Source organism: Mizuhopecten yessoensis, unplaced genomic scaffold (assembly GCF_002113885.1).
Source record: "Mizuhopecten yessoensis strain PY_sf001 unplaced genomic scaffold, ASM211388v2 scaffold3229, whole genome shotgun sequence".
Classification (NCBI taxonomy): domain Eukaryota; kingdom Metazoa; phylum Mollusca; class Bivalvia; order Pectinida; family Pectinidae; genus Mizuhopecten; species Mizuhopecten yessoensis.
In genome coordinates this window covers 2,064-74,152 of record NW_018404940.1, presented here as the reverse complement: position 1 = coordinate 74,152, position 72,089 = coordinate 2,064, and the positions used below count along the sequence as shown (strand labels likewise).

General features: G+C 36.2%; 1 protein-coding gene across 2 annotated transcripts; it reads right to left on the bottom strand.

Annotated features, from left to right (window-relative positions):
* Positions 1-20,070: 20,070 nt before the first annotated feature.
* LOC110447113 (glycine receptor subunit alpha-3-like) lies at positions 20,071-68,821 on the bottom strand. Of its 2 annotated transcripts, XM_021492564.1 has the most exons (9): positions 68,703-68,821; positions 54,166-54,790; positions 39,743-39,813; positions 33,207-33,274; positions 27,620-27,846; positions 27,042-27,124; positions 25,838-25,972; positions 24,992-25,356; positions 20,074-24,625 (listed from the first exon to the last, which is right to left on the bottom strand). In XM_021492564.1, the coding sequence occupies exons 2-9, from the start codon at positions 54,285-54,287 to the stop codon at positions 24,446-24,448; spliced, it is 1,251 nt and encodes a 416-aa protein (XP_021348239.1). In that variant the 5' UTR covers positions 54,288-54,790; positions 68,703-68,821; the 3' UTR covers positions 20,074-24,445. The 2 variants fall into 2 exon arrangements, with proteins under 2 accessions (XP_021348240.1, XP_021348239.1); XM_021492565.1 differs by lacking the exons at positions 54,166-54,790; positions 68,703-68,821 and adding an exon at positions 48,625-48,761 and having other exon boundaries at positions 20,071-24,625.
* Positions 68,822-72,089: the final 3,268 nt, after the last annotated feature.

Below are 72,089 nucleotides of genomic sequence, written 5' to 3'. Positions count from 1 at the left end.
AAAGATATATACAATTACGTAAGCAGACGTTGCAGAGTTGGAGAAAGCTTCTTCCTTAGGCAATGTAATAAACATATATGTACGTATATGTCGAACATGTGTTAGACAAGCTAATCACCTTATGTACTTTGACACAATACAATCCAATATAACTAAAATCAGTCTTGTTTTCAATATGACTACAAGTATAAAAGTGCATCTATGCGTACAAATTACGATCACTTCGACCTTGACGCTATGATCGCAGGAGACATTACTGGAGTAAGTACATCAGTTACGCAATATGCCTAACTTACCGTAGTACAATGTAAGAGCAAGTCTTTACACCAGCACCAGGACGTGTCATAAGTGGATCAGAGTAACATGCTCCATATAACAGACTCAGAAGAATTATCCCTGTATCCGTCACCATGTTACTTGCATCAATATAATGATTGTCTGTTGAATGAAATTAAACTTACAATGCTGTGCCATAAATGAGTGGCCACCGTCGAAGTAAAAACGACGCTAGAGGCGTTACAACGTATTCGTTATAAAACAAAACAGTTTATTTTCAAGAAACACATATCATAACATATATAACGTTAATCGTGACATTCTGCTCCGTAATCCGGAACCTGGGTACAGTGGTTGATTCTGTTATAAACTTCCGATGCTGATGTTCGGAGGCACGGTAGTCTAGTGGTAGGACGCCGGGCTCGTAACCGAAGGGTTGCGGGTTCGAGCCATGGAACGGCACTGTGTTGTATAATTGAGCACGATACTTTACTCCGCTTGTTCCAGTCTACTCAGCTGTAAATGAGTACGTGTTTGGGCAGTGCTAGAATTGTTGAATGCTAGCTGTTAGCGCCGAAATGGCAGAACCGGCTGTATGCTCCCCAAGGAGTTGAGAAAGATTGTGGCTGGTTGCAAAAGCCCTATGCACACGGATACTAATTTGTGAACTGCTTTGAGACGACCTACGATGTATAAGAAGAACCTCGAATTATTATTATTATCATTATTATTATTATGTACACAAGAAGGCGCTACACAGGACAGAAATGTCACAGTACCAGAAGCAGTCAATATTAGCAATGCACTATAATCGAATATCTGGAAGAAAAAATTGCTAAAAACATTGCACTCATCCCGGTCGACAGTTAAGAGGGTTTTAAAACGTTTTCACGAAGAAAAACGCATAGAAAATAACCCCCGAAATGGTAAGTGCAAAATAACCTCCATTACGAGTGACACCTGACTTTCACGGCTGATAAAGCACATAAGATTACGAAGTTATCCAATTTTATTGGCATCTTTTACTTAAATAAATTCAAGAGAAGTATCTGGGAGAACATTGAAGAAAAGACTCAAGAGACTTAGATTATAAAAGATATGGGGTTCAAAGCGAACTAGCATCTCAAAGAACAATCGTGAATGGTGTTTAGAATAGTGTTAGTATAGGTCCATCGGACATGGACAGTTGAAGAAAATTGGAAAAAAAGTTATTCTCACCGGACAATATAGTACTCATTCAAATATTTCAGTCATGTTTTGGGGTTGTATAAGTTTTATGGAGTGGATGTATTAATACCAGTAGACGGTTATATTAACTCAACGTCAATAGTTTAGATAACAACGGAAACACTTCCTGGATAATGCAAGAAGACAACTGCCTTGTTCATGTGTTAAGACAAACTTCCTGCTGGAAAACCGAAATGATATTGACACAATTCCTTGGCCTGCAACCTTCCATTAACTTTATAGAAAACTTATGAAGAACAGTACAAAAGTCAAATTAAAAACATTATGCGTGACATGAGGTCAAAGAATGATTTAGAAAAAGTCGATTCTTAAATCTAGAATCACCTGGACCAGACTAGAGTACAGGATTTATAACAAAAACAATAGCTAAGCGAATACAGGCAATTATCAAGGCAATGGGTTTTATTGCAAAATAATAACAAGTAAAGAACCCTTTTCGTTCTATTTTATTTAAAAGCGCAAAAGAATCGATGCCAAATTGCATGTTTGATCATGACGTTGTGTAAAAAAGCCAACTCCTTCAAAGCAACATTAACTTCAAAACTCAAACTAATACTAAGGTTTACTTTCCTCAATATAACTTTGAATAAAAGCTTGCTGACTAAATGTTATATATGTTATATATAATGTAGTAATTGAACAATAACATACACATAAGCTCATTTCTTCTCAGGTGATCCATCATTTATGTTAAATGGATATTTCAAGGTAGCACAACGTTGTTATTACAAGCATTTTCAAACATCAAATGAAATTTTCTGCATAAACAAGATTGTTTGTTTCATAATGTTTAAGCTTTATCTTCCTCGAGTTATCTTAATAGGCCTGGTTCGTGATAACTAATCTGTTATCAGTGTGTGTAACACTTGATTAGCTAATTGAAAAACATGGTTTGTATAAGATTGTTTACTGGTTTAGCTGATTTGTAATTAGTTTTGTTGCCAGATACAGGTAACGATAACACATTTCAATTATCTGCATGTTTTTAATGCCTGTGTGGTAATAGAACCATTAAATTACCTCAAGTATACCAATGTGTTTATGGAAGTAGAACCATTAAATTACCTCAAGTGTACCAATGTGTTTAAGAAACTAGAACCATTAAATTACCTCAAGTATACCAATGTGTTTATGGAAGTAGAACCATTAAATCACCTCAAGTATACCAATGTGTTTATGACACTAGAACCATTGAATTACCTCAAGTATACTTATCTTTTTATGGAAGTAGAACCATTATATTACCTCAAGTGTACCAATGTGTTTATGAAACTAGAACCATTAAATTACCTCAAGTATACCAATGTATTTATGGAAGTAGAACCATTAAATCACCTCAAGTATACCAATGTGTTTATGACACTAGAACCATTAAATTACCTCAAGTATACTTATCTTTTTATGGAAGTAGAACCATTAAATTACCTCAAGTGTACCAATGTGTTTAAGAAACTAGAACCATTAAATTACCTCAAGTATACCAATGTGTTTATGGAAGTAGAACCATTAAACTACCTCAAGTTACCTCACGTATAATAATGTGTTAATGGAAGTAGAACCATTAAATATAATAATGTGTTAATGGAAGTAGAACCATTAAATTACATCAAGTATACCAATGTGTTTATGGAAGTAGAACCATTAAACTACCTCAAGTGTACCAATGTGTTTATGAAACTAGAACCGTTAAATTACCTCACGTATAATAATGTGTTAATGGAAGTAGAACCATTAAATTTCATCAAGTATACCAATGTGTTTATGGAAGTAGAACCATTAAACTACCTCAAGTGTACCAATGTGTTTATGAAACTAGAACCATTAAATTACCTCAAGTATACCAATGTGTTTATGACACTAGAACCATTAAATTACTTCAAGTATACTAATCTTTTTATGGAAGTAGAACCATTAAATTACCTCAAGTGTACAAATGTGTTTATGAAACTAGAACCATCAAGTAACCCCAAGTATACCAATGTGTTTATGGAAGTAGAACCATTAAATAACCCCAAGTATACCAATGTGTTTATGAAACTAGAACCGGTAAATTATCTCAGGTATACTAATGTATTTATGGAAGTAGAACCATTAAATTACCGCAAGTATACCAATGTGTTTATGAAACTAGAACCGGGAAATTATCTCAAGAATACTAATGTATTTATGGAAGTAGAACCATTAAATAACCCCAAGTATACCAATGTGTTTATGAAACCAGAACCGGTAAATTATCTCAAGTATACTAATGTATTTATGGAAGTAGAACCATTAAATCACCTCAAGTATACCAATGTATTTATGAAACTAGAACCATTAAATTACCTCAATTGTACTAATCTGTTTATGGAAGTAGAACCATTAAATAACCTCAAGTATACCAATGTGTTTATGAAACTAGAACCATTAAGTAACCCCAAGTATACCAATGTGTTTATGGAAGTAGAACCATTAAATAACCTCAAGTATACGAATGTGTTTATGAAACTAGAAACATTAAGTTACCCCAAGTATACCAATGTGTTTATCGAAGTAGAACCATTAAATAACCTCGAGTATACAAATGTGTTTATGAAACTAGAAACATTAAGTTACCCCAAGTATACCAATGTGTTTATGGAAGTAGAACCATTAAATTACCTCAAGTATACCAATGTGTTTATGGAAGTAGAACCAGTAAATTACCTCAAGTATACCAAGGTGTTTATGGAAGTAGTACTATGACATTTTCGTAGGAGGTAAGAAAATATTTTACTTGTAGTTGACGAGGCGATATGCATTTATGACACATAGTAAGGAAATTACGTATATAGGAATAAATATTCCGCATGCATAACACCGATCTATCGCGACATTATTATACATACAAGATAGATTATTGAAAATAAACAATAACTATATCAGATTTTACTAGAAACAGAAACATTACAACATTTAGTATACTTAAATGTGAACACGAATGATTAATAGAACTACAGGTTTAACCTGCGATCACATCTTTAAATATATAGGGTTTAGTTCTCTGCATGTTTCTCACACAAGTAATTATGATTTGTCCGGTGGATATGTCCTACTCTGACAAAGATCTCTGTATTAACATTATTTTATATATAAGTTACTATACAAATGTTAACGTCAATGAAACTGTAGAAATAGAATTTAAGCAAAACAGTGCAGGAGTAACTTGTGACTTGTCAGGCGAGAGAAGAGCCCCAAGATGGGAGAGAGTACTAGCGGGACATAGTCAAATATAACAATAAACCTTGTGTGTTGAAACTGATGTATGTTTGTCCTTGTGTTGACACTTCCTTGTGATGAAACTGATGTGTGTTTGTCCTTGTGATGCCACTGATGTATGTTTGTCCCTGTGGGTTTACATTGATGTATGTTTGTCCTTGTGTTGACACTGATGTATGTTTGTCCTTGTGATGAAACTGATGTATGTTTGTCCTTGTGCTGACACTGATGTATGTTTGTCCTTGTGATGACACTGATGTGTGTTTGTCCTTGTGTTGACACTAATGTATGTTTGTCCTTGTGTTGACACTGATGTATGTTTGTCCTTGTGTTGACACTGATGTATGTTTGTCCTTGTGTTGACACTGATGTATGTTTGTCCTTGTGTTGACACTGATGTATGTTTGTCCTTGTGTTGACACTGATGTATGTTTGTCCTTGTGTTGACACTGATGTATGTTTGTCCTTGTGTTGACACTGATGTATGTTTGTCCTTGTGTTGACACTGATGTATGTTTGTCCTTGTGTTGACACTGATGTATGTTTGTCCTTGTGTTGACACTGATGTATGTTTGTCCTTGTGTTGACACTGATGTATGTTTGTCCTTGTGTTGACACTGATGTATGTTTGTCCTTGTGTTGACACTGATGTATGTTTGTCCTTGTGTTGACACTGATGTATGTTTGTCCTTGTGTTGACACTGATGTATGTTTGTCCTTGTGTTGACACTGATGTATGTTTGTCCTTGTGTTGACACTGATGTATGTTTGTCCTTGTGTTGACACTGATGTATGTTTGTCCTTGTGTTGACACTGATGTATGTTTGTCCTTGTGTTGACACTGATGTATGTTTGTCCTTGTGTTGACACTGATGTATGTTTGTCCTTGTGTTGACACTGATGTATGTTTGTCCTTGTGTTGACACTGATGTATGTTTGTCCTTGTGTTGACACTGATGTATGTTTGTCCTTGTGTTGACACTGATGTATGTTTGTCCTTGTGTTGACACTGATGTATGTTTGTCCTTGTGTTGACACTGATGTATGTTTGTCCTTGTGTTGACACTGATGTATGTTTGTCCTTGTGTTGACACTGATGTATGTTTGTCCTTGTGTTGACACTGATGTATGTTTGTCCTTGTGTTGACATTGATGTATGTTTGTTCTTGTGTTGACACTGATGTATGTTTGTCCTTGTGTGTTGACACTGATGTATGTTTGTCCCTGAGGGTTTACATTGATGTATATTTGCCCCTGTGTGTTGACACTGATGTATGTTTGTCCTTGTGTTGACACTGATGTATGTTTGTCCTTGTGTGTTGACACTGATGTATGTTTGTCCCTGAGGGTTTACATTGATGTATATTTGCCCCTGTGTGTTGACACTGATGTATGTTTGTCCTTGTGTTGACACTGATGTATGTTTGTCCTTGTGTGTTGACACTGATGTATGTTTGTCCCTGAGGGTTTACATTGATGTATATTTGCCCCTGTGTGTTTACATTGATGTATGTTTGTCCTTGTGTTGACACTGATGTATGTTTGTCCTTGTGTGTTGACACTGATGTATGTTTGTCCCTGAGGGTTTACATTGATGTATATTTGCCCCTGTGTGTTTACATTGATGTATGTTTGTCCTTGTGTTGACACTGATGTATGTTTGTCCTTGTGTGTTGACACTGATGTATGTTTGTCCCTGAGGGTTTACATTGATGTATATTTGCCCCTGTGTGTTTACATTGATGTATGTTTGTCCTTGTGTTGACACTGATGTATGTTTGTCCTTGTGTGTTGACACTGATGTATGTTTGTCCTTGTGTTGACATTGATGAATGTTTGTCCCTGTGGGTTTACACTGGTGTATGTTTGTCCTTGTGATGACACTGGTGTATGTTTGTCCTTGTGTTGACACTGATGTACGTTTGTCCTTGTGTGTTGACACTGATGTATGTTTGTCCCTGAGGGTTTACATTGATGTATATTTGCCCCTGTGTGTTTACATTGATGTATGTTTGTCCTTGTGTTGACACTGATGTATGTTTGTCCTTGTGTGTTGACACTGATGTATGTTTGTCCCTGAGGGTTTACATTGATGTATATTTGCCCCTGTGTGTTTACATTGATGTATGTTTGTCCTTGTGTTGACACTGATGTATGTTTGTCCTTGTGTGTTGACACTGATGTATGTTTGTCCCTGAGGGTTTACATTGATGTATATTTGCCCCTGTGTGTTTACATTGATGTATGTTTGTCCTTGTGTTGACACTGATGTATGTTTGTCCTTGTGTGTTGACACTGATGTATGTTTGTCCTTGTGTTGACATTGATGAATGTTTGTCCCTGTGGGTTTACACTGGTGTATGTTTGTCCTTGTGATGACACTGGTGTATGTTTGTCCTTGTGTGTTGACACTGATGTATGTTTGTCCTTGGGTTGACATTGATGTATGTTTGTCCCTGTGGGTTTACACTGCTGTATGTTTGTCCTTGTGATGACACTGGTGTATGTTTGTCCTTGTGTGTTGACACTGATGTATGTTTGTCCTTGTGTTGACAATGATGTATGTTTGTCCTTGTGTGTTGACACTGATGTATGTTTGTCCTTGTGTGTTGACACTGGTGTATGTTTGTCCTTGTGTTGACACCGATGTATGTTTGTCCTTGTGTGTTTACATTGATGTATGTTTGTCCTTGTGTTGACACTGGTGTATGTTTGTCCTTGTGTGTTGACACTGGTGTATGTTTGTCCTTGTGTTGACACTGATGTATGTTTGTCCTTGTGTGTTGACATTGACGTATGTTTGTCCCTGTGTGATGACGTTGATGTTTGTTTGTTGTTGTGTATTAAAGCCTGAGTATATTATTCGCTTATTTGTTGACGATATTGTAAAATGGCACATGTGTGCTACCGTTATCAGTGCGGAGAACGGATGTTAACCACGTACTGGTGTCAAACAACGGAAATGCACTGATCATGCGGACTGTTTACGGCAGATAAGTGCGAACAAATCAATCAAAACATGCCATGATACTGTCACTTTATGTTAACAGTACCAGCAGGTAAGTTAAAACTAATCAATATAAAGCGTGTTCAGAAGCTGGTATTCCTTGATACCTACTTCAGCCCGACCTAGACCAGTCCCAGTAAGAGTTTCAGCCGCTTAGAATGCTTTCCCCGTTTTCAGTTCTTGTTTAAAGTTTTGAACATTTAGTTGAACAACGTTAGCTAAATAAATTCAAAACTGTGCAATGCTGTCAATGTCTGAATGTCGTATATATGTTAAATCTTAATACTCATTGTGTATTGTTATGATTGTTAACAGGATGGTGATACCTGTTACTATTTTATATATTGTTCAGTGTAGGTACAGTTTGTATCAATAAATTATTTAGAATGTGGCCTGTTTCGAAGAGCTAGTATAATTGATAGCATTGTGTCTTACTTGACTTTACTATATAAAACGTTTCATCAACAGCTTAGGTCATTTAAGGAGTCGTAGTTGAAAAATGATATTGTAAGAAGTGGAATAGACACGCTGAAAACAAAGTTGATTTCTTACCTGTCGCACCCATGCTCCAGCAATATTTCATTTTGTACCTGTTTTACGCATGTTACAGCAAATAAGCAATGAACCAACTTAGCATATTACTCTGAAACTGTGTTGTGAATTAGACTACGTTTACTATGAAAGTGTAACAGGAGAGTGACACCTGGTCAGCTCTCGCTGCTGTCCGGGTTCTAGGATTTGAGGAGAGTTGAAGACGACTTGGCCAATCAGAACCCTTGTATTATCCATCCTGGCTGATTCAACCAATCAGCAGGCGGTTCTCTACGGAAGTAGCCATATACAAATTTTCGGATGATATACAGGTAGATCGTAACAGAGGTCATTTAGATACAACAGTAATTACCCCTGACACCACCTATTCTATACCTGAACTACTTGTATTTTCTGCACCCATTCCATAAGATAATAATATACATCACATAACAATTCAATGTACAATCTATGTTCTCCTGACATACTCTGCCACAACAATATGATCGTGGTATTAGGTTGAAAAAACGCAGTAATGTTATCTTCATCAAAAATAAAACGGAAGGAAAAGACTGTAAAGAAAAAAAACGTCCCTGCCAGTTTCAATGTCCAAAAACATTAATCGGTTGATGTATTATACCACATGAATTAATGTGGTACATATCAAGTTTGCGTCTGTAATACCTGTTTAGAAGACATGACCCAACCAGCACTGAATTACTGTGTAGATATTTTAATATTTTAAAAGACTTTTTATGTAAACATAAAAAAAAATAGCACCTGTTTAAACAGATCAATATCACAACAAGCTAAACTATGTACACATTTGAGATATATCTTAAGAGGAGTATGCATATTTTAATGATAAATTATCTTAGTTTGATGTGACACACTCTGAAACAATAACCAACAAAGACTTAACGTTATCATACGTATCAGATGGGTCGCGATAAACATGTTTCATTGTTTTATAGTCGTCACGTGACTAGCTAATCAGGTCACGATCACAAAGGGTAGAAAATCCTTTATTTGCATCGTATACACTTGTACTTCATAAATAACTCAGACCAGATTTCACGTTCGATTGGTTTTATATATACATATTAAAATTCTGACATGATAGACTGTTTGGAAATAATAGCTTCATTGATAAATATTTCAGCATATTGTTCATTGTTTGATGTGCCATAAATCATCGATAGTAGATAAGACTTATTTTCCTTCGTATTTCTAGTGAATATCATACAATGTAGCTAGGTCATAACGTCGTTTGTCCTGCTTGTGGAATATCTGTGTCGGAGGTTTGCCGTAATTTTGTAGATGGTATTGATTCTATATAAATGCTTTATCGACTGTAGTAAATAAATGATAAACTCGTAACATCACAATGGAATTTTTGACACCTTTTCCTTTTCCATTTTTGTTTGTTTTGTTTTTTACGTATTTCGGAAGATTTAGGACATGCATTCCGATATTTAGTACCACTTTGGCTTGCTATCAGCATCACCTAACTAATGTTTAAAACGGATGCCTCCTGACATTGTATTCCTATTGATCATTTGTGCTATAGAATATTCTGACTCTTCCACTGTTATGAATTCATCCCCTCTTTCCGCATTCTGTTAGTATTCTTTATAGAAAATAATTGGTCACGTCAGCAACAAAACTGCATTGACAACAACATGATTAAGCCAAATTAATTAACATATACACAACGGCTACATCCTCAGTCATCATTTACATGTTTTTCTGTCACACTTTTTGTTTTGTCCAATTTGCCTGCTGCTTCTCATGCAAAGAAAATAATACACAATCTATAGTTGCAGTCACGGCAGTTTTGTAAACGAAATTTGCATGTGGATTCTGTTAAAATATTCTGATAACCAGGCATTTGGGATAAATTTTGATGAAAACAGTTGTTCAACTAATTATCAGAGAGTCATCTCAAGGGTTAGGGTGATACAAAGGGGCAGACTTACGGTAGTACTCAGAGACGACTCAGGTTTATTATGAATAATGGATAACTTACTACTCCTTAGTCTGACTGTTGCATTTGGCAAGTCATCGCCGAATAAGTGGACTATATCACTCCTATCACCTGAGTGACGTCATACTTTACTTGATATATAATATATTCTAGATGTTAAAGCTGACTGACAATTATATTCCTGAATGATCGTTGCATACAAAAATAGTTTCAACGATCAATATTTCAGATTTCGATCGATTGTGATTAATTATTTGTTATTGTTTAATACCCAACGCACTCATAAAACAATCAAACAACGATTTTTTTCTTGGCTTTGGTGTTCTTAAATATATCTCCGAATGACTCATAATTTGTGTGACCATCACTTCCTACATATGGCTATTTCCGCCTTTCATTCATGCTTTCGACTGCTTTTGTCAATTCTGTGTTGGGCAATCCTGACATTTCCTTATTTGAATATATTGGCCACGTCTGATACTCAATCGAACTTGATATCAACATGACAAATCCACGTCGATTTCACAAGCAATCGGATAATACAAACCTGTGTCGTGACTGACATGTCTGCCTTAGTCATACTCATTGTGTCGGCACTTTTTTCTTTAAATTTCGCCTCAATTCAACCCATCAATGTTTCCTGTAAGTATAAAACCAATTACATAGGTAGCTAAACTTCTGAGTTTCATGACTCACGATGCAATAAATAAACACCGGTATGAAACAAACTACACACATAAAAGAACTGAACAATTAAATGACTCTCGCTATTATTTATTTACGCGCGTATGGAACAGTTTACACACCTAAAAGAACTGAAAACTTATATTAATATCGCTACATCTATTAACCTAATTATGATCACACACCTAAATAAACCGAAGACGAACATAACACTCTAAATCTCTAAATGATTAATTATGGTGGTATGACACAGATAACACAGTTTAATGACTACTCGAGAAACAATTGATAAAGCTAATGCCTGCTGTATGGTAGGCTATCACAGGATTACATGTAACATTGAAAAGACGATTGGCTATAAACCAAAACGCATCATCCAAAACAGTATGATCGAAAAGGCAGTAACAGTCCCGAGGAATGTTGAACTATTGACTCTGTGGTAGCCACAACAAGCACGCGTGCAGATGTATTGTAATACTTTCAGCATATGCTGGCTAGCAGCGTTCGTAATGCTACGGAAGGGTCAGCAGAAAACGAAGTGGATCAAATTAGAGTTTATGCCAATTTCCTACATACCAGTGTGCAAGATAGAAATGTGGGTAATACGAAAGAAGGTAATAATTGTTACCTGACTCGCTATATAAATGCATATTAATCAATTTCGACTGTTTCCCAGACAATTCGCCAAACTATACGATAGCTACCGTAAAACTGTTGACTGGTCACCGTGAAACTGTTGACTGGTCACGTGTTAGGTAATCGAACGCACCTATAATTACAAGCACCCCGATGGTCAAGCGTTTTTGGTACTGGATTGTTGACGGTCGTCTGTCGGTAAACATCACATTCGACATGGAACTTTTTTCTTTTTCATTGGTTAAGTAACAAAACAGTTGTTTCATGCCTTATCAGTCAACAGTCAAAACCATTATCCCTCGAAGTTGGAGCCCACCAGATGAATTGTTTCCCTCGGACTGCGGCCTCGGGAAACAGTTCATCTGGTGGGTCCCAACTTCTCGGGAAAACAGTTTTGACTGTTGACTGAAAAGGCATGATCACCAGAATTTAGCCTCGCTAGACAAATAATGTCATCTCAATAGAAACGGATATCATTATACATATTCGTGGAATATCTTAGATGCCAAAGTCGTACCGTAAACACTTAACTGAAAAGTAATTTCTGTTCATTTTAGTAACTATATCCAAGGCCCAAGGCATCATTTTAGAGCATGGGTGTATTTGTCTTGATGGACAAATTGAACAAATTGTTTGTCAGGGGAAATCAACACGTCTTCAACAGCCCGTCAAACCTGCTGATAACTAAATATTGGCAGCGAATTAGGAGGCAAGACGTGACCTGGCGAAGGGAGAGTAGAAATCGGACATTTGGATTTTGTACCACGGCCAATAGCACACAGGTGTTCCTTCTACTAATCTGTCATTAATAGAGTCAGCATTCTTTGAAGTCAGACTTCATCATGATAGTGATAAAGGAAATGCTCCCGTTTCTCATTTATAATGAGGAAAACATATATTTCTAATAGCCAGCGTATCATGAGATTGCCTCAGAAAGAATGTGAGCAGTTTATTTATATCACTTTAAGAAGAATAAATTCGTAGATCACACACAAAATGTACTTACCGTATCTGTGAAGTCGGTTTTTCCAGAGAGTATTTTAAAAAAGAAACCGGAATAATATAAGATTGATTCCCGCTTTATTATGTCAATATTCATTATTTGAATAAAATGGAATCCTTCTGGTTATAGTTCCAACATCAAAGATATGTGAACAGTGATAATTGATATCAAATGTGTCTCAAAAATGAAAGATGCGAAATTAATATCTACAGTCGAACACATTTCACTTTATGATATTGAAATGGTTGATTCTAATAACTTGGAAGTCATCATTACTTAGGTTTAAGCAGAAATAAAGGAACTATCTAAAATTATGGTTGTCGAAGCAGAGAGACGAACAGTAAACGTTTTACTATACCATTTCGCCTTTTTGTCCATTACGGGCTCATAATTGGTACATGTACTAAATTTCAAAGAATGAAACATTATGCTTGAAGTATTCTTAAACATATGTAGAGAGGAAAGAGAATTGTACATGCGTACCTATAACAACACTTTATAATGGTACATATACACAACATTTGGCTGACTCAGATAGCGTATATTTAAATTGAGAATAGATTTTACAAGCAAATTAAAGACAGTAAGACTGTCTTATAGTTAGCCATACATGTATCTGTTTGTAATTTGACCGTTATTGATTGTAGGTGCCAGCTGTGATAGGTGCCAGCTGTGAAACTATATTAATATACATGAATACATTTCTATGGAAATTGTACACTTGTTATAAAAACAGTTCGACAAAACCACAATATCTCTAAATGCAGGCAATCTAGGTCATTGTCATTCATTAAACAATTGTATATATATATATCACATTATATAACCTGGAATAATACCGCAAACTTAGAAAACTATTCTACGCCTCACTCGATCTGTTTGACAAATGATATAATGTCCGATAGGCTCTTGCTTACTACGCTCGGCAGTGCTTGAAATAGTTAAGTATTACATATTCATAAAAACAAATCATAATTGTCACAATCTCAGAAAATTAATTCCTAGGTTCCCCCCATGTTACCCAAGGGTCATCTGTTGACCCTTTGGAAATGGGTAGATTTTATAGATTATGTATAATAGGTATAAACACTTTGGGTACAATTACATGTACTAGCTTTCTGGTATTGTAAAACGACAGTTACAGTCCATTTGAAAATATTCGTACATTGTAATTTATTCCTATCTAATTTAGCATTAATAAACCCTGGACTTGAATTAATTCTGTGATTTTACCTGTACCAACAAGACGTCTTTTTTAATATATATAATTAGATATTGATCTAACACGTGATATTATTAGCTTTCTGATATTGTAAAATGACAGTTAAAGTTCATTTGAAAATATATACATGTACATTGTTACTTATATATATTCTTATCTAAAATAACATCATTTAACCGTGCATAACTTTAATTATATAATAACACAGCATTAATTCAGTGATTTTACCTGTACCAACAAGACACATCTTTTTTTAATTTGCAATTTATCTATAAATCTGACATGTTATATTATTAGCTTTCTGGTATTGTACAATGATAGTTAAAATTTATTTTAAAATGTTTAAACATTGTTATTAATTCCTCTCTAAAATATATTAATTTTACCTGTCACAACAAGAGACAAAGGGCCGGTTTCCAAAACGGCCCCTTCTCTGATTCAAATTTCCTGTTGGTGGTGCATTGCCCATGCCGTTGTGGTCACAAATCTATAAAGTATAAAGATTTAGGTCACTTGATTTGTTTTTTATGGCTCCTCAAAGTTGTACCTTTCAGAAGCTGTCTAAGTGTTGATAAAATGTGCATGTTATGTAAAATATTAATGAAAATCTAATCAAATGATGGTCACCGTAAAGAATACATTCATGGCATGATTGTGACAAAAAATCATGTTTCCATCGCGCCATTTGGCTGTTTTATGGAAGAAACAATCTCAAAAATGCCATTTTCGATGATAACATTTTAGACACAAAAACTGTGTTTTTTAGAGAATACACCCTTTTATGGGCGTTGGATGCAAACCAATTTTTATCCTATTAAACAGTACGTAATATGCTATTGATGAGAGGAAAAATCATCAAAATGTAAGTGGTGGAACATTTTCAAATGTTGGGTTGAATTAGCCTATGGTTGAATTGCCGATTTTCGACTTTCTTTAGATAATTAACAAAAAAACGAGAGTATTTGCTCGGTATGTTGAGAATATGTACACAGATATGAAAAAAAGTGAGAGAAACACTTTTTCATAAAAAAAATCCAAGATGGCTACTTCACAAGTCCCCGTGGTTGAAGACATTGGCTGACAAATAGACAGAACAACAAACAAAACGTGTTCCTTATGATTTTGGTTGGTTTTCGCATTTACGGGAGTGTTCATAGCTACGGGCGATTGTATAATACCTATATTTATAAGTTTGGTTAGTCACATGGTAACGGGGATCTTTCATATCGAGCCCCAAACATACTTTCGACATATGCACTCCGTTGCCGCATGGAAAACTATTTCAAGTTTTGTCGGAATTTCTTTACCTGTGGTTGTAATGGTCGAGGGTTTTCCAGCGTCCTGTAATACCCAAGGTAGTACAAGATACTGGAGATGTGCGCACACATTCCCATCGTTCTCTCTCCAACTGGGCACTGGCAGTAGTAGTCCTTTATTGGGGCCTCAACATCGGGTGAAACGGTGAACCGTATCCAAACGTTATATTTCGTTTGGCTTTTGTGTCGAGAATGTATTTGACATCGGAGAAGGTCTGGGGAGTGCTGGTAAAGCCACACCTCATAGTCTCCGTCATCACTTAAATGTTCGGCGATGTAACCAGGAGCCAGAGATATCTGATACGTTCCACACGTAATGGTTCTCAAGTAATCAAGATCGAGACGGGGAAACAGTACGGAAGATGCATCCATCTTGACAAACTCGGACCTTGCCCGTCTAGATAGATCCGGATCTGTCTTGACTCTCTGAGCTAAACCATTCGGTGTTGTCAAACGGTCCTTCATACGTTCAGCCATTAGCCTATCTTTGGCATCTCTCTCTGGAGATCTCTGGTAGATCGGTCCTCTAATACCATTCAGACAGGCTGTGACGGTTCGAAGCAAAGCCTCGATGACATTGATAAAGCTGTTAGACACCAATTGCGTTCGGAAGAACGTCCAGTGTTTCAGACGACCATGATAGGATTCCACAATCCACCTCGATTTGGTGATAGTTCTGTCAAGATTTGCTTGGACGTCAGAATGTTGACTTTGACCGGGTTTCAGGTATGACGGCATGCTAGCATTGAGGCCAGAGGCTTCGAGAACTGGTAGGACATCTCTAAAACCTCGGTCAACGACAACGTTGTCGTCTGGTTGTAGCCAAGTAACTAGCTTGTCCATGACTTTTTTTGTAATTGTAGCATCATTTTCGCTGCCAGTGAATGGTCCTACTGTGTCCAGAATGTAGCCATCTGGTAAGGCGATGCTCATGAATTTGAGATAGTTTCTCTTCTTCTGGCCACAGTAGGACATTCTCTGGAGCTTGTGGTCGGAGCTTTTCTGGATATAAATATAGGTGCCATCTAATATGGCAGTGGCTTTATCTCCAAAAAATGCTTCTGAAAAGACAGTATTGTGCCCGAGCAACTGTTCTCTTGTCAAGTGATCCGGACCTAGAAATTGTGGGACTATCGATGTGTCTAATGCCTGTACTATGGAGTGGAAAGTTTTGGACACACTTGACTTGGAAATTCCAAAAAGAGAAGAACACTGACTCCAGGAAATGTCGGTTTTCAGTTTTACCCAGAACAGTAATAGAGCATCGTGTGTAGTCTTGGTATATATACCAGATGAAAGATATGGGGAACAGTGCGAGTGGATTTCGAGGAACTGATCTTTGGACCAACCTGTCCAGGCCATGCATGCCGAGTCATCAAGAGAAGAAAAGCTTATTGTAAACGCAGACTGGTTCTGTGAAAGGACGTGCGACACCTCTAGGAGGTCATTAATGATTTCGGACGATTTTGATGGTAACTGAGATTCCAAGGAACCTCTACCATCAAGGACAACCTCTGTAGACGGATCTAAGTCGTTACCAATAAGGTGAATGGAGCAGACGCGGGATGAGGTGGGACACCACAGTTTGTGTGAATAGATCAGGTGATGTCTTGCACGTTTTGGTAAGACTGATGATTTTGTTCCATTTCTTGCAAAGGTAACAAGACAGAGACAGCATTTTTTGTGTGAAGATGATCCATTCAAAAGATCATGAAGGGTCAGCAACGGCAGGATATGGGACGGGGAGTCGTCTTCTTCCTCTATTTCCTGGTTCTGCTCGGGTTCAGGTTCAGGCTGATTTTTGTTCCGAAGATACTTCATGTAGCACTTCTGGCAAATAAGTGCTTGTTCCTTTGCTGACATCAATCCTTGTTGCACCAGCGTATCTAGGAGCCATTTATATTGTGGACTATTTACATTGCGTGCACTTCTGTTCTTATTGCCACTACGTTTCTTGAAGTATACTTGACACCCTTCTCCAACACATTTACCCTCCATCTTGAAACAATAACGATTGGTTTATGAAGCGTCGATAAAGTAACAAAATAGCAAGCCACCGATGATTGCTGTAAACAGCTAATACTTAGTAGTTTGGTACAATTATGCGAAAATGTGTGATAAATAACGAACAACTAATTACACAAAATAACAAGACAATATAATAAATCACATTCAATACCTCCAAGAAGCGCAGAATTGATTGATTACTTAGAACAAAATAAAGTATTTCATATGGATAATCTATCTATTCGATGTGGCGTGGTCGGCAGGCACAAAGAAAGTGAGACAAGTCAGGGTCCCAACCCTGACAGAGCCACAACGCTTTGGAGATGGGACAATAAAACAAGGAAAGTGAGACAAGAATAGCTAGCGTCGAGTCAATGATTCCGTAAACGTATAGACAAAGACAAGAAGATACGGATAAATGTACAAGGCCACACGATCAGAAAATTCAGAAGAGGACAACTTGAGATAGAACAGTATTCATGTATCAGGGTGTCCTCAGTGTAAATCTTTATATCGATACTGTTTATTTAGTCGTTACACATCATAAAACTGTCATGAAAATATCCGCTCTGATATTCAATATAAAAGTTTGTATATAATAAGCTATATAATAGGGTTTCAGACAAGGTTGTTACTCATTTCCCCTTTTCTTTCAATTTACAACCACATTCAGGCGGCGATATGAGAACGTTCCACCACATGGAATTAGCTGATTTTTGGTACACATATGAAACAAGTAAAGCTCTATCCGATTTTCTGATGGAAATTTGCATCCAAAACTATATAACGGGAGAAAATTGCAATTTTATGGCATTTTTCTTCATAATTGTGTCTCTGCAAGTGCATTTTCATCCGAGAATTTTTTTTTTTATGTTTTATGAATAAACACGATGTTTTGGAAATATTTATCAAAAGAAATTTATACTATGTTGCGAATTACAATTTCGAGATAACCTTCTTTTATTTACGAACTTATGTCTTTGATGCTGAAATTGACAACTTTATAAAAATACATTTTCACTGAAATTATGAAATCTGGGTGTCGGAAAGGTGTAAAATTATTCTTCGGAAAAGAAAAAAACAGTAGTTGAGCTAGATAAGAAAGTATACGGGGGCAGGCTCCTATGGAGAATTAACATTACTGGAAACAGGCCCTTTGTAATATACAATAATTTATTATTGCAAACTTCCAGATAAAGCTTTTAAAGTCTCTTTTTTCTGTGACTGGTGTTGGCGATATTTCAATCACATTTAAACATTACAATTTATTTATTATTATGATGAATTCTGCAACTTTCTGCAAACTTAGGCAGGTGTGAAGATTTGATTGTATCTAAAATTTAATTATATCTCAACATTTTGCTCCACGTAATTCTGGTTCAGCATTGAGTGACAATTAAACAATTGTATCTTTTGCAAATGATTTGTTAACATTTCATTCTCATAGTTTGAAAAATTCCATGTGTTTATAATATTTAAGTATATGCTGTCAACCAATTTTAGCTCATATGGCCGGTATATATATTGGCAGAGGGGCGGGGCCCAATAGGGGAAATAAAGGGAAAAAATTAAATTAAAGGATATTAACTGAATTTGTTCTAGAGCATCTTTGGACAAAGGGGACTCACGTTTGCATAAACAGAAGGTGTTGATGTGTTGTTGTTTTTATATACTTTTGACAAACAATTGGCAATATGAAATTCTACAAACCTTCTTTCATTAGTGCCCTATAGTAATCAGTGTCTGTCTGTCTTTCAGCACTTTTGTTTACATTACATGACCCTCAAAAGGTCAGATTTTGGTAAACATTTTGTTATGACATAATGAAGTAAAGTTGGTCATAACCAACAAGAAGTCAACTTACCAAAGGTCAAGGAAATCTGGTTCAAGGTTAATCATAAGGCCAGATTATGTTTATCTTAACAAAGTTCGTCAGAATTAATTCGGGATCTGCGTATGCAATTAGTAATGATGTCCATTATTACTATGTAAATTGGAATTTTGCTCAGAAAAATACACACAAGTGTGATGGCACTATAAATGATACTGTTTGAAGCATGGTCCCACTCCAAACATAACACATTACATCTCCAGCACACACAGGCATTCACACATAGGGAGATATTAGCAAGGTGGCATAGGACAAGTAGTAAGCGCCTGATAAGGCAGCTCCTGCGAATCCCTCAATTTTGATTTATGCATTTGCTAATTGCATTGATTGTAAAATTGTATATCTATGTACTGTAAAGGTCTTTAAAGTGACTTATTCTAACTAGATAGGGCGCTTTATCAAATGTTGTATGTTATTACATATTTCACTATTTATGATAAATATTTACCAATGAACAGCAATACCGATTCAATCACATTCCAGTCTCTCTGGTCTGTGAGATTTACGTCCCTTGTCCTGCGAACACCATAATACAGTGTACAGTACCACTACGTCATGCACCTATTTCCGAATCCTTCATGTAAAGAGGAACCAACGTAACTAGTGTGCTGATATTCATATTGAACTCCCATCTCCATAGATAAGGTTCTAACTACTGTGGCGAATCGATCGCTCTGTCGGTATGTTCCTAGGCCATAAATGATCAAATTATACCGGTATGTCCAATTTCCACGTCCCTCCTTGAGAAATGCTCTGATCCGTCTTCATTACCGCCGAACACCCGTTCAATAACATAACGTGTTTGTACATATTGACCTTAGCCATCTGTTTGTCACTACGATCAATACAATTTATATTGACTCAACTTCATCTGTATTTTACTTCAAATATCAGAAAATATTTATTTATTAATTCCAAGATAAGTATCAACGGGTGTTCTGTGATTGTTGCTCTCCCAAATGGTCTAGGCTTCAGAATTTCAATTTCTTTTCTGTTGTTGGTTCGCTTAATCCCCTTGTCGGGTTTTAATTGGAGTTTTTCCGATAAGTTGACAGTATATGTGAAATTTAGATCAATGCAAAAGAAAAGAAAATCTAATAAAATAGTTTGACCTTTGAAATGGTTTATATATCTAACGTCAGCACTGATTATGTAATATTTTCAACTTACTGAAAACCACTACTTTATTAACAAATTCAGATGTTTATATTTTTTACACTTCACGCTGAAGAGTACTGACAGTTCATATGATTACAATACTTAAAATAACTTATTGCTTTTTACATTTTTATTATATTTCAAAAGTATAACGTGATGTAACATGATACATAGCTTCCTAATTAGGCATTTTCAGTATAATGTAACAACATCAATGCTAGTGCTGGTAGGTACGACGTAATGTTACAGTAACGCTACCGTGTAACGGGACCCAATTATCACCGATCACCTCTGGTCTCGACGTGTGATATTTCACTCTATGGGAATAATCGTGTGAACATCCGGACCAAATAAGATCACTTATAGAAACATCAATTACACACTTGAACTTAAGGACACTTTCGCTGTGTTGGTGATGTGAAGATCGATAGCCTGGCACTGAAGTGATCCCGCAGCACTGCCAAGTGTGTGCTGATTTCTTAAGAAACTATTTAAAAGACACCTCAGGTTTTAGCTACGTATCATCGTACTGGTTTCCGTTGTGTACAGCAGGCTGTTTGTTGTAGGATTTAATAAATTTATGAATTGTGTCATCATTTGTCAGATAAAGAAAAAATGTTTCACACTGTATTATTTCGTTTTAAACTTCCATATTTGGTTTAGAGTACTTTTTTGCTTTAATAATTGGTCACATTAATTTTGTATCTAATGAAGTGATATGGACGCGGCATATCTCTATTATCTTATTTCACCGAATCAATCATATTCTGTACACGTAGCTCATATTTGACTATATCAATACTATTTCGTACCCATTTAACCAAATATTTCCCTATTCTTTCACATTAGAGAGCTTAACTAACCTATTATTTTACTAAATAAAACAGCTCATCTCGCATAAGTTCGCATTAAATGAATCATATTTCAGAGTCAACATAACTATTTTAGTTAATGTTACAGGCTAGGCAACATGCCTGTCCGTATACTATTACACAAGGAAAAACTGCACAAGGTCGGTTTTGCCAATCCAATCGTTCTTTACGCCGTTACCTAACTATCGACATATTTGACTTGACAACCCCGTCGTACAACATCGTACTTGTATCTTGGTATCATATTCATTACAATATTCAATTCCAAAGTACGGTCGAGATATGAAACGGCGAAACTTACACTTCAGCCTCGGGATCCCGGTAGGATAGTTTCAGAGAGGAAACGTGGCATCACTGAATGCAAACCGAGTAAGATAGTATCTCTCCTGTTCTCTCGAGATTTCATCCCTACGATTTATTTTGACGCGAAAGATCTCCTTTGATTACACATGTACACCAGTTCTAATAAATATTGCAGAGGAACGCCGAGTTGCGTTGGATTAGTTTAGTTGTTCAATCAAAGAGAGTGCATGCCTCATAGTATCTATATTATTCAACGTTTGACACCTAGAAGGACCTTTATTTTGAAAAATATCTTATAAACGATTTAAATTATTTTAATTAAATGATGTTTAGCTAGTTGTGAATCATTCAAATTTAAAGAATGTTAGCTAACTGGCATCGACTACTTGCTGGTATAAGCCCATAATGTGTGATTGGATGCAGTTTCCTTATTTACTGTTTTACCTTTGGGATTAATCAATTATTTATGCTGAAATGGATATTTTTGATACTTTTCAGCTAGTTCAGACAATCTACTTCAGGTCTTTGTATTTTATACACCTTGTGATAATGGACCTTCGCTTTTATGAGTTATATATTTTACTGTACAGCCTATCAACAGCACGGTCAGTTTATTATAATGAATGGTCAGAATGGGAACACGAGAAAAAGTTAAGAATGTCTTGTGGATGAATTTTCCCTTTTAGAAATGGCTTTTCTCCAATTATCATCGCTGTTTGTGTGAGGTTAAGTCACTTTGTTTAGGTGGATCACAACACGTAAGGAACTCATAAAAATATCTTTGAGAAAAGTAACACCGATTTTAGTGTAAATATGCGGATGGAAGACCTGATGATAAAAACGTTCCTTTAGAACCTTTTCTTTTCTAGATATTTGCCATTAAAGAGTTTCCCATGCACTTGTAATTCGCTAGTGTCTCCTTTATACTTGATTGCAGAAACATTCTGTTTGGAATTCTCTCCTTGCCTCTATATATCGCACACATGTTTGCCATTCCAGAAAAACAATAAGGTTGTATTGCATATTCCTAGACAGTGCATCAAAGGCTTTTTGATATGTTACAGAGTTCCTTCGTTGTACTATAAGACGTTTTGTGTTATTGGCTGCTCTCATTCAGCCCTTTGTATTGCTTTTGCCTTGCAGATCTGTCTGCATTTCACATGTTTTCTTTTCTCATTGTATCCAACTCTGGCTCTTGTTTTCTTTGTTTTCTGAGACAGCGTGAAAGTAATATTTCATTTGAAATTATATGGATTTTCTTTTGAGTAAACTTCTAATCAAGACTACAAAATATATGAAATTTAAATTATTGAGCAAACTCTGTAGAGAAAAAAATAGTTCGTGTTAGTTATAATCAACTTTTTAATTAGTAAGCTACAGACGACTATGGAATTATGCATACATAAAGCAACATTAAGCAGTATGTTTTCCTTGTCAAACGGTCATACTCCTCTTCAATACGTTATTTTCCCCTGTTAATACGTCGTTTTCTTTGTCAGTCCGTCACTTTCCTTATCAAACTGAACCTTCGTTATCATTGTCAAATACTTATTCATTTTTCAATGTGTTAATTTTCTTGTCAAATTTCTTCTGACCTCGTGTTAGCTTCGTGGTCGATGTATAAATATTTAAAATTGAGTCTGTCCCACTTAGTGTTGTTTCTTAATAACTGTTCACGTAAATGAATTACCAAATCGGTGTTCACAGTATCTGTATCATTTTATCATACCCACTCAAATATAATAAAAGACGATTTGAATAAATTCTTATTTTCGTTGAGAAATACATATTCTCTAAGCTAATTGAATGTTCATTTATTGTATATATATCGCGACGATTTTGGGAGCAAAAATGAAAAGTAAGACTTAGAACATTAAATTCAAATTAAGTGTTTCTATTCAGTGCGAGTTTAACGACATGTTCTCCTTGTACATCAAACTAAGTTTTGATTTGTGGCTGTTTGTGGAATATTGCTTCATCGCATAAACCCAAGTCCATGGAAAAGAGGACGAACAGTAACGTACACCTTGCCCAGGAGTGTTTGTATGGCTGCTTTAATAGCGAATAAAACCATCAATGCAAACTTTAATATTGAAAAAGTTTAATAAGGTTTGTTTAAAAAAAAGGCATTTAGAAAAGAAAACTAGATTTCTTCATATCATTGGTAAGTTACTTGGGAATACCTTTCCCTCACGAGATGACACCTTGTAATGTAGGATATCCATGGTAATTTATTGAAAAATGTGCAATACTTATTAGATAGATAATAAGGCTGATAAAGCATTATGACAAAATTGGCATGTGTTCACGGATAAAGCTGTTAAACAGCGCAGTTGTAAACTGGTACATAATGGCAACTTATAGTTCACATTCAAAATTCTTTTAAACATTCATACACAAAAAAACAAGATTAAACAAAGCATGTTAATAGTCTTAAGAATTAAATAAGCACAATATTGCATGATATGAAATTATTTCACAGAAATAAACACCTGTTTGGCCAATTACGACACGGCGAAATATATGAACAGCACGCGAATAACAAAGGTAAGACAATTGTTTAAAACAAATTATCACAAACACCCGACGCAGGACGCTATTAACGAGAATTGTATCCTCATAATAATACAGTTTAGTACATCCTTGAGCAGGAGAAATCTTAACCTGTTACACAAGTATTAGTTAACGTTTGCCTCTACAGCCGATGGGAAAATAATTAAATCCCCATCGTTTGTGAAAAATATATAGTTCAGTAAGCGACTTATATAAATGTGATAAGCTGTATTGCAGACAAAATATTTTAGGGGAAAATTGGTATATGATTTGTTAAAACCTGCAAATTGCCACAGTAGGAATATATTCACAGTTTGACTATCGAGATTTGATCTCAAATAATTCTTCTCAGCTAGAAGAAGTTTTAATCTTTAATTAGTTTAATCTAGTTGTTTACTTAATATCACAAAACTGTTTGCCAGTGAATCGGAATGACACAGAAGTCTACAGGCGTCCGTTTGAGAACACCGGATAGTGTCTGACGCCAGAATGACACGGATAATATTAAAAGCGTTTATGTGATGTGAGGATTACCGTCCGGTGTAAATGTATAGTAAACCCAAAAAACTAAGTTGAAAACTAAAAATGACACAGGAAATAAAACTCGTGATATTTTGTCAATACATCTAGCTCTTCTCTTTGGGTCATCACATTTCTTGAAGAATCGGAATGAAGTTTCACTTTGCACACACTCCTGTAAAGAGAAAACAATCTATTTGAAAAAGTTATGTTTCACAATTTTAAAACATTAGATTTGACTATATTTATATTTTGAGCGTAACAGTATTTATCCAAGGCTTTGTTAATGAAATTGTAAATACAAAAATTCTAGACATCAGAACTTTTATTTCTTGTCAATTTGTGTATGGCTCGACACGTATTAATTAGAAATGAATGCTTATACTTATTTATATACTTCTGGATGCTCAGATCATCGATCATCATGGTGTTAAAAGTGTAAAACAGGTGCCCTACTAGCTTAAGATTTCAAGCGAACGCATGTGTATATGTTTTTCAGCGGAAGTTCGACTATCGTATATTCCACAATACTAACACTTACAGAACTTCCTTGGACAGCTGTTGGAGCACCATTCATTTTCTTTTTCCCTCTTAATGTCACATTTGCATATGCAAATTCGATTAAAGCTCCAAACACGAAGAACAGACAGGTTGCCATCCATACGTCGATAGCCTTTACGTATGACACACGCGGAAGCTGAGAGCGTGCACCGGCACTCTGCGTTGTCATGGTGAGCACTGTGAGGACACCCAATGAAATCCTCGCTGCTGTCGAGTCAATGTCGATCCAAAACGAGACCCACGACAGAATGACAATAAGGATGCTTGGTACGAACACTTGTATAACGTAATACCCAGTGTTCCTTCTCAACAGTACACCACCCTCCAGACAAGTGAAAATGCCAGCTGATTGAATATAAAAACGCACGTTTAACTATAAAATGTTATTGATATACATTTATACTATCACCTTTCACCGTGATCAACATGCAGCTAATTAATTACCACTCTACCATATCAACATAACATATTTTTTTTCTTATGAAACAGGTAGGTTGTTGACACATCACTGACTATTAAAACACAAGTTAAAACCTTTCTTTATCATATTCATTATCTAAAACTACCGGACAACCTCTAAATGTAAAGTTTTAACGGTACATAGGAATTAGAGGCGCACTCCCCCTTCATCTCCACAAAGTTTCGCAACTCTTTCACAAAGGTCTTAATATAATTGACGAGTCCCGAACTAAATGAAATAAATGTCTATTTGTAAGTAAACTATTATTTTCCTTGGCTTATGTATTGGGTTACTATATTTGTAATAGTTGCTTCTTTACTGAGTGTTCAGGTGGTTTCTCAATAAAGACCTGACGACATTTCTTACCTTCGCCATAGTCTTTGTCGCAGCGGTCGAAATAAGGGTCAGATTCGATGAAGAACTGAGGTAGTTCTACTTCCGTTATTTCCATAGCCTTAGTGGTATCCCAGTGGAATATCAGGTTTTCAGTCGTGTATCCGTCTGAAAAAAACAAAGTAGAGAAGGTGACGTTCCCTTAATCAATTGCAACACTCTTCTTTACAAAACTGATCATTAACACTTTTCCCAATGTACTTATTCTATATAATGATAGTGCTGACATCAGTTTATTGTATCAATAAAACAAAAATGCATAGACCAATGTAAATCACCAAGAACAGAACAAAGGTCGGTCTGAAACCTCAACGCATCTATCGGGTAGACTGGTTATGACTGGTAACATCTCGTGGTTTTATTATTTAGTACCACAACAACAAAGATGACTATTGCAAGACGGCTTTTAATCATATAAGAGGTTTATCTATATTTTACTTTTTCGACATGAATACAAGGATGGATTACTATAAAACTGTTCTATGCTAGTGTATGAAGGTTATACCCCAGAACGACTAGAAAGGACGTGTTAAAGGATTAAATGTAGGTTGCAAAATGTGTCTTTGCTTGTTTTTACCTTTTTGAAGCAGAACACAAAATTTAATTAAGTGACTGTCTTTATAGACAAAATGAAAAATCCGTATTGGATACCTTACGTTAGGCCGGATGATAACATAAATGTTCGCATGTTTAATACGAGCAGGATCTGGATGTAACACAAATGTCATTGCACATGCAAAAACTAGTGATCCTGATATTTATATGTAACCTACTCAACAGGCAATAATCATCAGAGCCCGGGTGTGTATATACAACCCTAATTGTCATAATGGATAGAACGTCAATCCGGACGTTACACACAACTCTTTTAACACGACATGATGAGAAGAGCTGGGATGGTCATACACAATGTAACATACGCCAGCATAGACTGCATCTTGATAGCTATAAACATCTGTCGCACACGTTTAAAGGAACAGAGCCAATATATTCAAGATAACCATTTGCAAAGCCAATACACATTTTTTTTAATAAGTCAGAACGAGGAATACTCAGAGTGCAGTGTGCAACAATATGTTGAATATGATTTAAAAGTAGCTATAACTTTCCGGCACTCGAGTTTGCAAAGTGATACACGTTCTCTCACATACACTGACACAGCATACAGCGTACTTACAACTTTCCATGTAAAAGGGACAGAACTGTGAGTCCAAAGGATACTTCTGTAGTTCCATGTGGCAGCTCAGGGTCATCCCAATCCTGATTTGAAACAAAACGGAAAACTCTTATTTTTTATACCTTAATAAAATACGTTCAGATCTTATTAGAACGACGAGTACAAGGTTGCACAATTTAGGAAACATGTGCAGGCGCTGTGATGTTTACTTGTCGCCGTAGAACACGATGCCGATCTTGCAATATTTATTATTTACATGTTGTAAAGTATCTGGTAAATGTGCTATAAAACACAATAGTTTCGGTATAAAAGTGTGTGTTTACCTTGCGATATAGAACTCAGTACTATTTTAAAGAAGATTTTGATATTTACCTAGCGCTGTAAAACACGGTACCATTCTGGTACAGGTGTAAAAGTGTGTATTTACCTGGCGATATAGAACCCAGTACTATTTTGGAGAAGATTTGATATTTACCTATCGCCGTAAAACACGGTACTATTCTAGTACAGGTGTAAAAGTGTGTATTTACCTGGCGATATAGAACTCAGTACTATTTTGGAGAAGATTTGATATTTACCTAGCGCTGTAAAACACGGTACCATTCTGGTACAGGTGCATAAGTTTGTTGGGAACAGTGATAGAATGGACAGCTGCCTCTTTCTCATTGGTGAAGATTGTGTCGGGGACCCAGACCTTATCTATAAGTTTCTGGTCCAGCTCGAGCCGTGTGATATCGGTCATATTGATGAATACAAGGCGAGGATCAGTCCATTTTTGTCGAAGAAAGATGTCCACAGAAAAATCCTGAAATTCATGGTGTTATAAAAAAGGTATAATGTATAAAATTCTCATACCTTTGCCAGGGAAAACTCTATCAGCTATCGGTTAGCAGAGCTCTTGAACTCAAACTCGAAACAATGTCGAATTCATGGAATGGTCTGTTGTATGTAGATGGCTTACGCTAGTATATAATGTTTGATGTTATCAAATTAGATTACAGTATTATTTCGTCTTTCAAATTGTTTTCAGTATTGGAAAGTAACAATGTTATTCATTGGCAATAATTTCTTTAAAAAGGTCTCTTTGTTCCAGTCTGTTTTCAGCCCTTGCAAACATACACAAGGTTCGCATAATAACAATAGCATAATGTCGTTTTCTAATCATACCAACGCTTCTAAAATACGTTAATCGAGAAATGTTATTTTGCTATTCACAAAACATTATTTCATTATTATTATACAAAGCCGTCATACTGAACAAACTTCAGGTTGCAAATAGAACTTTATGGTTTATTGAACCGATTTGCGGAAAACGCAATATAAAATTCTTTAGAGAATATTACGGTGAGTCTGTGTCAATGCAGGTAACACCGATAATAGCAATAACAATGGAGTGTCAAGATCTCTGTTACACATATTTTACAGATAAGACCTGACAAGATGATAAGGAAACTATAGGGCAATTATCCCAGCCGTGTGTAAGGGGTTAAATAAACCGGCTATATTTGAACCAGAGTGCAATTCGACATTTGTTTATACTTAGACCACGAACAGTAGCCAGATGAGGTTCTAGACAAATGGTACATATGAAATTGAACAGATGACCCTTCCGAGATAAAACTAGCCAGACGAGACCAATTAGATAAGAGTCTAGATGTGTGGCTTATAATAATAAATTTTGTAATAACATCGAAAAGAATTGATGATCATTGACAAGAATAAGACAAATAACAGAATTAGGCTGCTTTGAATTAGTGTTCAGCTTGTAATCGGTTGTTCACTAGATCTACTAGATAGTACTACAGCCTAACCTTCCGTAACAGGCTTAGATCAATACGGAAACAAAACTCACATATTACTATAGCCTAACTCGGCGTAACAGGCATAGATCAATACGGTAAACAAACTCACAAAGTACTACAGCCTAACTCGGCGTAACAGGCTTATATCAATACGGTAAATAAACTCACATAGTACTACAGCCTAACTCGGCGTAACAGGTTTAGATAATTACGATAAACAAACTCACATAGTACTACAGCCTAACTCGGCGTAACAGGCTTTGATCAATACGGTAACAAAACTCACATAGTACTACAGCCTAACTCGGCGTAACAGGCTTTGATCAATACGGTAACAAAACTCACATAGTACTACAGCCTAAATCGGCGTAATAGGCTTAGATCAACACGGTAACAAAACTCATATATTACGACAGCCTAACTCGGTGTAACATGCTTAGATCTATACGGTAAACAAACTCACATAGTGCTACAGCCTACCTCGGCGTAACAGGCTTAGATCAGTACGGAAACAAAATTCACATAGTACTACAGCCTTTCACGGCGTAACAGGCTTATATCAATACGGTAAATAAACTCACATAGTACTACAGCCTAACTCGGCGTAACAGGTTTAGATAATTACGATAAACAAACTCACATAGTACTACAGCCTAACTCGGCGTAACAGGCGTAGATCAATACGGTAAAACAACTTACATAGTACTACAGCCTAACTCGGCGTAACAGGTTTAGATAATTACGATAAACAAACTCACATAGTACTACAGCCTAACTCGGCGTAACAGGCGTAGATCAATACGGTAAAACAACTTACATAGTACTACAGCCTAACTCGGCGTAACAGGTTTAGATAATTACGATAAACAAACTCACATAGTACTACAGCCTAACTCGGCGTAACAGGTTTAGATAATTACGATAAACAAACTCACATAGTACTACAGCCTAACTCGGCGTAACAGGTTTAGATAATTACGATAAACAAACTCACATAGTACTACAGCCTAACTCGGCGTAACAGGTTTAGATAATTACGATAAACAAACTCACATAGTACTACAGCCTAACTCGGCGTAACAGGTTTAGATAATTACGATAAACAAACTCACATAGTACTACAGCCTAACTCGGCGTAACAGGTTTAGATAATTACGATAAACAAACTCACATAGTACTACAGCCTAACTCGGCGTAACAGGTTTAGATAATTACGATAAACAAACTCACATAGTACTACAGCCTAACTCGGCGTAACAGGCTTAGATCAACACGGTAACAAAACTCATATATTACTACAGCCTAACTCTGTGTAACATGCTTAGATCAATACGGTAAACAAACTCACATAGTCCTACAGCCTACCTCGGCGTAACAGGCTTACATCAGTACGGAAACAAAATTCACATAGTACTACAGCCTTTCACAGCGTAACAGGCTTATATCAATTCGGGCAAAACAATCACATAGAACTAAAGACTAACCCGGCGTAACAGGCTTATATCAATTCGGGCAAAACAATCACATAGAACTAAAGACTAACCCGGCGTAACAGGCTTAGATTAATTCGGTCAAAACAATGACATAGAACTACAGACTAACCCGCCGTAACAGGCTTAGATCAATATGGTAACAAAACTCACATAGTACTGCAGCCAACCTCGGCGTAACAGGCTTAGATCAATGCGGTCAAAACAATCACATAGAACTACAGCTTACCCCGGAGAAACAGGCTTAGATCAATACGAGCAAAACAATCACATAGAACTAAAGACTAACCCGGCGTAACAGGCTTATATCAAAACGGTAAAACAACTCGCATAGGACTACAGCCTAAATCGGCGTAACAGGCGTAGATCAATACGGCAAAACAACTTACATAATACTACAGCCTAACTCGGCGTAACAGACATAGATCAAAACGGTAAAACAACTCACCTAGTACTACAGCCTAACTCGACGCAACAGGCTTAGATATCAATACGGTAAATAAACTCACATAGTACTACAGCCTATCACGGCGTAACAGGCTAATATCAATAAGGTAAAACACTCACACATTACTACAGCCTAACTCGACGCAACAGGCTTAGATCAATACGGCCAAAACAATCACATAGAACTACAGCCTAACCCGGCGTAACATGCTTAGATCAATACGTTAAACAAACTCACATAGTCCTACAGCCTAACTCGGCGTAACATACTTAGATCAAAACGGTAAAACAACTCACCTAGTACTACAGCCTAACTCGACGCAACATGCTTAGATCAGGCTTACATCAGTACGGAAACAAGATTCACATAGTACTACAGCCTAACTAGGCGTAACAGGCTTAGATCATTACGGTAACAAAATTCACATAGTACTACAGCATGTCACGGAGTAACAGGCTTATATCCATACGGTAAATAAATTCACATAGTACTACATCCTTTCACGGCGTAACAGGCTTATATCAAAACGGTAATAAACTCGCATAGTACTACAGCCTTACTCGGCGTAACATGCTTAGATCAATACGGTAAAATAGTTACATAGTACTACAGCCTATCTCGGCGTAACAGACTTAGACCAAAACGGTAAAACAACTCACATAGTACTACAGCCTACCTCGGCGTAACGGGCTTACATCAGTACGGAAACAAGATTCACATAGTACTACAGCCTAACTAGGCGTAACAGGCTTAGATCATTACGGTAACAAAACTCATATATTACTACAGCCTAACTCTGTGTAACATGCTTAGATCAATACGTTAAACAAACTCGTATAGTACTACAGCCTAACTCGACGCAACAGGCTTAGATATCAATACGGTAAACAATCTCGCAGAGTACTACAGCCTTACTCGGCGTAACATGCTTAGATCAATACGTTAAACAAACTCACATAGTCCTACAGCCTTCCTCGGCGTATCAGGCTTACATCAGTACGGAAACAAGATTCACATAGTACTACAGCCTAACCCGGCGTAACATGCTTAGATCAATACGGTCAAAACAATCCCATAGAACTACAGCCTAACCCGGCGTTACAGGCTTAGATCAATACGGTCAAAACAATTACATAGAACTAAAGACTAACCCGGCGTAACAGGCTTAGATTAATTCGGTCAAAACAATGACATAGAACTACAGACTAACCCGCCGTAACAGGCTTAGATCAATATGGTAACAAAACTCACATAGTACAACAGCCTACCTCGGCATAACAGGCTTAGATCAGTACGGTAAATAAATTCACATAGTACTACATCCTTTCACGGCGTAACAGGCTTATATCAATACGGTAATTAAACACACATAGTACTACAGCCTAACTAGGCGTAACAGGCTTAGATCATTACGGTAACAAAACTCATATATTACTACAGCCTAACTCGGTGTAACATGCTTAGATCTATACGGTAAACAAACTCACATAGTACTACAGCCTAACTCGGCGTATCAGGCTTAGATCAATACGGTAAAACAGTCACATAGTACTACAGCTTAACCCGGCGTAACAGGCTTAGATCAATACGTTAAAACAGTCACATAGTACTACAGCCTAACCCGTCGTAACAGGCTTAGATCAATACGTTAAAACAGTCACATAGTACTACAGCCTAACCCGCCGTAACAGGCTTAGATCAATACGTTAAACATACTCTTATAGTACTACAGCTTATCTCGCCGTAACAGGCTTAGATCAATACGTTAAACAAACTCGTATAGTACTACAGCCTATCTCGGCGTAACAGACTTAGACCAAAACGGTAAAACAACTCACATAGTACTACAGCCTAACTCGGCGTAACAGGCTTATATCAATACGGTAAAACACTCACACATTACTACAGCCTAACTCGACGCAACATGCTTAGATCAATACGTTAAACAAACTCGTATAGTACTACAGCCTAACTCGCCGTAACAGGCTTAGATCAATACGGTAAACAAACTCGCATAGTACTACAGCCTTACTCGGCGTAACATGCTTAGATCAATACGGTAAAACAGTTACATAGTACTACAGCCTATCTCGGCGTAACAGACTTAGACCAAAACGGTAAAACAACTCACATAGTACTACAGCCTAACTCGGCATAACAGGCTTATATCAAAACGGTAATAAACTCACATAGTACTACAGCCTAACTCGGCGTAACAGGTTTAGATAATTACGATAAACAAACTCACATAGTACTACAGCCTAACTCGGCGTATCAGGCTTAGATCAATACGGTAAACAAACTCAAATAGTACTACAGCCTAACCCGGCGTAACAGGCTTAGATCAATACGGTAAAACAGTCACATAGTACTACAGCCTAACCCGGCGTACCAGGCTTAGATCAATACGGTAAAAAAAACTCACCATGGATATCTCGCGTATTGAATGTATACTGCGCACAAACAGCTGTATTGTCACATTTGTCGCTGTGTCTAAAATACAAAGTAAAATGGCATATGTCAAAAAAAGCGATATGCTGAACCATTGAAGTGTTACGCAGAATCTATTGATAAGAAAAACAAAGACTTTAACATTGAAGATATGTTCTCATTAAGCAATATGTGATGCTTGGTAGAAAGACAATTGCGAACTTCCCGATTGGCATATATTAAGGAATAACCGGGACAATCAATTTCTTCCAGTTCTTTGTGCACTATTCATGAAAGTGGATGTTTTCGATTATGCCCATTAGTATACCTCATGGTTTTGTTGTTACTTCCAGAGTTCTAGATGTGAGAAGGTGGCATTACTTGGATTTGACCTAGATTTACATGGCTGGTGTCGTCGATGAAGCGAGATACGCTTCTCCTTCCGAAATACCTGGTCTTTTTCTCATTGTAATTTTTGTCAATCAATAACATATGTTTAAACCCTACGACCTTTTTAAATGATAGTAATATTCTCGTGAAAAGAAATCAACACGTTATACGCTATATTGCACATAGTGCTTATTAATACCTGTACGCAGTGATCGATCAGTTATCATTCAAAACATGAAACATGGAGTTATACCAATCGCACCAAAAAGGTCATTCAAAATAAAGGTGAAGATATGCTTTTTATTTGGTATCCATAGGAAACATAGATACACCAGCGGTTAAAGAAAGTGTAACATTAAGAGCTTAAGTATAAAACCTGAAACCTGAAACATAGGAAAACAGAGAATATGATAACATATGTTGCGTGAAAAAAACACGTTAATTGTTTGCTTTATTTACAGTGTTTTACCAATACAACTTAATTGCAGGAGGATAACATAATAATAAACTCGACCAAATTGACAGGTTTAAGAGATCAACGATAATACAACCAAATCGTACGAGGCTGGCATGGAATGTAAAAAACAGTCCTGTTCAAATCTGTTAAAGATGTGTTCAAAGCCAGATCGTACAAAGGGCAACATTCCGGGTCAACTAGATTACGGATTAAACAGTTGTTACAGCTGTGTCGTGTTTGTTTTCTATGTCAGATCATCAGGAGACTTAAGGAAATTCCGACAGAAAATCGCATTACAAACTGTTTATGTAATGTGTAACGGAACAGCTTAGAATGAAAAATTATTATCTTAATGTAGGTACACTGTACACGAATGTTGATTACCGCTTACAATGTATATCATCTAGTCCTTACAAGAGAACAGAAGTACATAACATGTACGATAGACCAAATATATCTCGCAACATAAAGAAATTGCTACATACTGTAAAATCATAAATTTTCGTGGGACATTAAATGTTGTTTATTTCGTGGTTAACAATAATCCACGAAATTAAATCCCCACGAAAACATAAATTTGGTATGATATGGATAGGGGAAAATCAGAAATTAGCGAAATATAATGTCCTTGAAACAGGCTAGCCAATGAAAACCATGACATTTTAACCCCATGAAAATAAATGATTCTACAGTAAGTATTAAAAATGTAAATACAAAATATTAACAAAACTTGAAATTGATCAAAGCAAATTAGTCCTCTATGAATGAATATTTTCATAAATAAACTGTTTGGAGTTTATTCAAGGAAAATGGAGCGGCTACCGATATACAATGTCGGTTAGGGCGTAATTGGATTGCGTGCCTTGTAATCCCAATCTCAAATTATGACTCAGGGCTAAACAACTGAGAGTTCTACTATCTGTATCATTTGAAAGCAATACCGCTGAGAACACAAAGATAATCGAAACGAAACCTTCAGGTCATAATAACGTTCTGTTTTATCATGGAACCTACCACAAATCGATATACCTTTGAGGTCTAGTAATACACAGATTGTCATTTATCAGTCGACAATACCATACATTTACCAAAGACAGACAGGAATTTGATACTGTCGGTCAATTAACAACTTCTGCTTGGCAGTGACTCTTTTACTCTATAATTATTTTCAAATAATAGATGATCTTTTGATAATCTCAGAATGGTTGACCTCAACATTCTTTCTAGACCTACAAAAACATTTTCAATTCAGACAATTCTACACTTGGCTGTCAACAGTTTCAGTTGGAACTTCTATTTTTCAAACTGCAGCTTAGTACATTTTGACGTGTAATATTCGTATGAACAACACATGTTCAGATGGTTCTTACTTAATAGAGCTTCATCGGTGAAGCTACACGCATGTGACACGTCGTAAAATGTACATTCATCAGAAGTTCATTAATTTCAACATATCAAAATGAAATTTCGTTAAAAAGTGTATTAAAGTCACATGAACAGCACATCTGTTATTATAATGATGATTTTAAAGATAGTTCTGTCGACGCTTGGTTAGTCGGCATATCAATATACACACATGTGACACGACGTCGATCAGACGAAGTTGAATTCAGTCAACTGTCCATAACTTTAAAGGTTTCTTGGTGAACATGTGATTTTTGGCATATAGATAGCATAGATTAGGATGTCCCGTACTCTTTCTGGCGTTTCAAAATAATTTGTGTGGCATGCTTGTTGCTTGAAGACGTCTGTTGTTGTCGGCAAAGTTCGTCGTTCATATGTTAACACTTGTTCAGTAGGGCATAGACGACCCTCCTAACGTGTTAATTATTGAAAATATTATATCGATTTTAAAGAGTACGAATCAACCATGATATAAAGAACAGGATTTTACTTGGGCAATTAGACCAGTAAGTAAATCTAGGCATTTAAATAAGCATACTCAAGGTTTCGGATAGAAGACCACTAAAATCATGCATGAGCTGATTGCAGGCTGGCCATGGGTTAAAAATGTCATTGTTTTCCGAATTTCTTTTTAGCAGCGGTTAGAAGAGAATGTCTCTGACAAAAATCAATAAAATTTGTATTTACAGAAAAATAGCAACACTTGTCTTTTGGAGATATGATATATGTGTGTCACGTCTGGTCACCCTTTGGACATAGCTCTGACGCAGCATAACGCAACATAAAACAAAGTTTGCGTTAAAAGTACATACACCTTATGGGACAACACCTAAGTGACATTTGTAGTGAATGGCTGCAAAGAGCTATACAACATAGCATGACGCGATCCATTGAATTGTCTAAATCCAAATTTGGTATGACCTCATAAATGTTAAAAAAAAATCGTTCTTTCAGTATTACATTAAATACGATTATTATGACAATTTGCTGCAGTGCAGGATACAAAATATGTTTCGCAAAATCCGACCCCCAAAAACCTGTTTGTATATGGTAAAATTGCGCACTAGCGATGTTGTAAACCGCATGACTGGAACTGCATTAATAAATCAGCGCCCAGCTTATCTATGAGTTCTAAACCAGTTATACTTATTTGTTCCCCACTGGTTCCCAATGACATATTGGGATGGCGGAGTGTAGAATGAGGTGACCTATGACTTGACCTTTGACCTTGACTTTTGAAAATGTTTGTCCGGGATATGTCTTCTATACTATTTCACATGAAGCAACCAGATTTGGTGTACGAGGACATCTTACAATGACGGAGCACAGAGTGGAAGGATTAGGTTGTCACTCTGACATATGACTACACCTTTGACCTTTACTTTGAAAATGATTGTCCGGGGCAATTCTTTTTAACTGTTTCATCTGGAGTAACCAGATTGTGTGTACAAGGACATCTTTGGATGGCGAAGTGCAGAGTACAAGAATTAGGTCACTGTGACGTATGACTTGACCTTTAATCTTCTCTTTTGAAAATGATTGTCCGGGGCATATGTTCTATACTTTTTCATCTGAAGTAACCAGATATGGTGCACAAGGACGTCTTGGGATGACGGAGTACAAAATGTAGGTCATTATGACCTCACTTTGACCTTTGCTTTGACATTTGATCTTACCCTTTTGAAAAAAATACTATTTCAACTCCGGTAACCAGATTTTATGGAAATCATTAAATCATTACCGGTGGGGGACTACGATTTGCCTTGAAATACTTTGCCTTCTTATGCAAGCATTTTTTATAATAATTGAAAACAACCATAATTTGTTTTAAATCCTAAGTACTGTATAAGAGTTATAACTTAAGTTAGAGCTTTCAAAGGTAAGATAATTTCTTATTGGCCTTTCATCTTAACCGACTGAACAAAGTAGATTCCAAGTATCTATTCCAGTATTAGAAAATATTTGTTATAACATCATCGCGTCATTTTTCATATGTGATACTGACATGTCGTCACGTCGTCGTTGGATTAATCTGTAAGATGGTGATATATATTAACCTCTCTAGATATTAAGTATAATCCGTGACAAATCGTCGTCTGCTGACATATTAAGTACGTAACATGTGGTCAGATTGTTCAGCTTCCTCCGCACAAGAGTACTACGTCTGATGGGAGCTCGTGTCATAGTAAATTTGTATTGACCGAAATTGGCTATCAATCGTAGTAATCTTATCCGGGGAATAGAGGAGATGATCGAGTCCTAGTAATTATAGACTCGCCACAATTCGTCCATTACTTTGCTGGGTCATATTTCAATCAGCACGGAAAGAACTGATTGGAATGTAGTTGTCAAAATCAGGTCACTGTCACGCTAAAAAGCTACAAACAACAAGTGGGCGAAGGTCAAGGTCAGGAGTCCTTAATACCATCACACAACTGTTCCATGGGATCAGAGAACCAAATGAATTTTTTGAAAGCAAAAAGGAGGTCACGGCGAAGTATACCGTCATGAAATAAATTTGTAATCAATATTACAACTGATATAACCATTACATACGGTCTTATCACACTTCCTGGTTGTAACTCGATCAACTCATTTTTAATAAAATGTGATTAGAGTCATACAAGCTCAATTACATTACCGTGTAAAATATATCTGTAATATCGGCCATTTTGTCGCTGTCACCCCTCCCGTTATAACCATTGTATACATGCCACGAGGGAGCAATCGATAGCCACTTACTGGCATCACGTCAGGCCGGATCAGGCCATGTCACGTATAATATCACAGCGATATTGGCCTCACGGGAACCATAAACAGTCGGCCATGGGTGTAACACTTTAATACGTCGGAAAAAATGTCGCTGTGGTGAATTGAAACACGCTACACAAATACCTTGTCAGTTACCGAAGTTTCAAGATCTGTTCAAACACTCATACGATAAATTTCGAAAATGCTCGTCGACGTGTAGGCACCTGAATTGATGATATTCGACAGCCTCTAAATTCACAAGAGGTCTCATTATCCTGACAAAGCGATCGCTAAGCCCATAGCAGAAACAATGATTTCCTGCGGAGCTTGTGTGTGCAAAAGCGCAAGCAACCCTTTCTTTTAGTTTGTTGAGATATTTTCATTATAGTAATAACATAAACTTTTTTTCTTGATTTAAGTATGTGCACATGTATTATTATATACCTATTTGCTTTTGTTCGTTGTGATCGCATATCCCATGGTGCGTCGGTTTCGTGATTATATTTGTGATTCTATCAATTCATACAGATGACATTACAGGTAGTTAAGTAAAAATGGTGTAGCCTTGAATAGTTAACGACCATACATATCACGTTAGGGTATGCATATTGAATCGGTTGTTTCAAAGAGTTTTATAAACTTGGATACGAAAGGAAAAAAAAACCTTAGCAATTTCATCTAAAGATAATTTAATAAGTAACCTCATTGGAATAGGCGAATCCTTCAATTTATTCTATTTGATCAATTCAAATCGATCAGGTAATTCAAATGTTTATACCACGCAAAACATATCAAATTCCATTGTTCCATTTTGTGACTATCGGAAACTTTCAGAAAGTATAAATGTTTAAGTATGCTCACAAGGTACAATGTATATATATTTTTTTTTTTTTTTTTTTTTTTTTTTTGTTAGTTCGCAGAGAAGGCCATGTAACAGATTGGTCAAACCAACATTTTGTTTAATGTCTTTGATTTAGTTATTATTATTATTTTACTCGCATTTCTCTACTTGCATCTCGAAATGTCCTTCTCTGAACTCAAAAACAATTTGACCCCTTGATGCAAAAGGGTGTAGGATAGGGAAATTCCACCATGTTTGTTTTTTCCAAATTGGGTAAAAACTGACGCTTTCTGGGGTTTTAAACTAAATTTTACAATCCAGAGGATTAAATTGCCCTTATGCTTCACCTTTGGGCAAGAAATAATATTTTGCTTTAATTCCAATCTCGAGAAGTAGCTCAGAAAGAATAAAAGGTGTCGCAGATTCCGCATCGCCACATCTGAATGTTCCAAATTTCGTGACGTCATGTCATTGTCTACCCATTGTAAAGTCACGCACGTAAAATGGGGTGTAGAAAAGAAAAGTCGTTCACCCATTTCTTACTCTGCATAGGTATGCCATAGATACACAGAAATGAGAGATAACAACAATTTTGAGTAGTGGAAAAACAATGCGTTGCCGTACTCACCGAGCACAAACCTCGAGGCTATCATCGAATTGTAAAACAATAATGTCTAGCACTACTTACCTTGCTCGAAATTCGGGGCTATACTCGAGTCGTACCGGGAGGTATTGAGGAGATGATTGAGGACATCTTGTCTGGAAAAAATGGTAAAGAACATCTATGAATGGTATTTGTCATAAAAGATTAGATTTACCCGCTGGATATTTACCCTAAACTTACAACTTAAAAGCCATTTTGTCAAATGTTTTGTAACCTTTACGTTAGGTTTTCGTCTTAATCAAACGCACTTCTCTGTAAAGGTCTTATCAGATTGGTTTCTTGTTTTTAATACATGTAGAAGCATGGAAAACAATGAGCTACATAAAAATAGCAATACTAATAAGCGTGTGGTCTCAAAAGTATATATCAACCATTTCCAAACTATATGTGTTAAGTAATATCAATATTTATCGATACATTACAATATCTATGTTTCATACACAAGGCATTGCATTGTTTCTTATGGATACTGAAATACGGTTACTTGAAAAGCTGATATTTTTGTTAAACAGAAATAGTCAATGCATGTTGATATTTGCGTTACATAACGCTTCTTCGTTGATTAGCTTAGATGCCCTAATATAACTATCTAATATTCAATGGTGAGTCTAAATTCTCTAATATAATATCCCTTTGGGTGACATATTGTCAATATTATCATAATTAACAAATACCTATTTCAAATTATACCAGAAATATTTCAAGCATTGGAATGCAAACAAGGAATCTACAAGTCATTAAGTTTGCTTTTGTAGTTAAAGATAGAGAGCCAACGTATTGAATGCACTAACTTCACCTTCCAATGTTTCATGAATCAATGATCTATAATAAAGTGCAGTTATGCAATGATAAATGTAGATGAAAAAATGTTTTAAACGCAATTACCATCTGAAACATAACTATCTGTTGTTCACTATTCCGTCGAAAGATTTAATTACTTGATATTAACCCCCACAAATCAAACTAACAAAATGCATGCTTTTTAAGTCGGTACTTGCATAGCCTTTTCACAGGAGGAATTAATACGAGTAAGCGTTTGAAGTTTATTTTCACAACTTGTAACTTAAATTGCACTTATTGCTTTAAAAGATACAAGTATGTCTTTTTCAAGCTTTGAAATGTCAACATGCAGTTAAGTCATTTACTTGTGGAGGTGTCGTAGGGGTTACTAGTTTTATGAAATAAATATTTTGGCAGTTCCAGCAAAAACATATGATAACCCTTTGCATAGAAAATAAAATATTCTTTTACGTTTACAATGTTCCCTTGCTCATTGTCATATGTGAACAAAGCTGCTAAGTAATCTGTTTTTGAATGCAAGATACGCGTTTGAAATGCTGTTTGATTTGTTTTACTTAATAATTATTGTATTTCTAATATTGGTCAAATAAAACCAACAACGAAACATTTGAGAATCAAAAGCATTTGCCGATAAGCGCTTTGGTCACCACTGCTGGTCGTCCAAACCCTTTAAGAACACTGTTCATTACATACATCGCAGGATAACACTTAGAAAACTAGCAGCGCCTCCTCGCAGTAAGCCTTCTTAATACCGACCCCGTAAAAAGATATATTATTGTAAACGCAAGTGTACCTGAACAGCAATATTATTTTAATGTCCTGCAATCTTTTTTCATTGGTGTGTATACTTCATACGATAGTTTCAATGCTGCAGGGGTGAATATGGAAGAGTAAGAGTTTCGCTATATCATACAATAGGTAACGTCCTTATAATCGGATTAGTAGTAACACATTGCTCATCCTTGGCCTACAATATGCTGCACAGGTAAAGAGCTGAGGTAAGACAACGATTGGTTTTTATTGTAAAAGATGATCTTCAAACCGGAATCGCCATCCACGGTTAAGATCAGGTCGGTATATAACGGTTCTATCTAGTATCACTGATGTAAGACATTTTAATAATATGATTAAATGTCAAGATAAAAACAATTCTATTAAGAATTATCGGAACAAATTTGTTGAAGCAGGGGGCATGTTTATAAATGTATATTCACTTTACCGTGAAACTTTTTTCAGCATGAAAAGATCCCAACATAAGATGATAATATTTCAGCACATTACAAAGTAAATAATATTGAAGTATCAATTAATCTACTTCTGCATCGCAATTAAAGACCAAATATTGCTTAACAAATATTAAAATACCCCAGAAACGTTACCACCTACTATAATAATGTTAACAATTTTTAACAAATATCCCACAACCCTTACCGCTATAATAAAGCTTACAATACTTCACAAATATTGAAATATCCCATAACCCTTACCGCTATAATAAAACTATCAATGCTATGCAAATATTGGAATACCCCATAACCCTTACCGCTATGATAAAGGTATCAATGCTATGCAAATATTGGAATACCCCATAACCCTTACCGCTATGATAAAGGTATCAATGCTATGCAAATATTGGAATACCCCATAACCCTTACCGCTATAATAAAGATTGCAATGCTTTATAAATATTGGAATATCCCATAACCCTTACCGCTGTGATAAAGGTATCAATGCTTTACACATACCCCATAACCCTTACCGCTATAATATCCAATAACCCTTCACGGGTAAGTTATGTTTAAGAAATAATTAATCATACCCCACCGAAATAACACGTGTAGACCATTGTAGGAGTCAGCCAACAACAAGCCACTATCACTATGTTGACCTAGCTTAACCTATGCTTTCTCATATACATACCTAACACGTGGGAGCTTATTAGGAATCCTACATTATATACGTATGAAGCATCTAACGTCGGGACCACTTCAGAATTGTGGATTTCTTCTTCTAAGTGGACATTGAAAAGACCTAATGGGTCTACTGTCGCATTACACGACTTGGGACGTGTATGATTTATTATCTACACTTTTCAACCTTCCTTTCTGCGATGTCTCCCTTCACACCTTCGGCTGTTGCCAGGACTTAATTCTTGAACAAAACCAACAAACGTTACCTCTCATCACAACATCAGCTCAAAATTACGCCCGCTGAATCAAACCGACATCTTCTAAATTAATGCTATATTTCTCACCCTCCCAGTTCTATACCTCACGTCTGGAAGTAATTCTGCAATACTCTAGTAATCAATGTAAATGAGATATGAATGGTCCTCCAGCCGCGCAGGCTAGCAACACATCTTATACACCGAGCGAGACAAAATACGGCGAAATGCACGTGTCAATTTCAGGACCAAATCCTCTTGATTCTACAAAGCATTGCAAAAAATATCAAGTAAACGACGTTTCGAGTGAACGTTGTGACCAATATACATAACGGTATCAAAAGTAGCATGGACGTTTTTCTCGGGTAATACCCGGATAATCAAATAGATGTGCTGTCCACATACAATCCGAACGAAAACGATAAAATTAACCAAATAAAACTATGCTGAGTACGGCATGTTATACCAGAACACGTCGGTGTTCTTCAATTTTAATTTTAATTTAGCTGTGCATTATATTCATACGTTGAATGATAACACAAGGAAGCCATTTCACACCGATGATTGCTTGTGTTCCAACCAAGTACTACATGTACCAACCACATAAGTGTTTACATGGAACACTACGATACATTGGGTAATCAGACAGGATAACGATCTGTCCATTGGCGCTCTGCTCCTTTAGCACCTTGATGGTGTTACAATATACATTGTGTTAGGGTACAGACAAAGCTTTACCTCGAAGTGTGCAATACACCAATATATGCTATATAAACCAGACGGCATCATAAGATCAGCTGAACAACTACCAAGTCATACCACCAATTATTGAAACAAACTCAACAAGAAGGTGTTGGTTCCACATTACTGAAGACAGAAATCCATTTGTGTTGCACAAAAATGTTTGACCAGATGTGTAGCTTGTCTTCTGGATAAAAGACGGGAAATATACAATTTCTGCTGTATTTTCACAAAGAGGAGAAAACAGGAGAACTTTGAAAAGAATAAAACTTTGATAGTATTCTGTCACTTTTCAAATGTTTATTTCACCACGCAGACAGAAAATCAGAACCCAAATTCGCACCAAACAATGCATATATAGAGAATACATTAATCAAAACAAAGTAACAAACATGAACCGCCAGTTAACACCCCGACACCAGGTGTTCCGGAAGTGTTCCTGTTCCACGTATGGAACCAGTCATAATTTGTCTCTCATCAAAACTTAAGTGTGTAGGTCACCAACTGTCTAAGACATTCTGAACAAGTCATTCACCACTACAGATATGTTTTCTGTATGATGCCATGTAACTCGTTTATGGTTAACTGATTCCTTTTTCAAATATTAAAAGTGCAATCATATGTATGTGTGTGTGTTACGTTCCTCTTTTGTTACATCCTAATACTAGCATTTAGCTACAAAATGAAGCGTAAAACACTATCATTTCATTACAGTTCAACGTTTTGTAATGTGATCCTGTCATGTATGATGTGGAAATTGTAACACGAGTCATTAGTTATTATTCAATGGATCGGTTTAAACACGCACGTCTTCCAAATTCAATGAAGTGATGTAACGTTGAGAAGGTTTGGTTTGGTTTAACTTTGCTTAACGTCCTATCAACAGCTAAAGACGTGTCTCCGTGTGTTTAAGTGTATGTGTGCCTCTGTGTGTGTATGCAGGAGACAGAGAATGTTGGTGTGCTTCCCTCCTTGTGAAAGCGCGGATCTGATGCCGACTTTATGGTGCTATCTCACTGCAAAAACCATAACGAAGGCACCCAGCACAGCAGTCCACCGGGTCACATTATACTGACAACGGGTGAACTAGCTGTTGCCATTCCCCCAAATGCCGAACGCCCAGCAGGCAACAACAATCACAAGTTTTAAGGACTTTGGTGTGTCTCGGCCTGGGGACAGAACCCATTGCCTTCCTCACCTGGACGAACGTGAGGTGTTGCCAAGCAAGGCTCTATGGGAAAAAAAGGTAGTCAGAAGTAGAAAGAAAGATAAAGATCCAAAATATTGCAATGGGCGCAGCAGATTTATTGTGGTCGCTTATGTGTCCCAAAATGGAGGACACCAAAGCAAATCCCCAATGCTGCAGGGGGTTCCCAAATTAGTCGCCTCCTACGATACATGCAGTGGGTAACAGCAGGCGTATTCTTTTCCCGTTCCCCAACCTGCAGGGATAACGTTGAGAAGAACATCAAGGCCAGGGAACAGATAGCGAGTACTTCTTCAGCTGCAACATAACTGCTCACCCTTTTTTAGCCTCCGATAATTGTTTTGGCTGTCAAAATGTAAATAAATGCATACGATTGGTCCAAAACATCAATGTCACCACAAATACCTCCGGGAAAATGTATAGTAAAACAGGCAAAATAATGATGGTTATCTTCTGTATAGCTGGCGGTCTAGGGTGACGTAAACAACACATGATGTTTATAAGTTACATAACGACGATAATATATGTTTTACTGGAAACAGATGACACAGACATAACAGTAATTGCGTTAATTACTAGCTCTAGAATATGTACAGGTAGCGACAGGAATGATAGTCTTCAGATCTTACACCTACTAACAGATAGGCATGCTGAGAACTTATCTGATCCTACAATCTCTACCCAAAGTGACAAGAGCTCCAGACGTTCACCATATCGTACACTCCTTACAAATAGCGACACGAACACAAGCCGCTACAATCTCTTCAGGAAGAGACAGGAACGCTAGGCTCTCACTAGATTCTATCATCTCTTAAGATAGAGACAAACACACTTGATACTCACTAGACACTACACTCTTCACAATTAGTGACACAAATGTTAGTCAATAACCAAACCACAGATTTACCAGATTCCCTAATTGACGCGACACAAACTCTTCGCATACACTCAAAACATACAAGTAAGATGACATAAATTAAAATATTTTCCAGACCCTACATCTCTAAAATGCCTGTTAAGTAGAACGAAAACCTGTTATGCAATTTTTTAAGTCAACGAGAACCCAAATACTTAATAATTTAACAACTGCATTCAATAAATGTCATAATGATGTGCAAATTAACATTTGCTGAGGCTTCATGAATAACACTTCAAAATCCGATCAATATAACAGCAATACTTCACAAAAGCTTAATGGAAAAATGACCCTACTAATGTATATCTAAAGCCCCACAATAATGGAGTGCCGTATAGCCGATGTGCGTCAGAGAGTTTTTGTGAACAGGTAAACATTGGTAAAATCTAAACAAAGGTAAGTCATTGCATGATGGCTTGTTGTACAAGTCAATAGTAGCCAGACAGAATTGTATAGCTACTCTAAATACCTACTGGCATTTATCAAGCACGGGAATTTGGTAACGTAAAATGAACGTTTTATCTGAGACACATAAAGATGACACTGTTACGCCAAGACAGGTAAGATAACACTGCGACGCTGTGACAGATAAAGATAGTATTGATACATTGAGACAGACAAAAAAAGGTTCTGCTACGTACAGTGCAACAGATACAGATGGCATTGCTATGCGGAGCAACATAAATATTGCATTTCAATGAAGAAACATGTCAAAATAGCACTGCTACTCTGAGGCTGACGAAGATAGCACTGCAACTCTGAGGCTTATGAAGATGGCACTGATACACTGAGGCTGATGAAGATGGCACTGCTATTCTGAGATTGACGAAGATGGCACTGCTACTCTGAGGCTGATGAAGATGGCACTGCTGCTCTGAGGCTGATGAAGATGGCAATGCTGCTCTGAGGCTGGTGAAGATGGCACTGCTGCTCAAAGGCTGATGAAGATGGCACTACTGCTCTGAGACTGATGAAGATGACACTGCTGCTCTGAGGCTGATGAAGATGGCACTGCTATTCTAACATTGCCGAAGATAGCACTGCTACTCTGAGGCTGATGAAGATGGCACTGCTGCTCTGAGGCTGGTGAAGATAACACTGCTACTCTGAGGCTGATGAAGATGACACTACTGTTATGAGGCTGATGAAGATGGCACTGCTACTCTGAGGCTGATAAAGATGACACTGCTGCTCGGGGGCTGATGAAGATGGCACTGCTAATCTGAGGCTGATGAAGATGGAACTTCTACCCAGGGATAACAATAACTGTTACGATGTCACATAAAAGGAAGGCATTACTACAATGCAAAATGTACGCATAAAAAGTTGATGGTTGCATTTGCATAATTCAGAAGGAAAACGCGCTTATGTTTATCCGAAAAGTACGCTAATTAATTACAGCTAACGATAACGATGGCACCCAGGCAGCTCGCCTTTCAGTAAGAGGTGGTGAATTTCGTCGAGGAGTGAGGAAAAATAATCAAAACGATTCAGCTAAATGAAGAAAATCTTGTCTAAACCAGACACGATGGTTTTGTACATTCTGTTTACTCTAAACGCTTCTTCAGACACTTTGCTTCTCTAAATAAAAGTAAACAGTTTTACAGAAAACAATAGCTGTACGGTGGTACAGAATGAGTTTGGCAAAAACATCTCTCCACAGACAGACGGCCTGAGGGCATCAGGCTATAGCCGCACCATCTCTTACGTAGTTGAAATGAAAACGTTTTCATTTCGTGATTTTCCTTTTTTTAAAGTGATTCAATGCTTTAAAATCAATGTCGGGGTCCAGTTAGTGTTTACTGTATGAATTAATGATAATGTATGCTGATTTTTTTTTTATAAACTGTATCCATTCCATGAATATTGAAAATTAAACCAAAATCATTCAAACTTCTAAAATTTGAATATTTGCCTATGAATATCGCAAGCTGACGATGTAATTGATTGGTGTGGTGTGTATACCAGATAAAGTAGTAGCAATGAGGGTAGTTACAGAGCTACTGCTAAATGTCTTCAGAAACATCCATGAACATGTGGTAATTAATCATACCTGGCGATCAAAAGCTATTTACATTTAGATCTAGGCTTAATCCTAACATTGGTGATGAACAGATACTCAGAGTGGTGCAACTGAGTGATTTACTAAGGGAAGAAAAACACAGGTCTTCAACGTTGGTGATGAACAGCTATTCAGTGTGGTGCAACTGAGTGAACTACTAAGGGAAGGAGAACACAGGTCTTCAACCTTAGCTTCACGAAGTCACTTTAAACATAAAAATAACATGTAGTTTCTGCATGTCCTAGGTTGTACAGCTGTTTTCTATGACCCTGCCACCATCGGTTAGGAAGCTCTGCATGTCACACTAAAGCTAGCAGTGCCTTCATCAATCAGACCAGTTGTTTAAACATGTACACATAGACAAAAGTAAGCGGTAATTAGGTTAATGTTCTGCTAAATACTCCAGGGAGTTAGTTATTTCTAGAACCCCGTGAACCCTCATTACCCTCCTCCACTGCTTGTTCTTACCCCTTGGCTGTGGACCAATTGTACAACAGGATTAAACAAAGTAAACAAATGTGATCAGGTCACCACGAATAAGGATTTCAGTACACTGCTCTAATTATGTTTCATAATATCCATTCCGTGTACAATTTCTGAAGTGTCTGAGCCAATGATATATACTATATATATACAAAAGTATTAAAGGCTAACCTACTGGTGGTGTATATGAAGTATTTTTTGGTTATTTGGGCGTCATCTAACCGAGTGACAGGTAGCTCCAATACCAGACACATTCGTCAATAACTAGCAGTGTTTACCAAGCATTTTGTCATGATTAAGATACATATATGTAGCAGCCTTAGGCTTTCAAGCCTCGTTCTAAGATGAATACGTAAACCTTACTATAGTCTTAGATTAAAATAAATTGTAGCATTCTCTAAAAACAACAGTAATAGAAGAATACATAGGCCTGCGAAAAACTCCATGAAGCCATCATATATACTTAATGTCAGCAAATACAATGTACTTCCTTTCTACCTATATGGTACCTCTAGTTCTACTTGTACCATACCTTATTTGGGCCTCGTCATTCCGTGCTGCAGAGGTAAATAACAGTGGTAAAAGGTACACCACCACACTTACAGATGTCTTCAAACTACGAAACACCATACCGGACCACCAACGTTGTTTCAGTACAACATGATCCAACTACAGCTCACAGCCATCTTGCTCCCAGTGAGCCTAAGTGTGCCGACGAATTTAAATCTTCACATTAACCTTTATGCAAATGTTTATAAATATTTTACAATGCCAGATTATTTTCATACAATACAATGACAAATGTCATTGTGTGCCAGTTCTAACGTAACACGATAGCACATGTCCTTAGAGGCCTTTTTAATTTAAATATCTCACAAGGGATAATTGATAACTAGTACACGCTTAAACTTTACCGTTCTATATACAGTAAGAGTGGACGTGTGTGTCATCTGGTTCATTGTCAGACCTGATGGTTTCTGACACAGAGTGCTAATTATTCAACTGCAAACAAAAGATGTTTGACATTTGATTTCGATTGATCACAATGGATTTAAAAATAAAACGAAACAAAACTGAGAATTTATTGATCTGCATTGAACTGAATACAGCTGGACTATATTCAAAATGAAACATAAACAGAACTACAAAGGATTCTATACCAGTTAATCGGCATTCACAATTCTATAAATGCCTACTAAACACAATCCATGGCTTCAATGAAAGTATGAGTGGTTGAGTCGTAGGGATTGTTAAATGCCATTTTTACATTATCAAAGTAAACGGAAACTTGTTTATGGTCTTGAGTTGTAATCTTCGGTTCCTGGATGTACACGACACCTTTATGGTGTATGCATTAATAACTCAATATTCCTTCAAAACATTTATTTTATCGACAAAAATAATGGGTTTACAGTTGTATTATCTTGGGCTTTTTCACGTTATGTATAATCCATTAATCGGTACTGGGCGAGAATGATGGCTATCTGTGTGTGATAGAATGATGACAAAAATAGTAACGGCAACGTAAATAAGGTATAGTTATACAGATGGTTACACAACTGATCAGCGAAACGTGTGAAACAGTAAGTTTGGCCATAAAATACGCGTATATATCTCCTTGTATTGAATAAGTACCTACTGTAATGAAAATGCACCACTATATATGTCTTATTATATGGAGGGTTTTGTGATGGTTTTTTTATTATATACGTAATCATTTATCGTGGAATCGAATATACATGTATATATTTAACAACTATGACAGAGTGCTTCCAAGTTGTGAAAAGTATCGGTAATATGTGTCGACTTGGTTAAATACTAGCCGCTTTCTACCGACTCGGATAAGGGAGAATTGCTCATTTTCTCGTTCGGTAGAGCGTAAGACTATATATAGCTAGTAAACCAGAGGTCCCGGGTTCGACTCGAAGCGGAGGCATTGAATAAATAATTACCTCTGTTACATATGCCTTACGAGTAAAATCTGTAAAGAATTCAGCAAAAGATAAGAGAAAACCACAACTTTTTTCTGTTGAGTACACCTTTTTTTTTAAAGCAAGAAGACGGAATATGCTAATCACACGTAACGCTTGACAACAAGGCTGTGCTACCTTTATTTTTCTGATACTGTACGTGTGGTAGAATTTGTTTACAAAGTGGTTCCACGATATTTAATAGTTATTTACCATGATTATCTTACTCGAGTTTTTTCATTTTCTGATTGAAAAAAACGAAAAAGGTTGTAAGTGATTTTAGTGTATTTTTAGAAAAAAAATTCAAATGAAGTAACGAGCGTTAGATAAGCATAAAAAACTACACTCGCGATTATTGATTCGTATCACATTATATTACCTGCTAGGTAATCGCTGGTTGATCTTGATTGATGTAATATTTACATGTATGTTAATTAATACGACAGCCCCATATAACCATGTCTGCAGCTCTTCGTCCAAATGCTATTTAATAAAATTATATATTTTGAAACTGATTCATTTAAATCGATTCTAAGCATTCATTATGTCTCCTTATTATAGATTTACGCATCAATCATGTTACTTCATTGCCGAAATTTAAAGGTATCAGTCCTCAAATCACCGCTTTCCACAGAACATAATTGTAACCAAGAAATGAGCTTGGAGATTTTTAATTAACCGATATATTACTACTTATGCTTTACCAATATCTCTGCTGTTTAATTATGGCATATGGGTTGATAAGCAGTGCCAATTTTGATGGGAAAATTGTAGGTACGTAATCATCTGACGTCTCAGATTGCGCGAGTTCATAGGCGTAATGTTGGTATCCATTTGTTCAAGAGACGCCATGTAAACACATATGAGTGGTATTGTCTACCAACTAGGGCTGTACCGATACAATAGCATGACGATACTGTGGTCACGATACGATACGTATCACGATGAACTGGTCACGATACGATACGTTTCACGATAATGTGGTCACGATACGATACGTATCACGATAATGTGGTCACGATACGATACGTATCACGATACATAGTAATAAAAGAAGCAAAGAGAAAAGACATGGTGCAATTTTTTAATGGCAATCTTACAACTGGAAATAGACTTGGTCCAAAATGAGCATGACTGTTAAGGTTTCACACAATGCACGTCTTTCGATGTGCTTGTCGGGTTGGACGTTCACTCCCCATGTTGGAACCGATGAGAGTAGACTTAATTCAGAAACGACAAAATCCAGATAATATCGTTGGTGTATCGTAACCTCCCAAAAAGTATTGTGAATCGTTCCGCATTCAAAATATCGCAATATATCGTCGCACGATATATCGTTGCAGCCATATTATCAACATAATAAATCTGATATTTACACAATGCTTTACACGACAACACTTTTGGTATTAACCAATAAAAAGAGCCATTTTTATTCACTGCATTCACAGTTATTCTGGTACGGTCAAATCGGAGCACAGCCATTAAAAACGACAGGCAGACTTGTTGTTTACTATAACGTCATTATTATATGGCATCAAACATTATGCATTTGATTTGTCACCTTTTATGCCGTATGGTTTATGTACTTTAAAAAAGAATGTGTAGACAATTTAGTCGTATTTCCATTAAATACCATATATATTTCACTTAGCATGTACGGCGGATACCAATACTTAACTCAATCTTCGCAGTCATGAAGAATTGTGTTGTTAACAAAAAATATTGTCATTGTTATGCTCGAGAAATACAAATGTGCATATAGTATTCAACGGTAAAGCATTTAATATCTACTTTTCGTTAGTGATATAGTGCTAGAGAGTATTTCCTCTATATTGGTATGAAAGGTGTTCCTTTTCTGTGGTTACTAACTCTAGCATACATGAAATGTAGTTACTGTAGCATACAGGTAATAATATGGTTACTGAAGCATACATGATGTGTGCAGATACATGAAATGTGGTTACAGTGGTACAATGGTATACATGGTGTTCACTGTAAGCTGTTACTGAGGTTTCTATGGTTACTGAGGTTATTGATGTACATTATGTTTGTTTATTATGGTAAGTGTTGTATACATAATAGAAATTATCTGTTGTCACACTTGTATACCTCAGTCCACTATATGTGACTTCTATCCTTAACATGTTGTGCATGCAATATCACTCCACAAGTGTTAATGACAAGTATATAATTAATTAGGAGAATTGAAGTGTAAGCCAATCACCGGATAGTGCAGACAGTAGTAGCGTAATAGTGGTCGACTGTCGGCCATGATTCCACATCCTGCGCTAAGAAGGATGTATTACACTTTCTATAGATCAATCGTCTGCCCCTGGTCAACTCGATCTCCTCCCTCACCCGGAGATGACCAGGTCATCAGAACACTTCAATACATTTATTACTAAGTGCTCTCACTACATAACTTCGTTTTGCCTATGGTAAAGCCCTGTCCTGATGTTTCTTATACATGTTCAATAACTAGCCGTTTGAAGAGAGTCCAAAAACATTGCAGTAATTCAAATTAAACGTGGTTACCTGTGCGATAAAGAGACTGCAGTATCGGAGCTGATCGATGATGCTATACATATAGCTAAGGCTCTATGGAACAAAAGTCCCTTGGATTGGGTCCAGGGATACGGCGGCGTGCTATATCGGGCCTCTATAAATTGTACGTACAAAAAAAAAATTGTTGTACGTATAAGATGGAATGTTGTACGTACAATGTACAAGATAATAAGTTAAAGATAATTGTAAGTATCGTTTACGTACAAGATCAATTTAGTTTTACAGTAGCACTAATACGCCGCCGTACAGGGACGAAGACTCAGTTGTGTCGCGAACCGAGAACTGTAGTTTTTCTTATTTTGATCAATAGTTTCTTAACTGTATGCAAGAGGATGGAAAACAAATTACGGTACAGTTTTCCGGGAAACTTTCACTATAGTACAATTTTCGCCTTTTTCGCCCTCCGTAATGTTTTGATTTTATCAGTATATTTTGTATCATTTTATTCTATTTTCTCATCTTAATCTCTGCAAAATGTAGGTGAGTGTGTACGGAAGGTATACACTCAGCTAAGAACCCCACAACCATGGATCCACCAATGTGAAGAACACATATTAGGCACTAATAAAATGGAACAGCTCCCCAGTATTAACAGGAGCTTGACAACCTTATCAGCCGTCACGTTCACTGCAGTCGGAGACAGAACCCTCGTTATACGTTCTAAAATCCCGTACTGTGACACACGGTGGTGTTCCGGAAAGGTAGCAGCCACCTTAGGGAATTGTTTTTTTTCATTTGCTACGTGAAAGTTTAAAGCTATTGCCACATTTAAAAAGGATGTTGAAACACGTTAGCAGACGGTTTTGACTTTAAGTTTAAAGCAATGATGCTGATGCTGGGAGGATTGATACTCACGATGTTTCGCAGTGTAATTCGTACTACGTGTATGGTGGCCCTCGTTTATACAATGTATATTTAGATGTCCTATATAGATATATGTATGCTTGCATAACTCTAGGACGATTACAACACATTTACTGTAAAAAGTATTAAGAGTAATATTGCAAATAGGAAAAATGTAATGATGCAAAATTAGATTTATGAAAAAAACGGATGAACATCATTTATGAAACAGTTAGGGGGAAGAGGGACATATGTACGACAAATAGTTTCCAATAATGTGAATATATCTTAAACCAAATTACAGATATGCACACCTTTTTATCAATTTCTAGTTCAAAAGATATATTTTGTAAACGTTACTTATTGCCCGGCTTGTTCGGTTTAGACAAGTTCCATGGTAACTAACTTGTCTATTATAAACGGCTCTATTGGGCCCTGGTAATGTTTGGTTCAGGAAGGATTCACGCTATTAACTTTCTAGTTGTCTTTCTGTATAGATTAATGACTTAAAGGCCTTACATAAACATGTAGTATGCATTTCAGTGGCGGATCCAGAGGGTTTTTTTGGGCTTCAGGAACATATGTATTGTATTTAGAAGTAATGGTAATGTTAAGGTATCTAATCATTATGGAAGCATTATAGAAGCAATACAGTAAATTTGCAGTGGTCGTTCACAGTGTATAATGATATTTACCTTGAGAGCTGTTGCTCCGCTAGTACCTCTGGTTGGATTCTTACCAAGAGAATGACCACGATGAATAGTGTCCACTTCATATTGTCCTCCTGTATCACTAACTGATCACTTATATTGACCATTTGATCCACGTGTAAGTCCGGACAGAGGGTAGTATTGTTAGTTACATGTCAGTCGTGCATCAGTCCGACACTCACGGTGTCTGACCATAGTAAACATCGGCGTATACGTAGTAAACACTATATCAAACGGCCAGTGTCAATATTTCCCCAACACGTGCACGTCAGATTTAACACAGCGCTCACAAGTGTACCCTTCGTGCAAGATAGACAGCGGGAGTGAAACACTTAAACCATTGTTGTTATCAACACATCCACATCAAATACTGCAGGAATAACGAATCATGGTCTCCCTAATTATATGTGCACGTGCATAACATTATATCTCTGTGAAGATGATTCGTCACGTGATAGAGCTATATTTATCTCTCACTGGAGCACGTGGTGTAAACAGCTACACACGCTTACCGACCACACTGCACCGTCTTGTCAGCCACTGAAGCTAGTCGAGTCTGCCGTGTCTGGAGACAGGTTTACAGCGTATCGAATCCTCGCCTCGTGCCTCCCTAAGAGAGAGAGTGAAGTGATCAATACATTTGATACAGAGGAATAAAAAACCTCACACAATAATTACACATAGCACACAACGTCAGGGGGTACATAATTAGTCAAGTATTGCCGAGGATCATCTTAATCAATCAGATACAGGGAAAGGAACAAGGTATATACGATATGTGGCAGGTTTTTGTCTCTATGGATAAGATTGTGTTAATAAATTAAAAATAGTACATTATCGTACAATATCAGCGCTTATTTCACACGTACTATATATAATACATGGCATGTTCACAAGATCTACTGTTGATGAAAAGGGATCAGTTCAACACCATAGATCGAACAGTTTGGATAGTGAAAATTTTCATACAGCTACATTTAGGACACAATTAAATGGAGCTAGGACAATGCGTCACGCCTTAAAACCAATGTAATACTAATTCAATATGGCAACACAGCTGCTTGCTCAAACACTTTTATTCACATTATGTATGGACTACACAATTAAACACGAAAACCTCTATGAAAACAATACATTGTTTGAGGGTAATCTATTCAATTTTGATATATAAATTATTTAATTGTTCGTTTTTAGCTTTTAGTTCTTATTTGACACTCCCATGTCTATTTACAGGATAAATCAGCTTCAAGGCAACACATGTTTATCAATGTAATCAAAATAATCGTATGGATACATGTACATGTCGATCGAACATTTTAAATATCACACGATCTTAATCGTAACTGATATTCAGTTTGGTACTGTGTGAATAATAAATGCTTAGTTTGTTCTGAATACAAACAGAAGTCAGTTTTCTAATAGCTGATTCCGTTCAAAATAAATCTAACATTTATTTCGTAAACAGGTTATTGATTTTTTCTTTTTGATTAAGGGACAGGACGACAGGGGGACAGAAGACTTATTTGTACAATAATATAATTCTCTGTAGAGTACTGCTGTGTTTGGTCGTCAAATAATGTACAGTGGTGTTTTGTCCTTTGTCACAAACACGTACAGGAAGTCGTAATAGTTGTAACTATCCTCTCCTATAGACGATCGACATGCGTCCCCATACGCAGGGGGATGCTAAGTACTAGCAGAATCACATACTGTTTTAGAATGTTCCGGCGTGCTTGTTTTTCGTTTTATTAAATGGCAATGTATAACCACGGGTAGTATGTCAAAGGACGCAACGGCAGATCGAGTGGTACAGATAGATACCATTATCTCGATGTCTCATATTTGTATTATGATCAATGTGTAATAGGACCGTGTAATGGACCGGTGATCTAAGACCTAAAGGAAAATCCTCCTAACCGTAGTTAGACACTTTGTGAAATGGACGCCTGATTCATTACTATGTGCCCCTTTGTTTAGTCAATTTTTTCACCGTCCTATTAAGGTTCTCCACGACTTAGTACAGGGGTTGTCATAGACACCGTATGATATAGGGAAAGTCTCCCCAGTTGAAGCTTTAACTTATGCATTGACGGGTACTATTCGCCTAGTATTCTGGTCAAATCACAATTCAGTTTCTTTTAATAAAGAGACGGGCGTCATTACAAGCGAGTATTTAATGTATACCCATTATTATTGTTTGTTGCCGGCAAAGACAAGTGTTCTTATTTTAATTGATTTTTCACAATTCAGTTTCTTTTAATAAAGAGACGGGCGTCATTACAAGCGAGTATTTAATCTATACAGTACACATTATTATTGTTTGTTGTCGGCAAAAACAAGTGATTCTTATTTTAATTGATTTTTCCACGTTTCTGATGGTATTTATAGGATATGTTTACATTACATAATTACGGTAACATTTAAGATATAGCAGGAAATGTTCCATGCAATCGCGACAAAAACAAACATCCGGGCGGCAATTGAAAAGTTTGTCGGTGCAAAGTTTTAAAAAGATCAACCTGATAATTGAGCTTATCCGTTTAAGAAATAGCAAGTACGATTTGCACAAAACGAAAACCTAACAATTGAATTGCATTAATAACAAGTGTCAGTATATGTTCAACTTTGGGTATGAACACAAACGTTTGCCAATCTCACTTATTGCATTAACATTAAGTATGCGTCTGTAAAAAATGTCTCCTCCGTGAATTTCAAGAGATAATCAAACTACCAAATCTCCTGGGACGATTAACAGTCGGTGGATAATTTATAGAACTATCACCCTCTGCCTGACTTACAACCTCAATGTAATGGCAGTATATTTCATCTGCTTTCAACCTATACCTCTCTCTCAAGCTAACCTATTACCGGTCACAATGGCTTACCATGTACCTCTCACACTTACTCACACAATTCGTTTCATACAAGCTAATATCATGCTTCTCAGACATAAAATGTATAAATTTGATGGCAAAAAGTATATGAAAACCCTATTATGAACATAACGAATTATCTGTTTTAGGATAAATAAAAGCATTACAATTAAGACGGGACTCCACTTTGTCAATTTAACAACTTATTTTAGTTTGTAAGCATATGTACTTATTGATAAGATGCTAGGCAAAGCCCTTATACATCTTCTGGAGCACTCTCAGAAAGTCATACAAAGCGGAGCACAAAATAGGTAAATGCCCTTACAGGCCTCTTCATGTACATGTAACTTAATATGTACTGCAAAGCGCTATAGAGTGGCTTAAGCTAGCTAGATAGGGCGCTATATCAAATGCTGCATATTATTATTATGTATTACTTAACTTGTAATCGATAGCAATGCTGCGTAACACTCGTTGAACGAATATATTTCAGAACAAGTGTACGTGATTTCTGTAATCAAGATTAGACGGAAGTTCGATCCAACAGGTGAGGGACGGGAAAGTTAATCCATTAGATGCATCACTTGCTAGAAAATTATGTTCTTATTGTCTGCATTAATGTATGTCTTAAACTTCCAAATCGTCGTGGTATTTTCAATGACAATTTTACATCGCCTCACAAAAGAAAGGTTTATAAGAGCCATGTAACGACCAACACAAGCCTTACTTTCTTGATTTTTGTTTCATATACGATGTTCAAGCCTGACACATCTGGTAAAAATATGTCTCCTTCGAGACATCGATTGTCTTCGAACAAAAACTTCATTGATTGGTTACGAATGCAATACACTTTCACATACTTGACTTAAAGCGTCTGATAAAGACATGAAAAAAGCCTGGATGTGTAGACATTAGATTTGGGGAAGGCGGTAAGGTCCTTTACATTGTATTCAATGTAAGTAAAGCGGAAAAAAAACCTACTATATAATTAATGTGTGACCGATATGTATGGAGTGGGACTTGGCGACATTCCACTTTGACAAACACGAATGCGATAGCGGTGTTTATGATACATCAGAGACCTCATTTGAATGTGTCCATACCCAACCTAGGGTGTCAGGTTTGATAATTCGTGCAACTGGTTCCCCTCGAGTGTACAAGTTACAGTATACTGTCTACGTTAGCGACCTTATTATGTATATGTAGTACTGTATACTGGTGATCTATGGCAGACGGTCTAGATACATATCTACGCCCAGACGATACATTATTCTCGGAGAACGGTAGTGGAGAGCTCAAGTCGACACTCTGCTAGGGCTTCAGTGCAACACCAACTGTATGCGTCTGTAATTAAACATACTGTTCCGACGATTTTCGTCAATTTTCGCCACTTTGTACTTGAAACATATATGTTAGCATCTAAGTATTTCTGGGCTTCTCATAAATACCACCAACGAAGTGCTTTGCTTTTTAATGTAGCTACGATACTACACATTGTATCATGTATTTGTCAACACAGCGCAGAGGGATACTGTTTACTTTTTGGGCAGACAGGTTATATAACAATCTATTGTAAGTATAACATTTGGGGAAGGGGAACGGTTGGGGGCAGACTACGCTACTGTTCATTGTAGGCCTGTATAAATATTTTACATCATTTTATTGAGAATAAATATAGTTTAAACAATATTCTGGTGGAAGAAATAAATTGTCTTGTAAAATGTCTACTTTTTTTCTGTCTTACAGCAGTTGTTAAAACGTTGGAGCCACTGGTACAGTAAGGCTGTGTGGGATAATGAAACGATACACTGACTTTTAAATGTGCTTTTGTTTTCGTTACAACGCAACATCGGGTTTTGGAGTAGGTACGTTTCACATAGTTCAGTTGGACAGTATATAAGTGTTTAATTCTAATTATAAAGAACGTGTTATAGTTTCACGATATTGCCATGATACGTAAATATTGTACACATCGGTTGCTTTGATCTAACTACAAGTGTCTATGGAGATTTGTATGGAAGTGTAGGTTACACACACGTTACGTGTTTTACTCGGGAGCCTCTCCTAATTTCGGAGATGAAACGTCACAACTCAAGAGATACCTCAATACCCCATGCGTATGATACAATCCAGTGATAACGTTTCTAATAGAGTGGTGAGATGAAACGACTATACGCTGCAACATATGCATGACTTTTGACAGAGAGGGACACCCTTGTCTCTTCTATATTACGGGAGAATGCACACGGCGTGAAGGCAGCATACATCATACTCGTTTTTGCCAAGGAGATTTTTTTACGGATGTGAGCGTCAGTCAGATTTTTTCTGCAGCAACTTACACGGTGAACTGCAGCTTATAGAGGCCTTTTATCAATCTACACATATCATTGTATATTAATAAAAACCCATGGATCTTGACATAACAGTGCGTACTGTTTCAAGCTAATGATTTGGACCATAATATAATGGATGAAACTGGTGTTGCTAACAGTATGATGATACAACAGTTTAAACAAAACCAAAACTCGAACTCAAAATCGATGAAAGGGCGGAATATAAACAAAATAAAGGTTTACATCGAGACCCTTGAAAAAGTATAAGGAGCATAAAACCAGGTGTTTCGGTAAGAATCTTTTACTTAAAACTGAGGTTAACGTCGATAGTGAAAGCGAAATCATCAGACCAATTTATTAGCGTTATAACAAGTGCACAAGTTAACAAAATAATCCCCAATAGAAATCTGTATAGCTTTCAACAAGTTGCATCTTTAGAAACTTCATTATCGTTAATATATTAGTTTCATTCCCTATATTGTGAACATTATCTCCATAGTCTGAATAATTAGTTATCGTAATACAAATGTAGCAGTATGTGCAAAATATAAAGAGGATTCCTAAAGAGAGAGATAGAAAAAAACGGGCAATTGACTCAAGAAAACGCTGAAAGTAAATCTGAAAGAGTTTAAAATATTACAACTCAAATACACTAGTACGATCTTACTTTGGAAGTTTTCACGTGCGTTTTTTTTGTATCTATTCAAAATAGCATTTTGATTTCGTCAATTTTTTAGAGGATGTATAATTCATACGCAAATCAAGCAATAAAGAGATGATACAATTATAACACTAGGTTGGATCTCGACGAAGAATTCATCTGCATTTCCTGACTGCTAACTACTGTTTGACACAACCGCACTAACAGAAAATGTTTGCTATTTTTGACGGTTGATTTCGCGAGATTCCCGCAACGACGAGATTGTGCATCTTTATCGATAACCATCGTGTATCAAGTACGAAGATCCTTTGTTGTGTAGGGTCTTCAGACGAAATGGCACTGTTGCGTTTTATCTTCCGAATGCTACATCTTTGATGTCTGGAGATAGGAGATAGGCTTATCTCCGTCAAGGGAGTCAGACTTCTTTTGTACAATACGTGAGTTGCTTTCGCAGTCGACGTTGTGCCGTCATAATTATTACCACGGAGATGAGCGTCTTTCTAATGTTTGTCTCTGTTTTAACTCGATATACTCTCAGAAGACTAAATACAATATATTGACTTTGAATAACAACATGCACGCTCTTCCAAACGTTCTCTTCTTATCTGAGCTATCTTCCCTTTGGGAAAACGTTTGTCTTAAAAGCACCATTAAAGAACAAATATCGTATATATATAATATGACACAGAAAACGTGAGAAACAAGAAATAAACCAGTATGTTTGAAGCAGAATAGCATTTCACTGATATACGACTCGGCACTTTTCGTTTTCAGTCTTATTAACGAAATACTGAACGGAAGTCAAGTATTCAAGACTTTTATGTTGTATAGAGTTGTAAGGAAAATGCGTGTCTTTATTAGATGACAATTTTTTGGAACAAAAAAAATCAAGAGATCATTTTCTAGTTAAATTAACTCTAGGGGTGACGGTCATTTTAACAAATCTGGGTATGACTAAATAGATAGTATACAGCCGATACACACCTTAGTAACATGCAACAGACACCCATGTAGGTAATATATAACAAACACCCGTCTAGATGATATACAACCAAACACCTAGACAACATTACCTGTATAGTTACACTAACCCGACTAAAAACTGTATAGTAACCTGCCTAAATGTATAGAAAGGTTATCAGGACAGATTTCGAAGATCTTGCCAATCTGCTTATGTTTCTTCGTCTGCTAAATAACCGGACAACTCGGCAGTGAAGCGGCGTGAAACAACAAACAATCTGCATTAATGAGACCCGATTTTCTCTTACCCTGCATCGGAACATATCGCTGAAATCTGAGTCTTATCTTATCCATGAAGATTTTCTTAAACAAAAGTATGTTTACATTTGCTAAATCATTACCTGGGGAGAGACCATATGTAAGCTACTCGACAACATAAAAGCTAATGGGAGTCAATGGTCCTCTATGTAGGTTTCAAACGCACAGCATAAAGTACTGTAACACTGTTCTGCTTTACACAAATCAGAATGGGCTATATACGTTGATACATGACCATGATGTTTCGAACACTGTTAATCCTTCGCTTACATAGGTTATGACTTACGATTCAAAAATATAATTTTACAGAAAAAAAATTGAAATGCTTGAAAGTGACATTTAAAATCAAGGTGATGTACAAAGAGGGAAAGTGAGTGATGTATTATCTAACAACAGAAAAGTAAGATGCTATACTGGGTTTTCTACTTAAATGGAGGTATACATTTGCCTTAAAAATGTCATAGAACCGACCTGAAAGATATTAGGTTCTAGAAAGAGCGGTTTTTGCAATGCTCAGTTTGAGATTACCTTAAATAATACTAACAATAAGAAAATTAATTGTCAAACAAGAAATGTTCATGACTTTTAAGAAGACGAGACTAAATGTTTTGGATCTTGAACTTGTAAAATGTTATGCGGTTTCAACATCTGGGGCGTTTCTCGAATCATTAAAACACAGGTAAGCCACCGTATTGATTATTCAGGGGCGTCTTATTGTTTTATAAAACGATCACTGGAGTGACTACAAACATGGAGACACATCTGGTTATACTTGGTAAGTGTCCCTCTTGCACAATTATTTTCTTGTCTGGATGTTTGGGAATAAGAGTGCGTGACAAGACGTTACTATGACGTTATGAATTATCCTTACAGACAAAGGGGTCAGCATTCCGAAACAAGACTCTTTAATCTTTACTCTGATGTGCGCTCTATTAAATTGATCACCAAGGAAACTCGGAGCAAGTCAGTTGTCACAAAGACCAAATAAACTACCAACATATACACATTTGCTGAACGAGCTGCACGGCTAATGCAATATTTTCGACTACTTCAGTCTCTAAAATGTAATCAAAATTATATACGCAAGAGCTCCATGGGATTAGATGTTTTGCCATCTCTGCTTTGATCGTCAAAGCAATGCATACATCCGCCAATGAAAAAGAAAATAAGATTTATTTTAATTAAAGTTATATACTGCCTTAAACGAGCGTTTGTTTTTGAAATCTCCCTAAATAGTGGTGTTTTTTCTCTCTCTAATAACTGCAAAATAAACGTGGGGCCTGGCCTTCACATACATTTTCAACCTATTCACTCAAACGGAAATTGAAAGTCACCCCATACATCATAACATCACATATGTCTTCCATCCTCATATAAAGAGGCCACATAAGATGTAGAACAAGCACAATTATTAGCTTTGTAACGTATCTCGCCCATTAATCTGGACCAAAGGTCAGACAGAGAGATTGACAGACATGATTCTTCATTCGTTAAAGCTTGCTAGCGTTTGCAAATCAACCGATCAATTCCATAAGCACACTAATAGTCAGATTCCATGCGGATCAATGGTACTTTAAAATTAATTTCGAAATAAAGTTTTAAGCCACAAGGCTGTATTAGCAACTAAGTAACTAAAGGTCAGTTACTTTAACATTGTTTAAAACGTCAATAAACTATGATTTAGTTCAGATTCAGCGTATGCAGTATGGCTATTATGTGTGTCATTTCTGTATCCAACGTACGCGTATGCTTTCTCAGAACTATACTGACGAGGTTAACCTTTGGTTAAAACGTATTGAAATAAAAAAAAAAAACACGTTGTTCTCAGCATCTACAGTATAGAATAATTGAAACAAAAGCATTATAATGAAGTACCTATTCAAAAACTTAGATTTACGATGCAGAAGGCAAAAGGAAGTACATATTCCACTTATTTTACCGCACCATATAATAAAAGTGATTAAAATGCAAGTTCATGTCTATAGTGTTCCGAGCCACGTGTAGATTACAACGAAAAGGGGAAGGTGCCTATCAAAAATATTTACAACGTAACAACTTTACGATTTTAGACTTCAAGAGATATTTTATGCTTAAACTAGTATTTCTTGTTAACTATGACAGAATAAACAGCTAAAAGATTTATTCCAACCTCGGGACTGAAAGTTCACCAGCAGTATCGACCACCTTGTTGCGTAAAATAATCTCTGGAAATACGCAGTGAAGTATCTGACATAACTGGTGTTGTGAATCGGTTTGTAAATCATTATAGATTGCGGACTCAAGTAAAACAAATAAGTGCTATAGATTTTCCTATGATAATTGCAGTAAATTATGTCAACTATATCAATATTTTTCTTAGGGAAATAGCAATGCGAACAAGGAAAAATAAAGAAAACAAATAATTACCGTCCAAACACAAACGAACAATTGTAAACATTGCTTTATATTTACATTCTGTATGCTTAGACCCATTGACAAAAATTACATTCATAAATGCATAACACATGTGTTCATAGAATCTCAGCACGTGGAAACTGATAGTAACCTGATCACACTGCGTAGTAATACACTACAAAAACTACTCACTCGGAACGACCGGCCTAGATGCTTAATTCTTACATCTTAAAATATTATTGAACTGTGCTTTGTGAAATATCCACGTATTTACGTGTCCTGTGCTACAAATAAACATTGAATATGGAACTACATTTTGTTGTGTTATTGTTGTTGACGGTTGCTAAGATCTCTCACGATAGTGTCACATTTCCCCGCGAAAAAACCCTGTTCTCGCCACTGCGTTGCACCCGTGTATAAGCAGGAACAAACCCTGTTTATTTGTTTAATTCGTTGTTATATCGATCCACTGAAAGGATTCGTCAATGTAATTATAAGGAATGATATTTATTTTTTCAACATTTATGAGGGCATAACAACAATGGGTTTTTGGACATATTTTACATGAATCGCTAACGCGATTCATTCAATATGTCCATAAACCCATTGTTGTTATGACCTCATAAATGTTGAAAAAATAAAAATCATTCCTTAAGTAATTCATTTGAGTAGTGTTGTATATGCAATTTTTGCATTTCTAATTTTTTAGAAATTCTAATTTTGTTGATATTTCTATAAATGTACCACATGATGAGTTCATTTCAGGTACAATCAATATAAGTTTGTATTCCCTGATGATGTAAATATGTTAAACATTTTGCAACTGTCTGGTCTGGGACGAAACCAGGCTATATTGTCAAAGTGAAAATGATAAAAACAAAATGGGCACACCTCAATATTTAACCACTATGAAACCAATGGTAAATCTCATAGGAAGAGTCAACAATTGCATCGAAATATATAGAACACTCATTTTAAGCCTAGACAGTGATACATATCATGTGCACTACTTGCTACATTTCAACTGATAAAACTACTATACAGACACCGTGGACGCAGAATGCAGGTTCTAAACCCTAAGGCAATACCAATGTCTCCTAGAATCTCTATTTTCCTTGACAGACTGTTGGCATGATGGAAAAAAAATCTTCTCTTCATAATGTCTCATATATCTTGAAATGAAAAAACACGGTTAGGTTAATCTTATACATTACCACGTGTCGTCATGTTGTTACCAATGTAAGAATCTGTTATACTGTACAAAAGTAGACATTAACATTATCTATCTCTACCAGAACATCAGACAGTTCAACTTTTCTGTCTCATAATTGCCGAGAAGAACCAAATCTGGACCAGGTGAAATGTAGTACAGTTTGATGTGTAAAGTAATAATTAAACCGTTTCAAAAATTACTTAGAGGCAAAATGCTTATAGTATTTTTCTTATCCTATATTCGTGAAGATTAATCCGACCTAGTTATTCACATTCAGTAGTTATCAGGGAAACTGTTAATATGTCCTTAACACAAAATATTTCCTGCTTCTCGTTAATGCACTTGTCACAAGAGTTCAAGGGGTCAAGAAGCACATCACCATTACCATATAACATTAATTTATTTATTTATTTATTTACTTTTGATTTCCGTGAAAATTCCAAGACAGTATTTGTATTCAAGGATCCCAGGTCAAAGCTAAAAAAATACCCATGAAAATTGCTTTTACGAAATGATTATAGCTTTGATAAATTATTTCAGAAATGAACCCAACACCTTGGGGCCTTTTATGAAAAACAATAGAGATGAAATAAACAATATATATAGTCAGCAGCAGTGTTCTGATTGTTCAAAAACTAACAGGGCTAGACTGGGATTCGAACTCTGGACTTCAGATTGTTATACAGTTGCCCTAACTAAGATAACTACCTGGTCAATGCAGGTGTACTGGCCCAATTGTGCTACAGCTATATAACAAAAGAAATTAAAGGAAGGTTACGATGTGTACGAAAATCCACGGTGCAGATGTTAGCGACTCTTTCGTGTACCATTTACTTTGTAGACTTAGTTCCCTAATATATAAATATGATGAACATTACATTAGTGTCATACTGTTAATTTAGCCAAAAACATTTAAATATGGAGGCTCATCACGGCCATTTTTGCATTTTTGCCAAGAAACAGCGCCGTATTTACCTCGAAATTCCAAATTAAGAAACTTGTAAAATAGCGTCAAGAACGACGTTTTTTCCGCTTTATCGACTTTCTGACTTTTAAACGGTCGGGTAACGTGGGACAACAAGAAAATAAAACGATGCCTTAAGCTTTTTGCCATTGCAAATTGGCTTAAATACTGTTAGTTATGCAATGAAGTAATCTACCAATGGTCTGACCGTACGCCGGACCAGATACATGTAGGTGGCGCCATAAAAGTTTTGACAATTGATCTATATTAATATTTTTTTATTTAGAACAATCGTACGATATATTAAAATATGAATATTGATTAAATCGACCAGCATTATAGTGAACACTGGACTGGTGATTGAGGATCTCTGCTTACAATCTTTACACTCACGTAACACCACGAAATAAAGTACTTTATACGTATTCGATTCATTATTTTCACCTACATGTTATGATATATGTAAAAAAGTTTCCCTACATCTGAATACATCTGTTCATATTTATAGTCATCGGAGGCATACACACGGGCTTTAAAAGGCACATCCAAGTAATTAAAAACAGAAAAGGATGTAATATTCCTCTCAAATTTCATCACGCAACGTGATATTTATATCCGAATAATAATTCCCTATCAATTTAAGTAAGTATCGCATATATTAGTATGCAAACTTCCGTCGGCATTATAAATTTCTCATAAGGTTTTAAATTTCAAAACTTTAAACAAACATTCTTAAAATTCGTTATTATATGTTATTTTTATTCTCAGGTAAAAGGCAGATCGTATAACATTAATGTGTGCTACATTTCAACTGATAAAACTGCTATACAGACACCGTGGACGTAGAATGCAGGTTGTAAACCCTAAGGCAATACCAATGTCTCCTAGAATCTCTATTTTCCTTGACAGGCTGTTGGCATGATGGGAAAAAATCTTCTCTTAATAATGTCTCATATATTTTGAAATGAAAAGACACGTTTATGTTAATCTTATACATTACCACGTGTCGTCATATTGTCACCAATGTAAGAATCTGTTATACTGTACAAAAGTAGACATTAACATTTGTCTTATCTATCTCTGCCAAAACATCAGACAGATTTAACTTTTTTGTCTCTTAATTGCCGAGAAGAAGACAATCTGGACCAGTGGAAATGTAGTTCAGTTTGATGTGTAAAGTAATAATTAAACCGTTTCAATAATTACTTAGAGGCAAAATGCTTATAGTATTTTTCTAATCCTATATTCGTGAAGATTAATCCGACCTAGTTATTCACATTCAGTAGTTATCAGGGAAACTGTTAATATGTCCTTAACACAAAATATGTCCTGCTTCTCGTTAATGCACTTGTCACAAGTGTTCAAGGGGTCAAGAAGCACATCACCATTACCATATAACTCTTTTTTTATTTATTTTTTTTACTTTTGATTTCCGTGAAAATTCCAAGACAGTATTTGTTTTCAAGGATCCCAGGTCAAAGCTAAAAATACCCATGAAAATTGCTTTTACGAAATGATTATAGCTTTGATAAATTATTTCAGAAATGAACCCAACACCTTGCGGCCTTTTTATGAAAAACAATAGAGATGAAATAAACAATATATATAGTCAGCAGCAGTGTTCTGATTGTTCAAAAACTAACAGGGCTAGACTGGGATTCGAACCCTGGACTTCAGATTGTTATACAGTTGCCCTAACTAAGATAACTACCTGGTCATAGGAGGTGTACTGGCCCAATTGTGCTACAGCTATATAAAAAAGGGAAATTAAAGGGAGGTTACGGTGTATACAAAAAAAAACACAGTGCAGATGTCACCGACCCTTTCGTGAACCATTTACTTAGTGACTTAGTTCCCTTATATATAAATATGATGAACATTACATTAGTGTCATACTGTTAATTAAGCCAAAAACATTTAAATATGGAGGCTCATCATGGACATTTTTGCATTTTTGCCAAGAAACAGCGCCGTATTTACCTCAAAATTCCAAATTAAAAAACGATACCTTGAGCTTTTTGCCATAGCAAATCGGCTTAAATACTGTAGAACGGCGCCTTTTAGTTTTTTTCGACGAGATAAATCGCCATTATTGGATATAAATCATCGCTTGTTCGCTTTGTCATTGCGATAAACGGAAAATAGGAAGAAGTAACAATGACCAAGATATTTGAATATAAAACTGTTGATGAGCCCTAGGGCTTGACTGGATACACAGTGTAATGAATATTTATTATGAGTTTAAAATAAAAATGCTCTACTATAATTCTCAACCTACAACTGAGTATAAAATGGTATGAGTCACCAATAAATATAAAATAAATTGTAAATCGTGAGACTGGTTATGCAGTGAAGTAATCTACCAATGGTCTGACCGTACGCCGGACCAGTTACATGTAGGTGGCACCATAAACGTTTTGACAATTGATCTATATTAATATATTTTTTATTTAGATAAAATCGTACAAGATATTAAAATATGAATATTGATTAAATCGACCAGCATAGTGAACACTGGGCTGGTGATTGAGGATCTCTGCTTACAATCTTTACATTCACGTAACACCACGAAATAAAGTCCTTTGTCTTCAATACTGCAATAGGGATCAACCAGTGCCTTGACATTAGATCTCATTTCACCAATTGCAATTAATGAAAATGACTGCAATGCATGATTAGCATAGTGATGTAACACAGGTGTGTGTATTGCGATAGCATCCTGGCAGTATATTCTGTACTGTAATACGTATTTGATTCCTTATGTTCACCTACAGTTCTGATTTTATGATAGATATAATACACTTACCTGCGTACATCAAAGTTCCTCTACATCTGAATACATCTGTATATACTTATAGTCATCGGAGGCAAACATACGGGTTTTAAAAGGCACATCCAAGTAATTAAAAACAGAAAAGGATGTAATATTTGTCTTAAGTTTATAAGTCAACACGGAACCTGATATTTATATCCGAATAATACTTCCCTATCATTTAAAGTATCGCATATTTTAGTATGCAAACTTCCGTCAGCATTATACATTTCTCATTAGGTTTTAAATTTCAAAACGTTAAACAAACTTTCTTAAAATTCGTAATTATTTGTTATTGTATTCTCAGGTAAAAGGCAGATCGTATAACATTAATGTGTGTATACTGACCTCTCTGTCATTTTTCTCGCACTTCAAGGAAGCATTAAGTACACCGCGTCATATTCAAAATGCAAAAAGAAATTAACATACAAGCAATATTATAAAATAAAGGAAAGAAATTCAACCTAATAATGTTTCAGAATAAGTCACCGATGACTACACATTAATGCGTTGAAACAAAACGGTAAAGCAATTCACAGAGCTACCTCTTTTTAAGGACTTATTATGAAGATTTTAAATAAAAATTTGCCGAAAGCCAGGTAGCTTCATGCCAGATTTAGGGAATATGTTGACATTCCAGGCCAACACAGATGAGATTTACCACCTGTTTGAAGTTTTTGATCGGAGCCACCTAATGCTGACATATAGTAGTCATCTTGGATTTCAAAGTTGGTCGGCATGTACAAACCTATTTGTACCAATATCGGGGATTCCATGTCAATCATGTTCTCTATCTAAGTTCCTAAAGATGCATTTTCTAGAACAAGATATGCAAATGTATCATCAGATCAACATTTGCACCAATGTGAATATAAAATTTATAATCATTTTTATTATTTGTCCATCTCAAAGTAATGAGTATTTAGTTGTAGTTCCAAACAATGACTGTCCTTAATTGTATATTTTTTTCCAAATTAGAAATGGTCCTGTTTTCGTGTACATGTAACAATCGTTGTAGTTCATCATTGGTTTTTATTATTTCGCATATGCCTTTTTGTTTTGTTTTTGTTTTCTTCGGTGTTTTCTTTTTGTAACAATGTTTTATGGTTGACGTATATGAATGACAAAGAAAACGGCGATGGAATACCAATTACTGCTACACCCGCCATGTAAAACAAAGTGTCATTGAAGCGAGGACTGCAAAAGGAATAAAACTTGTCTTTGTTCTAAATCTACTTACACATCTCAACAAGCTGTCTGCATTCGACATATATCACATATTATTTTTATTCGGAGCAAGCCCGTGTATACCGAACCAATTGCATGTCCTTAGGTTTTAGAAAAGAAATTATTACAATCCACGATCGGAAAATTGAAATTGTCACGCCTAACATACACCCTAACAGTCAGCCATTTCTGTCGGTAAAGTTGGAAGTAAGCAATCCTTGTAGCACGATCCCACAGTCTCAGTGAGGATGGTATACATTATCGACGTGGACAATACAAGTCGTCTTTAAAGACGACAAACAGTCGATATAATCACTAGATCTATCAAGAAGGGAGCTCCTATTTATAACCAGTCTAACGTTAAAGCAGAAAGCCAAAGGAAATAAAGTTGTGAAGCACGATATGGTCATCATATCAAAATAAGGATTCCCAGTCGTACTAAAGGCTAGGTAAACTAGGATATTCCCTTATCTAAAATATAACAAAGAGTGTCGAAATACAGCGCTTGGTCAGGGAGTCTTTAAAATATATTAAAACGTATCTATTTTCATTTTTGAATGAAACATAATTTCCTGTAAACAAGAAGTTCCTTTCAACCGTGCCAGAATAGAGTCCATGCTTGTGAGGGTAATATTCTAAATCTTACTGATCAGGGAAGAAGGAAATTCAAGATTTAAGTTACGGTATCAGTTTCCTTATGCATACGAAATTTTTGTATTCGTTGACGTACTTTGAAAATAAAACCGGGAAACAATTTCCAGTTTAAAAATCTAGTTTCAGTTTAGAAAAAAAGTATCAATTAATTATTGAGAGATTTATACAACAATGATAGCTAATCTTACATTGAATAAAGCACTTGTTTAGTAAACCAACAAAGCATTCGTTACAATGGTTAGTTAATATACAACATAGGAGTCTATCTGACATCAGCCTGATAGCTTCGGTAATATTTCATTCTCCGTGGAGTAACGGTCTATGGCAAGCCAACTTAACATTTATTCAAGGAGCAATGTCGATCCTGTATTTCAAAAAAATAAATATAAGATATCTTATATAGCATATCAGATATCTATAAAAGATATCTTATATCGTATATAAGATATCTCATATAGTATATGAGATATCTCATATAGTATATGAGATATCTTATATAGTATATGAGATATCTTATATAATATATGAGATATCTTATATAGAAATTAAACGAGATGCTATATAAGATATCTTATATGATATATAAGATATCTCATTTAATTTTCTATATAAGATATCTTATGTAATATATAAGATATCTCATATAGCTATATAAGATATCTTATATAATTAAAGTCTCGTTACTAAATAAGATATCTTATATAGGAAAGAGATTTTAACAAAATGTCGAAAATGAAATCTCCCCGTCCGGAATATCTCGAGGATCTACGTAGGGACAGTAGGCATGTTGTAACAACACGTGTTCCTGTAGCCGCCATTATGTCTGAGTCCACTTCAAGAGTGCGGGAAATGGCAGCCTCTGCTTTGGCCGCTATAAGAGAGACAAGGCGAGCTAGGCCTAGGAAAAATACAGCATCCGTACCATCCCTCTCCGCCATTGCGCCCAATGCAATCCTGAATGTGCTCCGAATGATTCTCGAGGGAGAAATTAGTTTCTGGTTTTTAATGCCACGAAATCTCATTCTATATCAGATATCTTATATAGCAACGAGATTTCAATTATNGATATCTTATATAGCTATATGAGATATCTTATATATTATATGAGATATCTTATATAGAAAATTAAATGAGATATCTTATATAGAAAATTAAATGAGATATCTTATATCGCATATGAGATATCTCATTTAATTTTCTATATAAGATATCTCATATAAAAAATAAGATATCTCATATAGCTATATAAGATATCTTATATAATTGAAATTTCGTTGCTGATTCCCACTAGACTGGTTTTAACCTTCGACAGTTATCGCCCTTTTAACTTCCGTTTGGGTATAACATTAGTAACACACGGATAGAGAGAGTTAGACTTCACTAGTCGAGACGTCCTGATATAATTTAATGTAATATATCATTCTTCGCGCACTCCACCAATAATCAATTAATGAAATGCAGATAAATAACATCATTACAAGTCACAGACTTTCCATTGAT

Excerpts from the sequence above, each read along its gene's own strand:
- LOC110447113 (XM_021492564.1), bottom strand. The coding sequence starts at position 54,287 with ATGGTCAATATAAGTGATCAGTTAGTGATACAGGAGGACAATATGAAG. Across the intron at positions 39,814-54,165 it reads GCGGAGCAACAGCTCTCAAG|ACAAGATGTCCTCAATCATC; the intron begins GTAAATATCATT and ends CATTTTTTCCAG. Across the intron at positions 27,847-33,206 it reads CAATACGCGAGATATCCATG|GATTTTTCTGTGGACATCTT; the intron begins GTGAGTTTTTTT and ends CATGAATTTCAG.